The sequence below is a fragment of the Cryptomeria japonica genome, chromosome 9 (genome assembly GCF_030272615.1).
Source record: "Cryptomeria japonica chromosome 9, Sugi_1.0, whole genome shotgun sequence".
Taxonomy (NCBI): Eukaryota; Viridiplantae; Streptophyta; class Pinopsida; order Cupressales; family Cupressaceae; genus Cryptomeria; species Cryptomeria japonica.
The window spans coordinates 503,350,912-503,423,000 of record NC_081413.1 but is presented as its reverse complement, the minus strand read 5'-3'; the positions used below and the strand labels follow the sequence as shown (position 1 = coordinate 503,423,000).

The 72,089-nt window shown below is 34.6% G+C and overlaps 2 protein-coding genes across 2 annotated transcripts; one reads left to right on the top strand and one right to left on the bottom strand.

Moving 5' to 3' along the window:
* The first annotated feature begins 25,705 nt into the window (after positions 1-25,705).
* LOC131048295 (uncharacterized) lies at positions 25,706-31,530 on the top strand. Its single transcript, XM_059211712.1, has 8 exons — positions 25,706-26,098; positions 26,198-26,222; positions 26,285-26,693; positions 27,473-27,675; positions 28,210-29,472; positions 30,043-30,142; positions 30,618-30,809; positions 31,002-31,530. The coding sequence occupies exons 1-8, from the start codon at positions 25,706-25,708 to the stop codon at positions 31,528-31,530; spliced, it is 3,114 nt and encodes a 1,037-aa protein (XP_059067695.1).
* Positions 31,531-31,635: 105 nt separating this feature from the next.
* On the bottom strand, positions 31,636-34,165 carry LOC131048309 (flavonol synthase/flavanone 3-hydroxylase). Its single transcript, XM_057982213.2, has 3 exons — positions 33,509-34,165; positions 32,291-32,621; positions 31,636-32,101 (listed from the first exon to the last, which is right to left on the bottom strand). Exons 1-3 carry the CDS (start codon positions 33,991-33,993, stop codon positions 31,850-31,852), a joined length of 1,068 nt encoding a protein of 355 aa, XP_057838196.2. The 5' UTR covers positions 33,994-34,165; the 3' UTR covers positions 31,636-31,849.
* Between the last annotated feature and the right edge of the window lie 37,924 nt (positions 34,166-72,089).

Genomic DNA, 72,089 nt, shown 5'->3' with positions numbered 1-72,089 from the left:
ATATACACAAATACACACACACACACACATATACATATATATATGTATATATATGTGTGTGTGTACACACACATATATATACATATATATATGTATATATATATGTATATGTAAATATATATATATATATATATATATATATATATATATATATATATATATATATATATATATATATATATATATATATATATATATACATATACACACACATATATATACATATATATACATATATATATATGTGTGTGTATATATATATGTATATACATGTATATGTATATATATGTATACATATATATACATATACATGTATATGTATATATATGTATACATATATATACATATATATATATATATGTATGTATATATGTGTGTGTGTGTGTGTGTGTGTATACATATATATATATATACACACACACACATACACGTATGCATGTGTATATATACATACATACATATATGTATATATACATATACATATGTGTGTGTGTGGCGGGTGGGGTGGTGGCGAGCACAGGCAGGGGGTTGACAATGGGCCTAGAAACTAAACCAACAATTGATGCAAACAAGAATAAAACATATTACGTAAAATAGAAAAGAACATTCAAGCAGTTAATTACAAGGTTGAAAGATCTTACAATAATAAAATCTCATAGGATGAATATTACTGAATCACTACAATCCATTGTTTCTCATGTAGTATTAGTGAGTGGGCAAATATACATCTAAATTTTTTTAATATACACCAACTATCATATCAGCAAGTTAAACAAAAAAATGTTTGAAATCTAACATGTGTGCACTCTTTATTAACCCTTGAACCAATGAAACCTCACACGTTGCATGCAAGAGGTTACCTATATATTTGGGCTACCACTAAAGGATGGAGAATAATTTTCCTATCTATTCGTGCTACTACCAAAGGATGGAGAATAATTTTCCTATCTATTCGTGCTACTTCCAAGGGATGAAGAATAATTTTTAGGAAAGGTGGCAAATGGGTTTTGACCATCCTCCATGTAATAACTATGAGGTACCACAATTCTTTTTGAGGAAACTCTATTCTGAGTTTTTCCTCATTTTGACATGCAAGAGTTATAAGATAGAAGTTGGGGCTTTGCATAGGACAAAGTGGGGGCACAATGTGATCCAAACCAGACATTGAGACCCATGACTAGAACAAAGTTTGAGCATGTGACTATCCCTTCCATTGTGACGTATAGTGCTGGAGTAAAGACCTTAGAGTCGATTATCTCACTAAATGAGACCTTTATATTGCATACTAGGATCTATATCCTTTTTCATGGTTTCTAGGACTCTATGCCTTGTTATGGCTTCTTTTAGGTGGTATCAACGATAACATTGAAATAATATTTAGTCTTTCTGTCCATAAGCAGCATATTCTTTTATTTGATTTTTTATCTTCATCCATCCACGATTCCTTTTTCCAGTATTCATGGTTAGTTTTTATGGTATAATTTAGAATGATGCTCGGCTTTGGAATTCTTTTGATAGTGTTGAAGAAGCAAATTTAATGGTTGGATTCATGGGCCAGGTCTCTTGGTCCCTTGTTTTGTTTGTATGCTTTTATTAGACTGTATATAATTGATTTTCTTGGGCAGTGAAGCCTCAGAATATGGTTGTGTCTTGTGTTGATCTTGCTCATTAGTCTTGCCATTGAAGATTTCCAAGCTTTATTGAATCTGCACCATGGAATGGTCATTGAGGGTTTATTATTTTGCATTGTAAGGTTTTGTGTTTTTTATATGGGTACATTTGTGGGAGCTCCTTTCTCTCCAATTGAGGCTGGTTTGGTAATGTTTCAGCTGCTGGTTCATGGATTCCACCGGTCTGTCAATATGGGTATGGCAGGATAATGGTGTGCATGACACAGGAGATGTGATATAACTGATCTGACCTTCCTTGGATTGAAGGGAGCTCCAATAAATCTGATCTTATAGGCAACCCTTATTTTTTTCATTTTCTGGAACTATTTTGTTTTGGGTTTTACATTTTGATGTTCATGTAGATTCTGGAAAGAAAAAGATGTAGAAGATCCAAGGATTGCTAATATATCTACATAGCGTGAGGAAATATCTTCTTAAGGTATAATATGATTTTAAAAGTTCTTTTAATAGAATTCTTTTGTCAAGATTATGAGGATCCGATTCAATATTTTGTTTATTTGTTTCGATGAAATAGACTAATGATCTTCGTCTAATCTCTTTATTGTTTGTTTCGATGGAGTTGATCTGGTTTTAATGAGGAGACTGTTGATCTGGTTTGTTTACAATGGCTTGCATCTGCTGGCTTGGGTATCAAGTGATCTTAATCTGTTTTGGTCTATCCAATTTGACCATTGATAAGAATTTGCTATTGGTCTTTTTCTTGATGACGTTTTGTTGCAGGTTAAATTTATGTAATTTTTCATTAAATAAGATATTAAAGAGTGTCGAGAGATGTTGAAACATTAAGGATATTTCCAAGTACTGAGAAGACATCTGTAATTTATAAGAAAGTAATGGGCACAGGACAAAAGAAATTTGAGGCATGAATGACTGAAAGGATATCTCTAGTTTATACGAAGAGGCAATTGAAATCTGTATTAGAATCTCTGAGAGGATGTTGAAGAGTTGTTGGGCTGTAAGTTTTTATACCATAAACCTAATTTAAAGCATGAGCTTTGCTTTACAGGCAATGTAGCATTGTTGATATTGGCTATTGTAAAGTTCTGGGACTGAAAACTATCATCTTTTCTTGTTCTTTATTCTTTATCATTCTAGTATCTCTGTGTAATCAGCTTTTGTGAGGAATTTGTTCATCTTACAAAAGCAACAAAGTTCTTATACTTTTATGGTGTAATTGAGTAAAGTCATTTCTCGATTTCATACTCGAAGAAGAGTTGCCTTAAAATGTATGATTGAAAAAAAAAAGGGAAGAAAACATGATGTTAATATATGGCTATTGTCTAAATAATATTGTCAATAATTTCTTTTGCATACTCTTTAAGTTTCCTATTTGTTATGACAAAGTATGAATGATAAATGTAGAAAGTGCATAATAAATGATTTTGCTTCAAGAAATTTGTGCTGTCATTAATACATTTCTCATGATATAAACACACCATTGTCTATTAGGGATTGGATTGTATAATATTTTTTTAATGTAATGAAAATCAGAATATACAAACACAATCTAGTATTATTTATTTTTTTTTTATTAGTGGATATACCACTAAATTTTATTAATATTTAAATTTTTAGGGTAAACGCACAAAGTTGGGTCCCAATCCTACGGAAGTCTGCGGGTTGGGAAATGATCCCGCTAGAAATAGGTGCCCGATTTTTACCCGTTTAGCTTCGGGTGCCCGAGCCATAAAGAAACGGGCGCCCGTTTAGCAATGGGTGCCCGAAGCTAAACGGGGCGCCCGTTTTTAAAATGTATTTATTTTATTTTTTTAACCATTTTCTATCATTTTTACTGTTTGAAAAACGGGTAGGCGTTTCTGAGGAGCACGGGTACCCGTTTTTTTCAACCCAGCCGACCCCCTAGACCATTTTTACCTCCTTCCAGGTATTTAGTTTTATTTTTTATATTCTATTTTATTTATTTTTATTGTTTTTCATAAAAAAATGTTAATGTATTGTTATTTTTTTATTTTTATGTTTTAAAGTTTGAAAATCATTTTTTATTTCATGTTTAAAATAGTTTTTAGTTTTCAAATATTGCAAAAAACATGAATAGTAAAAACCATAGGAAAAAAACAAAAAACAAAAACGTAAACGAACAATAAACATTAGACACAAAAAATAGACAATAAACCCTGAATAGAAAAACGAACACTAAACCCTAAATAGCAAAAAACAAACAAGTCCCGGGAGAAATTTGACTATCTTGGTTGATTAACCCTAAACCCTAAATTATAATCTTTAATTAAAACCCTAAACATTTATGTTATCAACCACCTTAAGCATTCGTAATGGTGGCTATATTTAGTGTCAAAAATTTTAACATTTTCATGTCCTAAGCAATTGAGTTGGACACCATGGATTAATGTTCCTTTTATAATTGCTTCACATCAAAAAACCCATCCTTATCCTTTTGCCCCACACCTAGATTGGTCACCCAATCAACCTCTATTGTTGGCCCACCATGCCACCTAAAATTCAACCAAACATCCACCCAAGCCATCTCTTCCTCTTTACTTCCTAATCATCTTAATATGAACGCTACCAAGTTCAACCAAAGAGACCTCTCCACTACATCCCATATTGTACTAACTACTCTTTCCTTATCCTTGAAAACTCGCATGTTCCTTTCTAGCTAGATAGGCCAAATGATGATGATAGGAGTTTAATTCCAAATGAACCACAAGATAGGACTAGACATTAAATTTCAAATAGTCCAAAATATTAGGGAGATTGTGTGGCATCATCCATTCAATCCCCCATCTTTGCAAAAATGAATTCCATATTATTTTTGCAAATTCACATTGCACAAAAGGATGATCATAATCTCACTAATTTCCTTACATAAAACACACTTGAAAGAACCCCAATGCCCCATAAGTTGTAGTAAGTATTATTGGCCATTACATTTAATTTTCAAACTAAAAATTGTGAGATATGCATTAAAAGTGTTGTAGACAAGGTTGACATGGAAATATCCATAACTAGAATGGTTTTATTATTTTCATTAATAACAAAAGGAAAAATATGCCGAGCTAGATGCATACCAAACTATTCAATTGAATTGGATTTTCAATTTTTGAAGTGATTAATTTGTCCTATCAACCTTGTTAGATTTGATATGTTTGAGTAAATTCAAATCACAATACCTAATTATAGGCTTGTCAATTACCCTCGTCACTCAGTAGTTTTCTTTTATATCTAATTAGATTCTTGGAAAAGAATTAGTTTTAATCATTTGAGTATCCATTCATTAGTTTTAATTATTATTAATTTATTATATATAAAACAACATTAATAATATACATAATAATAATATATTTCTAATAATAATATTAATTAAATATTTACAAATTATATTATATACTATTTTTTATTAATGATCTAATGTTTAGATTAATAATTGCGACCAAATAATCAATAGAGAAACCATTTTACAAAAGAATCATAGTTATCCCAAATAATCTAATTTAGATGAGTTATGTATTCTAATATATGACAAATTTTCTTGGATAGGTTTCATTATATAAACCCCACTTAATTAATTAAAAATTTACACATCTATATAAATTTATTTTGCCAAGTATATATTAAATTAAAAAATTGATTATATATTTATATGTGTATGTATCATTTTACATTTAGAATGAATTGATTCTAAATTACTTATGATAATTGCTTGTATTTCATTACCAAATGTTTATTCTAATTGATATAATTGATGTACATAATTAAAATGTATTTTGAAAATTATTTAATATGTAAATAAAATTTGATCTTAAGTAAATAAATTATTTAATATGATATAATAAATTTCCTCTTAAGTATCACCATCGAAGGGTATGTGATCTTCATCTAGTACAAATAGAATGAAACAATCTACAATAGGATCCTCTAGGAATGGAGAGATATGAGGGTCTCCATGGATCTCCTAAAGTCTACTCCAAAGTGTGTGGAGGAAATCAATATCCAACGCAATACACATAGAATCATGATCTTGATAAGTTAGATCAAATCACTCCTACATGGTCAATGATGTTACACCAAGATTATATAATTTCTAGTGTTTCTAGTTTAGGTATGACTCCATACATAAAAGGAAAATGATTACACCACCTTAAAACTTATCAAGATACCATTTTACAAAAGAATCATAGGTATCCCTTTCTAATTTTACCACAAAAGGATGAATAGAGAAACGTATGATACCTCCTCAAATAAAACCTCAAAAGATCAATAAATCAATACACATAAAACATATCAAACAAATTCATCTCATGTAAGACGGTCATTTTCAAGTGCCAAGATGTCCAAGTAAATGACTAGAATGTGAAATCACAAAAAATGGTAATTTATTCAAGCTTCAACTTAGTGTAGTACTACTAGTTGCGATCACTAAATCATCCAATGATTCTAGAAAAGAACACAACAAAGTAGTACATGTATTGACAAGTTCATAGATATAACTTATGACTTTAACTTATGATTGTTTTTATGATTTTGATGGAACTTATAAGTTAATTCATCTTTAGATGTTAAAAAGTATTGTTTGAGTTGCATGGGCATTATGGTGTTTTATTTTGTAGAATTCTTCTTATACTTTGATTTAAGTGGATAATATTTCTTAAATGATGCTTATTATTACCCATCTATTAATAATATTATAGATCTATATGTGAGTTTCCTTTTTTTATATTTAAGTTGCTAAATTGTATTTAATTATAAGTTTTTTTGGAAGGTGAAATGTAAATTAAATAGTTTGTAATTGTAAATTTTCATGTTCAATGTAATTGTAATTATAAATTTTCAAGTTTGTAAATTTTCATGTTTGTATATATATGCAGATTATTTTCACATGATGGATGAGTTTGAGATAGATGAGCTATTAGATCTAGTACCACCTCCACCTCCACCCGATCAATTGAGACAAACAATTAGGACAAATATTGATGCTTTGATTAGAGATATTCATACTATTAGGCGCGAGCCTCATCCACCTCCTCAGTTGTTATGCCTTGCAGATAGTATGCAAGGCATTGTATAGTCTGTGCAGGAATTACATAGCGAGCTAGATAGCTATCGTAGTTGGCATGAGGGATTGCGAGCATTTTACGCTGATGGCCTCACATACAAACAAGTTAATGAATTAAAAATAACAAAAATAGATTTGAAAAAATATTTTGTGAACCCTAAGATGGGTGAAGAGATAGATCCGAAGAAGCCACGGATCTCTATTTGATGGTGTAGGCACCCGGGCATTGCTAGCCACTTTTGGGAGCGGTGGTGGATGGTCTTTGACCATCCACCATACTCCAATCATGAGGTCCCGATGTATTTTTTGAAGAAATTATGGGTGGAATTTGAATTGGGCAAAAAGCCCAATTACTTTGATATTAGATTGTTTCAGGGAGTTGGGAGAGGCATGCCCCAGGATCGGCCAGGAGCAAAATTGAGCGACAGGATTAGAAACTGTGTGCACGATGATCCATTGGTTCCTCTTCCATCACCAGTTGTTCCAGCACCTGCCCATCATCAAGCAGTGGATTCTTCTCTAGGTTCATTGAGTACCCTGTCGGGCAATTTGGTACAGCAGTTGCGGGAGGTGAGGGCTACCCCCTGCTTAGCACATGTTTGCATGAGCTGTGGGGATGTATGTAGGGGTCCACTGAGTGAGGTTGCCCCTGGAGGAGATGGTGATTTTGATGATGCTGATGCTGCCCATGGTGGTTATGATGATGTCGAGGAGGCTGCACATGTCGATGTCGTCTCTTCATATGTTGATCTCCTGTGGGCAGACGATGATCAGTCTACAGAGGTACAAATTTATTTGTATAATTTACAATGCAATATTAAATTCCTTATATACACACATATGAACCATAACATGAGTCAATTTTTTCTGAACAGAGGATGGATCATACCATGCATCATTGAGGAACTGATAGCATGTTACCTCAATACCTAGAGATGTTGGTGCCCCATTTACGGTATGCACTTTCATCTAGATACATTGTATCGATATGTACATTTAAAATAAACAATAAATTTTTTAATGTAATGATTTACATATGATATGTTTTTTCAATTTTGTAGGGTGCTTCATGTAGCACTGAGGTGGGTAGTTCTTCACGTGACCCATGGACCACTGAGGCTCAGCCTCATATACCACTAGTATGTTTTTCATCCATTAATTTGAAGTGTTTACATGCTTACTAATTTAAGTACAACTTTGATTCATGTTAGTTATTTTTTGCAATTGTAGGCTTCTGGATTGTTTGATGGTGCATCACATGTATGCCTTCGACCATCAGTTACTTTGCCTGCATCACATGTATGCTTTTCTATGATAATCTTGTAGTGTATATATATATATATATATATATATATATATATATATATATATATATATAATTTATGCATATATACAAGCTTTATTCATGCTTTATATATGTTGTTCAGGTCCACACCACTACCAATATTGGTACGGCTATGGGGTTGAGCCAAATGCAACCATCAACATTATCATTTGAGATACGATGATTACAAAAATAATTTCTAATTTGTTTATACTGTGTACTTGGCTTTTATAGGGATTATCAATATTGATGTACAATGTTTTTTTTTGCAAGACTTGGCTACGACCACTTTTCTTGTTCATTATAGTGGACCTCCACGTACCAGTGAGGGAATTGTAGAGCACGGTCATATGGTAATTTATTTTAAATTTTTTAGTATTTAATTACTTTATAAGTGAATTATGCAAGTAACTTCTTCTCATGTTAAATCTTCTTCTCATGTAAAATCTTTTAATAATGTACAGGAGGGTGCAGACACTGATACTACATAGGAGGGTGGAGTCATTGATACTGCACAGGAGGGTGGAGACACTGATATTGCACAGACACGGGATGGTGCATCTCAAGACCACATGCAGTAGGATGATTCATCTCAGCCACCTTCACATGGAGTGAAGAGGACTGCAGATGAGATGCACTTGAGTTCTTAGGTTGTATATTTTAGATCATGTCATGTTATTGTATTGTGGACTTTTTATGATGACACTTGTTATGTTATCCCGAGACTTGTTATTATGTGATTATATATAGGACTTGTTGTTATGTGTTATGTGATTATATATAGGACTTTTTATTATGTCATTTCCTTGCTATTATGATATCAAGTCATGTTATGTGATTTGGCGCACTCTAGTGATTATATATGTGATACATTGTTTGGTTATTATGTTATTTGGACTTGTTTTAATGTCATTTCCTTATTAAATTATTATTTCAAGACTTGTTATGTGATTGTATATAGGACTTTTTATTTATGACTTGCTATGTGATCTATTTATGACTTTATATATTAATATTGTGATTGATCATCTTATGGTGCAATGGTTTATAATTCAATGTGCACAAAATAACATTAAGAATAAGATAACTAATACAATATTGTTTATGAAACCAAAATTGTATCAAATGTAGACAAATACAATGTTAAAGGGACAAAGAAAAACAATTATCATGATTAAATATTTAAAAGTATCAACTTATTAATTATAAATGAATCTCATAGAGGAATCATGATTATCATGGTTATATAAAAGGATTATTAATTATAAATGAAACTCATAGAGGAATCCAATAGATTGATGGAACTAAGGCTAACCAAATTATTAGGAAGCTACAAACATAGTATCAACTTTCCTCTTAAGTTGACCACACTACTTTACTAGTGTATTGATGGTTTATTAGTGTGGATAGTAGTGGTATGAAAAGCATGGACTTCATGGTACTAAAATAAAAAAGTACACTATAAATATAGATTTGTCATACAATGATAAATATAGAGTCAGGCCATATTTAAGACATAATTCTATCTTTGAACTTACAATTAATCTATGAAGAGATTACAATAAAGTAAATATATCATAAAAATTAGAATTCAATTGTAACACAATTACAATGTGCACAAATTAACATTAAGAAGAAGATAACTAATACAATGTTGTTTATGAAACCAAAATTGTATCAAATGTAGACAAATACAATGTCAAAGGGACAAAGAAAAACAATTATCATGATTAAATATAAAAGAGTTCACACAAGTAACACAAACTTACATGCATATAAATTTGATTCAACCTAATGTACCATATGCATCCTCTCTCTTCTGCAATGCGTCTATGATTGCCTCATGCTTTTCTACTGAAAGTGTCCACAATACCTTATTAGCAGGTCTACCTTTGTATCTTTCTAATTTGATGTTTGTTGCCACCACCAAATGAGAATAGTTTATAATCTTCTTTTCTGATTGGTAGTCTTCATAAGCTTGTAAGCCATTCCTTCTTGTTAAGTATTTGCGTAGCCATGTACCAACCACCACAACAGACCCAACTGGATACTGAAAACCATCATCATCTACTTGATCACATATCAACTATTTCTTAGGTTCTACACATCTAGCTAGCCAATACTCAACTTGCTCATCATTATCCTCAGGTGCAACAACAACATACACATGTCCTATAAAACAAATTTTAGTACAATGTGTAGAAATAAAACTTGTTAGAATTTATAATTCAAATATGTAATCATAAATTATATGACAATACATAAAAATATATAATTTAATGTTATAAACAATAAATTGAATTAAATTACCAGGTTGTATGAGGTTTGAAACACGATCATAATCTTCTGATGCAAATGCATGATCGGGGTCTTCATTTCTTCTAACATCTTCATATTGTGTCTCGGTAGGTGTTAAGGATTTGTGTTGCCATTCTTCGACCCATTCCGTATTCTCGCATTCTTCCCATTCACCTACAACACAAAATTGACAAAAACATGCAAGCTCTCTAGTCCATATAGTCCAAGTGTTAGAATTAGAGCTCTTAAATGAATGCCATCTAGCTAATCCATTTATTGTATCATAATCATATCTTGGAAGGATATTCTCCTCTTTAACTAGCTAGAAGAAACGTCTAATTGTAGAGTTTTGACTTGATCCTATGGATAAATTTGGACTACACCAATCCACAATTGCACTTGCATTTTTAAATTTAGCCTTTTCCTCGAATTTAAGTTGCTCTCTGCAAAGGGCTCTCTTAACACATGCACTGGCACCATCATGTTCTCCTTTCCCCTATCCAGCCTCAGAAAAACTCCAAAAGTGTTCGATATTAGTTTTCTTATGAATCCTACTCAACCAATAAAAAATTCTAACATTCTTGAATTGCCCTGTGCAATTATCAGACCATATTAGATGTTGTGTCATCTCAATTTCTCTCTCCCTCAAATTCTAAAAAAAGGTCTTGAAGCAAAACTGGACAAACTCAGATGAGTGTAATTTATTATCACTTATATAGAAATGGTACTCTCTCAAAATTTTATGATGCTCTTGTGTACTATCTGGTGCATGCCTATAGACAATATGGACAAAAATTGATACATGCACTGAATTGTAGTATTGTGATTGTACCTCATCTTGTGGTGCAAGCATGTAGTTCTCTGCAAAGTCAACAACCAAAAGTATACTACCAACAGGAAATGTATCCTTACATATTCGAAATTGACCATCGAGCCATCTAGCATTTTGAGTGTGTTTAACATATTTAGGTATGATGTTACTCTTGAATTCAATCATAAATGCATGAACACTAAATTTTTTAGTGATTAGATCGCATCGTTTTCCAACCTTTCCATCCTTCAGTGGATACTCAATAGTTTTAAATCTTTTAAAATCAATTAATTGTTGTCCAAAATCATTTGAAAGATTTTCATGCAAACATTCATCCAACAATGCAAGATTGCAACATATATCACATACATTAGAAACACATGCATTGAAAAGAAAATTTTGTTCATTTAGTGGGTTGCAAAACAAACTTGAAATAAACTCCTTTATAGTTTCAGGTGGTAAATTTATACCACATTCTTGGAACATTCCATTACTATGCATGGTAACACGTATATATCAAAATACATCATGATGGTAGCGAAATTGAACATGAGTTTTGCAACAACATGTGACTCTTTCCTTGTTAATTCAAACATACCAAGGTTTACGCTTTTCAAAATACCTTTGACAAATGCTAATAGTCAACACCTTATCATCCAAAAAATTTTATACAATTCAGTTTGAGTCATGTCCAATAGGTGTTTTGGATGTGGATCACGAATTTTTGACCCAACTCTCAATTTAAGAACATCTCTAACATTAGGTGATACTCTCGTATTATCGTGCCAGAATTTTTTGATTAAATTTTTGACTTCACCAATAAGTTTCATATCAAACCTTGGTAGTCTACCACTAAAAGTCCACAATTTGTTTGCTGGATCACTTTCAAAATTAACTCTTCTTTTTACATCTCTTGACAAAGTTTTGCGATGAATATTAAGATATCCACTTATGTTACTCATCATTCTTTTATTAGAAGTTGTTTGGCTTACTCAAGCTGTTGTTATTGCCCGTCATGCCGCATTTTTATTTTTAGAACGACTTTTCTTTCCAATTGTATCAAAGGCACTAGCAACAGTCAATACAACTTGTTTTAAAGACTCCTCCTTCTTCTTGGGTTTGACATAAAAGCCTAACTTCTTCATCACTTTTCTCATTTTAGTCATTTTAATTAGTTGTACCATTAATTGACATTGAAACCCAAATTTCTTATTATAAAAAAAAAGTCTAAACAATCTATTTGTATGTGTCCTAATCTGTCTCCATGAAACCAAGCTAGGAAGGTTGTCTAGTACATCACTTTTAATTTTAAAATTTTCATTCATTTGATTATCATTCAAACATGTTTCATTTTCAATTGGTGTTTCCATGTCTACATACACATTAATGGTTTTAGTTGCAGGTGGATTTTCAATTTCATTTGGAGTTTCGAATTTGGTTTCAATTTCAGTTTCAAGTTGAGATCTAGTTTCATTTGGGGTTTCAATTTGGATTTCAATTTCACTTTCAACTTGACTTCTAATTTCATTTGGGGTTTGATTTTCAATTAGAATTTCATTTAATAAGTAACCTGCTTCTACTAAATCACCAATTTCTTCATGAGAAAAAACATAGGGCTGTGAAGACATACATGTATCCAATAATGGATTAGAAGATGCACCTGAATTAAATGGTTCTATTGTGTTTCCTTCATCAGCATTTATGGTCTCATTGATGTTCTCCTCTTCTAAAACAATTGTGGAACTTGAAGCTCCTTGTCTCATTCTTGATCTTCTCTCTCATTGACACATTGCCTCCTTCTCCCTATTTGCTACAATCTCCTCAGTTGTCAGAACCTTCCTTTGCCTCTTCTTGTGTTGATTTGATCCCATGGCTACACCAAAATTTGAATTCGAATCAATCTCCTTACCAAATCGACAATAAGACAAACAAAGAGAATGATTAATCAAAACATTCTCTTTGCAGATCGTCCCTGTCAGCCAATGATTGAAAAATCATTCAATCATTGGGATTTGTGCTTGTGGGCCAGATTATGGCCCAACGGATCTTTTCAGAAATGGGCACCCATTTTTGAAAACGGGTGCCCGTTTCGCTTTCAATGGTACAGAGCGAAACGGGTGCCCGTTTTTTAAAATTAGGGGCGGGAAACATTCCTTAGCTTTGTTTTTTGCTTTGGGATAGGCTTGGTCTCACCAAGCCTATGCTTGGACCTCCAAAAAAATGACTAAGGTAAGACGACATCAGATTTCTACCTTGGCCTAATTTTTTGAGGGCCTTTTTGATTGAATTTTTTGACAAAATGAAAACCATTAGAGTTTTCAGCGTCCTGATTTCAAAAATGTAAATTTTATAGCGATAAGATTACTTTTACTATTTTTGTATTATTTATTAATCAAAAGTGCAACCTAAACCTAAAATAGCAAGGTTCACTAAAACTTTAATAACTTTTTGGTTTTTAGGATTTTAGAAAAATAAATTATATGGCATCAATCTACATACAATTCTTTTGAATATTAAAAAAAAAATTGAAAAATATGAAATTTTCATCAAATTATGGTGGTCGTACACCTGATGTTTTGAAAATATACTTTATTGTCAGTTAAAAATTAATAAAAAATATATTCAATAAAAAAAAAGAAAAAATATTCTCATCAATATTTGGTGTCTTAGGTATCATTTCCTAGAAGAATTTGCAAAAATTCATTTATTTGCATAAAAAAAGGGTAGTCGTACACATGCATGGTATGGTCCTGAAACAGGCATTTTGAAAAACTGGTTTTTAAACATGCCTACTAAAAAGGGATTTATACCATGTGGGTATTAAAATAAATTACATATTTGAAAAGTAGACTCTAAGCACTACATTTTCTATTGCTGAAGTTTTTTGAGATTCAATCTCTAAGTGCATCAAATTTTGACATCAATCGACAAAAAATTTGAAAAATAGAGAAAACACTTCCACTTTTTGCCCAAAAGTGGGACTCAACTTCTTGCAGCTACCCTTTACATGTCCAGTAAGAAAACCTTTCAATATTGCTCAAAAGAACTTAAGGTCTATCTACCCATTACAAAAGTCTCAACAACATATTTATCAACCCCCACCCAAATTACATAGAAAGCCCATTAAATACAAAGGGGCTGCCATACAAGGTATACAAAATCCAAATACAAAATTTAATATAACTCCATCCCTTAAACCAATGCTTGGTCCATGAAGTCTCCAAAATTTTAACATCGCTACAATTACATAAAACAACTCTCCGATCCCTATATTAGCAAAAGACTCATGAGCAAACATGAAATCAAAATAAGGGAGCAAATTATAGTTAGAACCGTGAAAAGACAGAGCAAAGTCCATAACATAAGGAGAGCAACATGTTGAGCCCAAGAAGAAAGCATCCAAATCCCGAGCCAAATAAGGAGCCATAAGAGGAACCAAGTAAATAATTTAAGAAAACAAGAAGATACTACATATAAGCTACAACTTGCATTTTCCACCAGTCAAAATTAAAGCACCACCAACCAAACCAAGCAAAGAGCAATCAGAGACCACATAATACGAATTGGCCCAAGTTCCTCATCTTCAAATATTTGAAATTCATCAACCTTAAAATAATAGTTACGATTTAAGGAAGAGAGACTGAATAAATCGAGCTCAAAAACCTTAACATATATATCGCAAGACTCAAAGAAAATGACATCAAAACAAATAACATGGCAACAAAGCTCACTGTCTAATAATTAGAAGTGAGGCTATCCATAGATGTTCTTATAATAATAATTTGTAACACTAGTTCAAATTATATAGGAATGACAAACAAGAATACTTCACACCATTAACATTCATAAAATCTCACAAGCTTGTCAGCCCAATAATCATCAATTTGAATCATTCTTAATTCGTGCCAAAGGAAACTCAGAAACTGCCACATCAGATAAAGACAATTATTAATGAGTGCCATGAAATCAGAAACTCGGGAAAAGCACATATGTTTTAAGGATGTAGCCTCATTTAGATTGAAGCAAGCAATATATTATGAGTAAAATAATACATATATATATGTGTATTTGAATAGAAATACACACACACACACACACACACACACACACACATATATGTATATATATTTATTTATTATTTCAATTAAAATCATATACATATTGAATGAAAGTAACATTAACATATTATCATTGTATTATCCGATAACTTTCATATCATATTCGATATTACTACTACCGAACTGTTATTGTTAAGCATGATAGTATTGAGCACGATAAGTAATTTGGTGCATAACTAATAATGGTTGACAATATATAGTGAGCCGCTATAGTTACATAGGGCCATGACCCTATGTGGCATAAGCCACATAGGGGTCATGCTTCTACATAGGCATAACACTTCACCGATATACATATGCCCAATGATATCGATGCTTGTTGGTAACGTAATCAATAACAGCGAAAATTACGTTATACAACAAGTAGTTGATAATAAAATTAGTTATTATTTGACAGAATCAAATATATATATCAGATATACATTGAAATAAAAGACTATCATTTTATCTATCACTGATCTATATTCCTTAACATGGTATCAGAGACAAGTTGGTAGAGAAATAAATAAAAGAGTGACATTTTAATTAAAATTCAGACTTGCATTCAGGATCAAAGGAAGAACAATCATGGTGAATGGTGTTAGAGTGGAGGATAGACTTGAAGGTGCATCCAACTTTGTCTCATGGAAAATTCAAATAAGAGCTATTCTTCAAGAACTTGAACTGGATGCATACATAGAAGAAGACACAAAGATGCCTGAAGACGAACTAGAGAAAACAACCTAGAAAAGACACAACAACAAGGCTAAGAAAATAATAATTGATGCTGTTAAATATCACATTCTTCCAACCATATCAAAACTAACTACAACTTATGATATGTTCAAGGCCATCCAAAATACATGAAATAAATAATGCAAGGAGATTTCTTACTTTAAAACAACAATTAATGCATATCAACAAGAACAAAGGAGAAACAATCACATTCTATTTCATGAGAATTTCAGAGTTGAAAGACCAATTGTCAACTATTGGAAATAATGTAGATAATATGGAGCTATCTCTAATAGCACTTAAGGGATTACCATCCAGTTGGGAATCCTTTATTCAAGGCATTAGTGCTCGACCGACACTACCGAAATTCGATCAACTCAAGAATGATTGCACTCAAGAAGAATCTCGACTAATTACGAGAGGGATGGGTCCAAACAAAGATGGATAAATTCAATCACTACATGCTAACACAAGCAACAAAGGGAAGAAAAATAAGTTCAAACGAAAGAGAGGAAATAATCACAAAAACAAAGACTTCTCCAAGATTCAATGCTACACTTGTGATAAATTTGGATACACTCACAGGGTCCGCCCAGGAAGAAAGAAAGCCCAAGCAAACATAGCTAAAGTCAAGGAAGTAGAGAATCCTCTATTCTTCTTAGCCTTATCAAGTGAACTAAATTCAAACAAACATATGTGGATAGTCGATAGCGGAGCATCACGTCACATAAATGGATTTAGAGATCAATTCGAAACCTTTGAAGGGAACTCAATTGAAGAAGTTACAATTGGAGACAATTCTACCTATCTAGTGAAAGGAATTGGGACCTGATCAATTCAATTAAGAATGGGAGTTACATTACAATTGAAAGATGTTCTTTTTGTTCCGGGTATCAAAAGGAATTTGGTCTCTATTTCAGGACTAGCTGATCAAGGATAACACGTCACCTTCCATGAAGATAAAGTTCTACTCTGGCCTAAAAATTTTAACATAAAGAATGCTATTCCTATAGGATCTAGAGATGGTAGTTTATATAAACTATGTAATACTCAAAAACATGCACTAAATCATGAAGTATCAAATTCTAATGAAATTTGACATAGAAGAATAGGACATCTTCAATTTAGTGCCCTACCTTCTATAGGAAAGATCACCACGAGATTACCTAATCTAAAATCTGATCATGTTGGAACTTGTAAAGGATGTGCTCTAGGGAAGAACTCAAAAGGGTCCTTTCCTTCAAGTGCACACAAATCAAAAGTTGTACTAGAACTTTTCCACACTGATTTGTGTGGTCCAATGTCATTACCATCACTAGGGGGATTTTTGTATTACGTGATATTTGTTGATGACTACTCTAGGAAAGCTTGGATCTATTTCATAAAACTCAAAGAATCAAATGAAGTATTATTGAAATTCAAATAATTTAAAGCCTTAGTGGAAAATCAAACTGGGAAGAAAATAAAGACTCTAAGATCAGATAATGGGGGTGAATATATCTCTAAATTTTTTAAAGAACTCTACATTTCTATTGAGATTAAGAGGGAGTGTACAGTACCTTATAATCCTCAACAGAATGGAGTCGCGGAAAGGAAAAACAGAACCATCATCGAAGCCATGATGCATGATCAAAATCTACATATCTCATTCTGGGTTGAAGCCTCAAATACAACTGTGTACATTCAAAACACATGCCCTCATTCAATGTTAAAGAATATAACACCTAAAGAAGCCTTTACAGGGAATAAACCAGATTTAAGCTATCTAAGAATTTTTGGTTGTCACGTGTATATTCATGTTCCTAAAGAAAAGAGGACCAAACTAGAACGATGAAAGGCATATTTGTTGGCTACAGTGAAACTACTAAAGGATACAGAGTCTATATTCCAGGACAAAGATCGATTGAAATCAATAGAGATGTCAAATTTGAAGAAGATGTTGCTTATAAACTCTCTCTAAGTGTAGAAGATGATCAAATCACAGAATCAGATGAAAATATTGCAATTGAGAATCAGAGGGAGAATAGCATAGAAGATCATGAACCTCAATCATCTAATTTGGAGAATGCTGAAAATCCTAACAACAAGAAAAGACCACTATGGGAAAAAAAGATGATTGAATAAAACAATGTGGAACCTAATGAAATCTTCAAAGAAAATAAGAAAACAAGAATTCAATCATGCTATGTTATAAATCTGAACCATCAAATATTGAAGAGGCTTTAACATGTCAAGCTTGGAAAGATGCAATGATTGAGGAATACTAATCTATCTTAAAAAATGATGTCTGGGACATTGTACCTTGACCAAAAGACAAATCAGTTGTCTCTTCAAAGTCGTTATTCAAAATTAAATATGCACCAGATGGTAGTATTGAAAAACGCAAAGCTAGATTCATTGCCAGGGGGTTTTCTCAAAGGGCTGGAATTGATTAAGAAGAGACATTTGCTCCAGTTGCTCGATATACCTCTGTAAGAACCATTATTGCCATTGCAGCATCTAAAGGGTGGAAGATACATCAAATGGACGTAAAGACTGCAAATTTTTGAATGGTGTTATTGAGGAAGAAGTATATATAGAACAACTTGGAGGCTTTGCTACACATGATAGAAACCTCTATGTGTGTAAACTGAAAAAAGCTCTCTACGACCTTAAGAAAGCTCCCAAGGCATGGTATGAAAGGATAGATAGTTATCTCTCCAAGCTAGGATATTCCAAAAATGAAGCAAATCCTAACATATACTTCAAAATATCGGATGGTGACATGTTAATAATTGTTCTCTATGTTGATGACTTGTTGATAACAGGAGAAGATCATCTTATTGCAAAATGCAAACAAGATCTTGTGGTTGAATTTGATATGAAGGATCTAGGTCTTCTACACTACTTTCTGCACTATTTTCCTTGATTTAGGAAAATACACCACTGATATCTTGACCAAATTTGGTATGATGGATTTCAAACCTCTATCCACTCCAATGGAAAAAAATCTTCATAAGCTCAAAAGTGAAGTAATAGATTCAGAACCTACAGATCCTACATACTATAGACAAATTATTGGATCTCTTATGTACCTGGTAAACACCTGCCTTGATATTTGTTACGCTACTAATGTGTTAAGTCATTTCATGTGAGAACCTAAGAAGATTCACCTAATGACTGCTAAGCATATTCTGAGATACTTGCATGGTACTATTGGACTTGGCCTGAAATATGAAAATGTTGAGATACAAATCCAAGGGTATTCTGATTCTAACTGGGCAGGCAGTTCCATTGATCGTAAAAATACAACGGGGTATTATTTTAGTCTTGGATCGGCTATGATATCCTGGTTTAGCAGAAAACAATCAACAATTGCTTAGAGTTCCACTAAAGCCGAATATATGGTTGCCTCCATGGGAGCTTGTGAAGCAGTGTGGTTAAGGAAATTGCTAGTTTGACTATTTTGGAAGCCCCTGAATCCCACTGTGATTCACTGTGATAATCAAAGTTACATCAAACTTTTGGTAAATCCAGTTTTTCATAATCGATCCAAGCATATAGAAATCCCTTACCATTACATAAGAGATATGGTAGACAAAGATGTTATCAAATTGGCCTACATCAGCACTGAAGAGCAAAGTGCCGACATATTCACCAAATCTCTTGCAAAGTTCAAAGTGGAGTACTTTAGAGGTAAACTTGGTATAACTAAATTATAATTGAAATTTTTGATATTGAATCTCAGTCATATGTAATTTGATATATTCATGAATATTTTGGATGCAATATTGCATTTGTGTGTTATGTCATGAAAGGTGACAATCTTTCATGTGATGTATGTGTAAGATCGCTATTGTAAGGTGACAACCTCAACAATAGCTTGATCTATTATCAAGATTGACTACATTAAGTTGTTTTCTCGGAATGTGTCATAAATCTTGTTACTAAATATTTTATGTTGAGTTATTGATTTGTTGTCATTAAGTGTTGTCCCGAAATGTGTCGAAGATTATGATAACAATCATATCAAGATTGACTACATTAATTTGTTGTCCCGAAATGTGTCGGATGTCATGATACTAAAATTATTGCTCTTGTGATAATGACAACAATTAATCTGTTGAAGAACATAATACCTATGATAATGACAATTTTACAGTTGTCACTAGGATCAAGGTTGTTATCTGACAGACTTCATGTAGTTGTTGTCCCAGAGTGCTGGAGATCAGATAATCCATATCTCCTTGAGATATGAAATATTTCACTGGTAATCATTACTGAGTGAATGTATATGCTCATGCCAAATAAATATATATCTATAATGTTGTTCCTTAAACATAATTATGAAATTCAATCCTCTTTTGCTAAGAGGGAGTGTTAAGGATGTAGCCTCATTCGGATTGAAGCAAGCAATATATTACGAGTAAAATAATACATATATATATATATGTGTGTGTGTGTGTGTGTGTGTGTGTGTGTATATATATGTATATATATATATGTATATATATATATATATATATAGATATACATATACATACATATACATATATATACATATATACATATATAGATATACATATAGATATACATATATATATATATACATATAGATATGCATCTATATATATATATCTGTGTGTGTGTGTGTATGTGTGTGTGTGTGTGTGTCTATATATATATATATATATATATGTATATTTATATATATATGTATATGTATATTTATATATATATGTATATGTATATTTATATATATATGTATATGTATATTTATATATATATGTATGTATGTATGTATATATACATATATATATACATATATACATATATATATACATATATACATATATATATACATATATACATATATATATACATATATATGTATATATGTATATATATATGTATATATACATACATACATATATATATATATACATATATACATATATATATACATATATATATATATATACATACATACATATATATATATATATACATACATATATATATTATTTCAGTTAAAATCATATACATATTGAATTAAAGTACCATTAACATATTATCATTGTATTATCCGATGACTTTCATATCATATTCAATATTACTACTACCGAATTGTTATTGTTAAGCACGATAAGTAACTCAGTGCATAACTAATAATGGTTTACAATACATAGTGAAGCGCTTTGGTTACGTAGGGTCATGACGGGCTACGTGGCATAAAGCCACATAGGGGTCATGCCTCTACATAGACATAACCCTTCACCAATATACATATGCCCAATGATATCGATACTTGCTGGTAACATAATCAATAATAGTGGCAATTACGTTATACAACAAGCAATCGATAATAAAATCAGTTATTATTTGACAGAATCAAATATATATATCAAATATACATTGAAATAAAAGACTATCATTTTCTCTATCATTGATCTATATTCCTTAACAACATCGCCAGAAGAATATATACTTATACCCAAAATGTGACACCTCATAGCCAATGATTCAGCCAACACCCTCCTTACAATCATTAACAGGTATGTAATCAAATGAAATCAAGTAGAGAGCCAATTGGCACCAAACTCAATCTCACAAAATGAACATATCTGTCAATGATCCCAAACAAGGTGCAAGGTCGAAAACTAAGACTAAGAGGAGGATCAAAAATATCTTAGAACAAAAAACCCACAGATAGGCCTCGAATAAAAATTATGCCACCACCAGCAAAGGAGGCAAAGTAGAAATATCTACATCTTCAAGAGATTGAATATTCTCATTTAAAGCCTTATTGGCCAAAAAATCTGCAACAAATTTAGCTTCTCTATAACAATGAGAGAAAATATACGAATTAAAGAACTTAAGTTGTAGCAGAATTTTATCTAACCAATATTGTAAGTGCCAAGAATGGAAAACTTGATTAGCCACAGCATGATAAACCACCATAGAATATCCTTCAATTTCAACATCTTTAAAATTTAAAGAAATCAATAAGTCAAGACCAACAGAAAGTGCATGAAACTCAGCAGCATTATTAGTCCCATTCGGGATACACTCACACCATGCCTTAACAAACTTAGAGCAATCATCTGTGACCACCATCCCAATGACATATTTACTCGGATTGCCTCATGAGGCACCATCAAAATTCAATTTATACTTGGATGCAGAAGGTGGTATCCAGGTCACCTCCTTCCTCTTAGTTTTAGATGACAGGTTCTTAGAAAAAGCTCCGTGGGAAGGGAGAAAATGCAAATCTTGCCAGTGCCTCATAATCCACCTATCCCAAGAGGTGAAAGAGAAATGAGAATCTAGTCTCATATATGAAGGCCAAAGCAGTTTCTGAGATGGATTTTTCAATGCGGAAAAGAACATCATCCAATGAGGAGGACTTATTTTTAAAAATTCTATTATTTATTTCTAGCCATACATTCCAGATCAGAATAGAAGGAGCAATAATCCACAAACAGGCATAGAAGTAAGATGAACACAAAGAAGGCCAGGTCCTAAACAAAGGACTGAATATCCCCACATAAGGTCGCAGACCAATTAAATTTTCCAAAAAGCCAATACCAACATTCTGAAGAAAAAGAACAACGAACAAAAGGATGATCAGTCGACTCCAAGGAGGTTCCACATAATACACAAGGAAAAACAACAGTGATGCCAAGTCTATCCAATCTCATACCAGTGGGGATTCTATCCTGGATAGCTAACCAAGCAAAATCACCTGCTTTTGGAAGGCAGGAAGAATGCCAAAAGAGTCTAAAGGGCCAGGAGTCCCCCCTTCATGTAGAAGAAAGGAACTTATACCCATCTTTGACTGCATATCCCCTAGATTTAGAATAAAAACAAATTAACTCATCTTCTCTTTAAGAAAAAACTATTTGTCGCTTACTTAACTCTTCAACATAGGCTGACTTAAGCTCTTGCTCCACACAGAATGTATCAATAGGTTTCCATCTAAAAATTGGCACAAGACTAGATAGATCCAAGAAAAAATAATCCACCACAAAAATTCCCCAAGAAGAATTTAACTGTGTCATGAGAGGCAACCAGTCTCTAACACTAGTCAAAGCAAAATAACCATTCCATACTTCCTCCCATAATTTAACCTTCTTCCCACTATGCACAAGCCAAGATAAACCAGGAAGGATAAGAGACCTACATTTGACCATGAAATTCCAAATTGTTGAACCATTGGGCAGAGAGTAGGCTATGAAAACAACTTCCCTAGGTCTATTACCTAGATATTTTTCAAACAGGATCGAAGCCCATTTAGAAGATGTATCATTATATAATTTCCAAACTAATTTAGCCCCTTTTATAATGATAATTTCATTTAGAATTCACTATTTTCAACAAACATTAATACTAGCATTACTTTTATTTGTATGAAAATAATATCGTTATTTCTATTTGTTTTAATTTTATTTATAATTAATAATTTTCATTCAATAATGTATTTGGGTACATGATACCTTTTTGATATACACACAACCAATGTCTTCAATCTTTTTAAATTTGATATTATCTATGTAAATAAAATTTAAACAAATTAATTTGGGTTAGTTAGGTTAAATGTTTAATTATAATTACATTTGAAATAAGGTTAGATATCTCTTGATATAATTTACATATTTTTTTTCTAATTATAGGTATGCTAGTGTCAATTACAATAAAATATTTTTTAAGTCAACTTGCCTTTAAATGAAGGCCAGTCATTAAAAAAGTTATTTTTTATATTTGGAAGACCTTCATTCGAAGGTCACCTATTAAGAGAATATGTGCATTGGAATAAGCTTTCATTTGAAGGTACCTTTGAATGAAGGTTCCTTCATTTGAAGCTACCTTCAATTGAAGGCCTTTACCTTCATTCAATGGTACCTTCAAACGAAGGTGTTTGGCTATGCCTCCCTACCATCCCTCTTCAATTATCCTCAAAAAAATTACTTACAAATCTTAGGTTGGACCTGCAAATGGAATGATCTTGACAAAATTATTTGTAGAGTCATAGCCCTAGAAATGGGATTTCCTACAAGTATAATTTTAATATATTTTAGTGCTAATATAAGTTTATATTTAGGTTTTTCACTGAACATCAAGTTCTCTATTCTACACATGTGGAGAAATATTAAACTAGTAATTTTTTTTTTGAAAAATATCTACACATTAGGTGTTGATGCACTTTTTCCAACAAAAAATGAATTTCAATATGTACAAAACAAATTATGTGTTTCGACATACGCCTATTTCTAAATTACAATTACTTTGACTTCAAAATTTAATTAAAAAATTCAACAAAAAATGTTATAAAATAAAATCCAAATGTTATATATCAGTAAGAAAAATATATATTAGAAAAATACAATCTTAACCTTTGTATAAAATGTTATGCATTACAACATAAATATCATTTTCAATCATTTGGAGAAAATTATTGACACAAGATCTATGCACATTAGAATAGGTACTTAGGCATTTTCATTATACTTACCATGTACTCAATATTATTTAAATATCGTTGAATGAGGATAACATGATATTACTACAATTGATACGAGATCTAAAATTCCCCACTTGATAACAAGTCCTATTAGTATTTGTTCACCACCTAGTCTAGCTATATATAGATGAATAGATTTTTAAAGAGCAAGAACCTAAAGTTTGGGGTCCGAAGCTATAGGGTCAAGGTCATGTAGATGTTCAAGGCAATGAGTTTGAGGATCAACACCTTTAGAGTGCTTTTGATCCCAAACAAAGCACAATTCATGTTTTAGTCTTTCATAGCCATATTGATTTAGATTTCTAACTTAGATCACAAAGTGCACTTTACAATAGTGTATTTTCATCACACAAAATGAAGAACGTCTATTTTTATTTGTCAATTTTAACATAATTGTTATTACTTATTTAAAATCAATATTTTATCTAGATTTATTTCTAAATTTAAATGACTTAATTAATTTATTAGCCTAGATATAATTTATGGTAGAGGGGTTGATTCTTCCTCTACAATTTAAAACACATTTTTTATTTAATTAGATAAAAAACGATGAAATTACTTGCAAATGTTACTATTATCTAATTAACCATGGACCACTCTTTCACAATAAAAAAGTCATCCTTAATTAGTATTAATGTCATATTTTGGTTTTTTAAACTTTTCTTCTACGTATAAATATATTTAAATAATAGTATAAAGAGAATAAATATATAACAATTATAATTCAAAATTCTTTATGCCATCATTCTTATATTTGAACTTTAACTAAAAATAAATAAAATAAAATGAAAAAACAAATTCTTATTTTTATTTAAATTAGAAATTCTTAAATATTAGAGGCTTCCACATTTTTTCATTAAAAAGACTTTTATAATTACATCCAAACTATGGTTTGACACATTGAATAATGTATTATACTGCAAGCTGACTAAATGTAATTAGTCATCAATGTATGATTAAAAGACATTGATATAAATGAGATTGAATGGGTCATCTTCAAACGTTACTTCATCCATATAAGAAAGCTTACACTCGTTTAAATCTAAACTGTGAGAATCTGAAATTCTTTGCCATCCTTTTCATGTCTTAAACTCCTTATTTATTTTTTTCCTGAAGCCTGTGAAGAAAAACACAGCCTGCGCATTCACTAATGTTTACAAAACAAGTCAATATCAGTGCTTTCTTGGATTTCTAAAATCGATTATTCTGAATCAACAATGGCGAAGGAACTAAGAGAAACCCAGGTGGAGAGAATCATAGTAATGGTTGACATACGAGATTTGAAGCATATTCACACCTTGGTCAACAAAAAACTATATCTTGCAGCCATTAGAGACTGTGTATGCAAGATATTACTTGAAAACAGTAATAAGACAGTGTGGGCATTTAAGCTGTTTGATTCCTCTATGTGGCCTTTTCGTTCAAGATCTTACATTGAGCAAACTATTGGTAAACGAGCAGGTCATGTGCATTTCAACCCAACTACGCAAACAGATGCTTTTCTTTCAGCACTGAAATCTCTGGCTACTGCAAACTTTGGAGCACTCTGTTGTCCAGATTTTGTGCATGGTGGTCGACTTCATTTTATTTCACGATCTTTGCTGGAGCTTGTGAATGACTATATATGGGATCCTCTCATTTGTTGTAGGTGTTAATTTTTTAAGATCTCTTTTTTGGGTGACTTTTCTTTTTATATTTTGTTGCTTCAGGGGTATGGAAGAGCTTATATTGTTGGTATGTTTCTGAGATGTAATTCGGTCATTTGTTGACATTAATGTAATTTCAATTTTTTGCAGTGGACATAGACAGTAAGAAAAAGGACCATCCTATTCCCTGTAAGAAGAATTTGGTGGTTTTGTTCTCGCCATTTCCATGGACAAGGAATGGTTTCAGAGATTTTCTTAAAGAAGACAAACCAGGAGCTGTGCTATCTCCTTGGAGTTTTGAAGACGATCCATGGGAGCAATTTTGCATGAAATTAAGGTCAGCTAAAAGAGAATTTGAGTCCAGAGATGTACACTTCTGTTGGATTGACATTCCCCCAATCTTTCCAGCCCAGGAAGTAATAGCATGCGAAATAAACCCAGAACAAGTTATAGAGGCCTTCAAGACAATGCACTGGAGTTTTCAAACCATGGATGCCCTTCTAGTGGCATCCAAATTGGTGCCCTTTCAGCTAATTTGGCCTGCCATTGTTTATTCCAGGTACGAACAAGATTGAAACACTTAAGCAAGCACATTACTAAACGAACAATTTACACATATGTTGGGTTTCTCTTCAATGCTCCTATGCACCTATGGATGCATTGAGGATGCAATCGACCAGAGGATTAGCTACAGTTATTAGTAACACCTCTAGGTGCAGTTAAAAGGTTGATAGATGTGTAGAGGATTAAATGCAATCAATTTGTGTTTTTGAAAGAGAAGTCACAAATTCAAATCTCACAGGGTGTATGCCTCATTTGTAGTGCAGTTAGGTGCCTCCCGCAAGGAATACAGGGTAGTCCCATATTGCTATAAGCCACCTATAGACCCATATACAGACCACCCATAGACTATAAAACAATCTTTCTTTCTTTCTTTCAAGCAGCTGATAGCATATTCATGTTTGTGAGTTTTTCACAATGCACATGCCTCTAGAGGTGTTACTGCTAGTAGCAGAGTCTTGCAATGAGGCATAAATCACTGTTTCATCTTACATGGAAACAATGTTGCTGGAGAAAGTAGATTCTATAACAGTTGAATTGTTTCAAATTTTGATCTTGATATAGAGATTTATTGATACTTTGAAGTAGAAGTAGCAAAATTTATATAATGGAAAAACTTTAACATAAAATTTTGGCTATGCAATTTTAGTGAAAATATGTTTTCCATATCTTGTGCAATTTTAGTGCAATAGATTTATGCTTGAATTATATACCTGCAGCTTTGTTGTTCCGTGGATGTTAATGGTACTGGAATTTTCAATTTTGATTTATTTTCAGCAACATGTTTCCCTCTGTGCCATCTAAGACTTGTGGAGAAGTATTCTTGGAGATCAAAGGAATTGATGGGAAACCTGTGAGGGGTAGAGTCTGCAAAGTTCAATGCATTGATTTGGAGAGAAGTAATTCGGACTTTATTCAAGATTCAAAAGCTTGCATGGATCATCTTGGTGGATTGGATTTGTCCACAGTTGTTCTAAAAAGTAAGTAAAATAGAACTCTCTGGAAAGATTATAGAAACAATAGCCACTACGAGACTCAGGTATAGGGTAGTGAGGTTAAGTAAACTGTCACTGTACCCACATATCAGGATATTTATACAGAATACAGGCATACCCTTATTCATTTACCCCTGTACATGAGTTAAATTGCATCTCCTCTCCCTCACATCTTGAGGTGAATATGGTAGTACCTAGCACCAAGTCAATTATATTAGAATTTCCAGTAACTTATGGAATTGAATCCTTATTGTAAGTAGTTTGAAATCTTGGGACACAAATCTATCCCTAGGGCTGCATATGTAAGCTATTATTAGTTTTTGTTAATATGATTTATTTAGCCACTATGGGAATCATTTACTTGCAAATGCAGTTCCATTCCAAAAGACCAAACAGGATCTTCAGTGATGCACTTGCCATTTTTTAATTTATTGTAGCCTCAATTAAATATAATCTAATGGTAGTTTTTTTGGTTTAAAGCATATTCATATTTCATATGTCTTGTTTTACCTAAATCAGATAAAAATGAGAGGAGGATCCTGAATTCTAGCATTGTGAAGCTTCATGTTGCTGAGCTTTTTCGGAAGGATAAATGCCCAGACCTGAGCAGTGTTATATGTGAGTGTGTTATGCTTCGAAATTTAATCTCCGGACAGAAAGTGGAGGGAATTTTTGATGGAATTGTGGATGAAATGCTGGAGAGGCTTCAACAGAGACAGTGTGAATTTGTGCGTGGAAAACCTGTTTGGCAGCTGCTTATGGCATATTTATCATGCCAAAAATGTATTGCTTTGGTTACTGTTTCTGATAATGGATCTCATTCCCATGCCATTTTGGACCCTTTCACTGTCCATACTGCCTTTCTCTATATATTAAACTCTAATGTGCAGCTTGCTATTACTAGTATTTCATCCACAGATAATAATGTTGAAGTGCCTTATGTGAAAGAGAATGCTGATAATTGTCTGCAAGCTTTTCAAGAAAATCATGAAGCAAATTCAAAGGAAACAGTTACAAGTAAACTGTATAGGAGAAAAAGGGCCAGTACAAGATACAACTTGAACCAGACTATGAACTCCAAGAGATTGAAAGGCTCTGACCTTAATATCTATAAATGTGATACATGGGATTCATTATACTCTGCCATTGTTTTGAGGTTGTGCAAGGAAGATCCTAGCAATATTGAACTTAATCCAGCTATAAAACTGGAAAGTAGATATAAAAGTAACCAGAAATCCAAGATTCTAAAGCTAGTAAGCTCCTGGTTTAACCAGAACTCTAGAAAATTGGGTGTTGATCACAATGTACAGCTAAAAAATCACAATGAAGAGGAATCAATAGAGCCATCTCCAGTAGATACAGAATCAATATGGACTAAAGGGGAAGGAGAATCTTACATTCACATGGACTCTGAGCATGTTGATATTATTCTTAGTTCAGAAAATGCAGTCTCATTTATTGGTTCTCTAGAAGAAAAAATTCAGCATGGCCTTTCTAACATGGAAGTTGATTTGGGTGCACTAGCAAACCGCCTTGTCCAGTTATTGGTACAGAGTATGGAGATCCAATCCACGGAAGAGGAAGAGAGTCATGACATTGAGAAGACATCAATATTTGAGAAGCTTATGAGATTGCTGCTGAAGAAGCCAGAGGATTTAGCTACCAAGTACAAGGGATGTTTGCTTCCACTATCTAATCCTCAGCCAGGGGCTTTTGATCTACCTCCTACTTACACCTCGGAAGTCAAAGTTAGAGAGTATCTTTTTTCTTTAGGTTTTATAGGTTTTTATATAAATAAAACTTTTTTAATGACATTAATATACAGTACAATATTTTGCTCGGTTTTTCTTAGAAATGTATCCAAGTAAGTTCTCAAAAAGATCAAATTGTGCATGAACAATGAATGAAAGCTTTGACAAATAGGAAAGATGTTAAGAGGGTGGAAATAACAAAGTGATGAATGCACTCAAAAGATGAAGAAGGTATAGAAACCAAGTGAGGTCCATGGGAGGGAAATCCTAGTGAATTTTGTATTTTTTTTTCATTTTGTTGTTGTCAATCGTGTGTTTCAATTTTATAATATCCTGTCTTGACTGTAAAAATACCAATTGTTTCATCCTAGACTTTGATTTGGTTATATAGCATTACATAAACCAAGTGGGATCAATGGGAGGGAAACTTGAATGAATTCTGTTTATAGGCAATTTTGTTTTGCTTAATTGAGTTTCAATCTTAAATGATCCTGCATCAATCAGTCGATAAGTATTTCAGCCTAGACTTCTCTTCGATTACATAGTATTACATCCAAATATGACTGTTTCTACATTGTCCATAATCATATGGAATATACAGAAGTGACTGATTGTCTTTGTCCACTTCAACTGCATTTTCTGAGCACCATAATGAGTAGAATTCATAATGCTTATAGAGACGGCCTTCATATAAATTGCAGGTAAGCTGTAAACTAAACAAATCGTGAATTCTATGGAAATTCCCTTCTCTGTCCTACAGATCTTACAGATGCATTCTGAATTGTTTTCGGATTTTGGCATTGTTCCAAGTTCCAACTATACTTGTTTAAGAACGAATTTCAATTTTCAAACATAAAAGTTATTTTAATAGAAGATTTTATATTATTCACAAGATCGTTTTGGTATTCAATATGAAAGCATCAATCTTCTGTCAAAATCACTCAGAACACGATCCCATCCTTACAGTTACATCTATTCTGAAAAGTTCAGCAAATAAACCGAATCCTTTTAATGGTCACATCTCTGCTAAAAAACATGGCTAGTCTTAGTCTTTTTCATAGGATTGCAGTAAAAACAGAACAATGAGCCCCCTTCATAAATAATTGCAGACACACAACATCATTCTTGTAAAATTTATAATTTTGTCTCTGTAATCCTTAATCTAATCTGAAACAGATATGAATTGCAAATCTTATTTCGGATGGAGATACTTGCAACAACAAGATCATGCATGGGAACGGATGGAAATGAAATTCAATTAACAGAGGACATCTGCAAGCTTTTGGAAAACATCCAATTTAATCTACCAGGAGGGATAATGGAGGGGCAGAACCTCATTGAATTTTGTGATAGAGTAATCAAATTCAGGTAACTTGTTCATAACCATAAAGCCAAACAAACAAGATTAACTACGAAATTACGTGTAAATCATAAAGATCTAGAAAATCCTCTGGAGGTTAATCAAGCTCTGGGTCACCCTAGGCCAATGAGGGGTTTTCATACTTTGCTGAAGGATTTCACAGAGCTTGGCTAAATGTGATCTTGATTGGTATTTTGCAGATATGTGGACTCTCTTTATGAAGCTGTTGAAAAAATTTACGAGCAAATGGACTTGGGCTCCATGGATGCTGCTTCCATTACATCATCTCCGAAGGACTGGTTAGCTGGGAACCAAGTGAATAGTGAAAAGAGCAAGGGCCAGAAGAAAAAGAAACTACCCCGCAAAACTGAAGATGACTATGAAACTAAGATGAAAAAAGCCGAGATGAAAAGAGACAGAGCCAGAAGATTTTCACATTTTTCTAGCAGAGCTTCAAATTTAGAACGCATTTGGACGCCAAAGACTCCAGCTCAGCAGAAAAAGTGCTATACTATCACTAACAAGTTTCTAAAAGATGATGTTGATTTAAAGAATGCAATTCAAACTAAAACTGAAGACCTGTTTAGAGATGAGGTAGATGCCACGAGTGAAATGTCAAACAGTACTATTGAAGAATCTGTAGATTATCAAGTTAGAAATTTTGTTGACAGGCATGACAGCAATGATGACAATGATGATGACATCGACTGTATTCCGGAATCTCCTTAGCAGTTTTTTAAGTTATAAATTATTTATTTATTTATTTTAAATCAACTAAATTATAGTTGTGGAGATTTCTCCCATTGTATTATAAACTAGCAATGGCTACCCCAATAAATGTGAAAGGTCATTTACATAAATAATTGTAATAGTAACTCTCTTTACAAGGAGGACTGAGTAACATTCTGTAGATGAAGCATCATACTGCTACCAGCAGCCACGAACCAGTCAAGAAAACCATGCACAATCTAAGAAATAATTTCTTAGATATGAAAGAAGGAAAGAGAAAACACACGTCACTTTACAAGAAAAGATCTTAAATCGATTCCTATGCAGATGAACATTTGAGTTCATTGATATAATCCTTGCCAATCAATCCTTTGATGAAAAACTGCTCAAGATACTCTTGATAGGACGATGCTCCATACAATGGAGGATTCTCTTCACTTATCAATTCTTTAAGAGGTGAGATGATTACATTTTGAGACGGAGTACAGAACATGGACCATGACATCCTTACACATTTTTTGTGAACAAAACTCCTATGCTCAATGCTCTTGTATTTTCCATTGCTCAATATCTGCCTTGCAAAAATAACGACACACTCTTAAAGAGACGTTAAACTAAAAGAACAAAAGTTAAAACCTAAAATTTTCAATCATTAAGATGGTCTGTGGAAATATCTATGTAGGAGACGCTAAACTGAAAGAACAAAAGTTCAACCCAAAATTCAAAAGTCTATGTCTAGAGATAAGATGAGAGCGTTGACCTCAATTTGATCACCAATATTGACCACAAGAGCACCCGGGATGCAGGGAACATCAAGCCATGCATCGCCCTTGAGAATTTGCAGGCCTGGGATTTGGTCCTGAAGGAGAATTGTGAGGGCATCCACATCAGAGTGAGGTGAGACGCCAAACACCTGTTCTGGCTGAGGGCAGGGCGGGTAGTAGTTTATGGTAAAATGAATCTCCTTCCTCTCTCCGCCCAACGCCTCATCAAGAGCATTTTCATTAGCCAATCCAAGGCCACCACATAGTGCCTGCATTAGAACTTCCCACAATTTGCAAATCATTTTGCTGTATTCATCCATCACTTCCCTGCAAAACAACCCAAAGGCAGATTAGAATAATATTCTAGTTTGTTGTAATTTCTGAATTTAATTGTGCTGCAGTTTTTTCACTAATATTTTAGATCATTTTTTAATTTATTATTATTTTTTCTTAATGATGGATTATAGAGTGTGATTCAAAATCTCTCTGTAAAAAATCTAACACAATCAACTTATCTAGCTTTATCCTAACAATGAATTGTAGAGTGTAATCCAAAATGTTGATGCAAAAATCCTAACACAATCAAATTCTCTAGCTCTCTGTTATTCTAACGATATATCATAGAGTGTTATCCGAAGGTTGAAGCAAAAAATCCAACACAACCAAATCTTCTAGCTATCTGTTATTCTAAGGATGGATCAGGATTCTGATGTGAACAACCCACAAGGCAGATCAAAACAATCCTCCAAACAGCTTCTTGTTATTTTTGAATTGGATTTTGTTGGAATTTTTTCATCAATGTTTCACAGATCATACTTTTTGATTCATTGTTACTTCTCTTCTAGCTCTCTATTATTATGATGATGAATCATGGAATATGATCCAAACCATTAATTCAAAAACTCCAACACAATCAAATTGTGTATCTCTCTATTATCCTAATGATGGATCATAGAGTGTAATCAGATCATTAAGTAAAAACTCCAACACAATCAAATCTCTAAACTTTCTACTATCATAATGATGGATCATGGAGTGTGATCCAAAACATTAATACAAAAACTCCAACACAATTGAATCCTTTAGCTCTTTATTATCCTCATAATCTGAAACACTGATATAAAAACTTAAACACTATCATCTAAAAATAACAATAAACTATATTATCGATTATAAAAAACATAGACATGCATATGAAAAACAGAGTACTCAACATGAAATCGGAAGGTTGCTTGGGCCACTTGCTCATGAATCTTTTGGAAACAGGCCACAAAATATTATAATAGTAATCTCTCCAGTCTAATTTCGCATCAGCCGAAGTTCCTACTTTGGTGCCATACCCAATATGGTTCCCTCCTCCTTCACTTTTATACACTTCCTTTTCTTCCATAGGAAGCTCAAAGAAGGCCTTCCCCACAGCTTGTACTCGAGCAATAAGAGACTCAGGAATTCCATGATTAACAATCTGAAAAAAACCCCACTTCTCTGCAGCGCTTGCAATTTCTGTTACAGTAGTTATGCTCAGAGGCTGCACGTCCAAGCCATGCAAGTCAATGATTGGAATCTGAACGTCCTGTGCATGAGAAGAATTAATATTATTGAAGATCTCTTCTCTCGGCCTAACATATTGTAGTGGAACTGTTTGGATTCCTCTCTCTGCTAAGCTCTGCACTCTGGTTATGGCAGACTGCTGTTCCATGGATTTTCAGAGGTTTCTAATGATTGCACAAAACAACCTAGTCCCTGCTTAAACAAGATCATCATTCACATTAAATAATACCTCTTTGTTGGAATCTATCAAGTCTTATTAAAATATCTGCAATTCTTTAAACATTTTGGGGTCAAGGCAGATAAACTCCTACTTTAAGCATACTAAAAAAAAAAAATTCTATATTATCCTATAGTAGTTGCATTATGTGGGTGTAACATCAAATGTATTAATATTATGATTAGAAAAACTATTGCATAAAATTATGGAACTCTGTGAAAGGGAAATTGTCTTGTTTTATTTAACTTTTACAATCCTAAATACAGTCAAAATAATAGAATTTTATTTCTTTTGTATAATATTAAATTAAATTAGTAGTTGTATTATGTGGGGTGCAGCATGAAATGTGTTAATATTATGAAAAGGAACGCTGTTACATGTAATTTTTTCACTTTATTTAATCTTTAGAATAAATCAAGGTATGATTATAGTAAGTATGATCATATTTACATAGTCAATGTTTTTGTGTGTGTGATTATATAAACTCCTTTACTAAAGTAAAACAATTAATGTCTCTAGAACTATCAAAATTGACATTATTTTCTAATAGTTATAAATAGTTAATAGATATCATAAAACAAAAAATTATTATATATTTTGTCTACATTCACTATATGCCATGTGAAATTTCTCTCTTCAATGTAAGGGAAAAAATAATTTATTCTAAGATTAATCTTTTTAGTTCAATTTTTTAGTAAACTATTTGAATCTTATTTGTAAATTCTATGGAAATGATCTTTTTAAAACTATGGAGTATATGAAAATTACAAGCTGCTAAAAACTTGCTAAAATGAAATTGTAAATAGATAAATGTGTAATATTTACAATAATATTATGAAATGGACAAATATAGGAGTTTACCAAGATTTCCTACGGTCATCCTATCTCTTCTTTAATGCAACACTAATAACACATGCTAATAGTCTTCCTCAAGGTTGTTTGCATAAAATCCATGAAAAAAATGAATGCAGTATACCATCCATCACTTGAACCCTTGGCAATCAAAATAATCTAGATCCATGAGATAATTTAAGCATTCACTTATTGTTATGAAAATGTTGTTTTGATTTAGTTGAAGAATCTATAGATCATCTCTGTGGATAGTTTCATACAAATCTGTGTGATTAGCTAGACGATACCTTACAAAATATTTATTGTTTATTACTCTTATACAACACAAATTGTGTAGTCCATTGTTCCATCATAAGATGCAATCCCATAACATCTATAAAATATATATGTTTTTGACATGAATAGTGTAAGGAGCTTCTTCCGCTCCCAATGCTTCTAGTATGAAATAATTGTATCCTTGAATGTTGAATTTCTATCAAGTATGATGTCTTAATCATATATATCCATCAATTAGCATACCAAATAGAAAGTAACATATTGGAAAAGCTAGTGGACTCTTTGGATCTAATTCTATGGTTACCATTGTAACCCTAAGATTTTTAACCTATTTAAAGTATATATATATGTGTGTGTGTGTGTGTGTGTTTCATAAAAATGAATTGTAATGGGGAAAATAAGGGTTTCCACCATTAGATGTATGAAAACCGCTAATTTGCCATTATATTCAAAAGAGGGGGAAATCTAATAGATTCATAAACAAATAAAAAATGATAAGGATTGAATACTTATTGGATTTAGGGGATAGATGTGTGAATTGTTTTGCCCTCTTTTGTGAGTTGAAATGTTGAATTAAGATAAAGTACTGAAAAAGTGAAGGTAAAAATGCGGATACGGTGAGCTGCAAATGCAAGATTTTTGTGTGCACCTAGATCTAAATAGTCTATGCAAATTAGGATCTGATCCTCGAAAAAGCTCCAAAAATTTTGGGGTCGGTGTGCCTATTGCCCTAGTCCTACTTTTTCACACGCCAAAGAGGGTTGATTTGTCTCTACAAATAATGCCTATTTTGAAGAGTACAACTCAATACTTGTTTCTTGCACATGAAAAGAAAGGGAAATAGGTTGGGAATAGGGGCTTGCCTTAGGTCAAACCCTTGTTTTGAAATTAACCATGAAATTGAGATAAAGATAATTGAAATTGTTATAATGGAAAATTCTTCTTTTGAGAGAAATTTTGAATAATGATTGAAAATTAAATGATATACCTCCTTGTGAAGTTTTGTTTATCTCTACATGAAATCGAGGCTTGATGGAGTCTTCAACAAAAATAAGATGAAAATGTCTACTTCAATGCTTGATTTTTGACTTTATTGTTGCTCCAAGGCTTGAAGGAAAACTGATTATTGCTCAATTGATCTTGAATGCTTGATTGCTTGATTACATGTGTGTATAATGAATGCATGATTGATGTGACGATCAAATGAGAGGGGGAAAACCTCCTTTTATACTTGCCTATTGGATAAATTGCTAATTTCCTGACATGAGCCAACACAAAGCAAGAAATCTTGTTCAAAGTTAAAATAGGGTAGAGGATTTAAAGGGGGGCCAAATTAGGGGGGACTAGAGCGTGGTAGGACCAAAGCGTGGTGCCCTGGTCCTACCCCTATTTAGGGCTAGGATTAGGTGTCAAGTACATAGAAAAAGTCAAAAAATGATGCGATGTATAAGGGGCATGAGCATAATCAGGTCCCAGTCAGGACAAGGGGCGCAAATGCTAAGGTAAGGACCCAATGTGGTCAAAGTTGTACAAGGGTGCACTTTTAGGATGCTACATTTAGTCCCCCACTTTAGCAGGACTATGAAGTCAATAATACTCTCAATAAAGTACAAAGGGTTCACATTGAAAAACTTTCACCAAGTTATCAATGAGGCAAGATACACCAAGACTCTAGTGGACTTTAAGATCTCACAACTTTGATGCCAAGATAAAAGGGACATCATGAAAGAAAGAGAAAGAGAGAACCATGACTACAAACCAATAAGGTTCTCTTACTATGAGTCATGAAAGAAAAATATCAAAATTACAAAGCAAAGGAATAAGCTCGCTAAGTAACTTAAGTATCAAGATATGCAAGAGGGAGAATCATTGAGTGGAGTGTATGCCCCCATGTTAAAGTGATTGTGTATGCGTTTTGGGGAGAAATTGCTTTAAGGTAGGATACACCCCAAAAAGACAACCATGTTATCACAATAATATGCCCCCAAGAGAGGACAAATCAAAGGATAATGAACACAAAACACAAAGCATAGGGTGGTTTTGCTTAACTTTGGGGTCAGTATGCTTTTTATGATAAATAATGTATATCAAGTGTATATATATGCATATAATTGTCCTCATCCCCCAAAGAAAGTAAAACCACAATGGAAGAAGGGCACATGTGTCTTTTGAGTCAATATAGGAGAGACCATAAGATATCTCAACACTTTGCATCATCCTCAAGTAGACAACACTAGGGACAACAAATAGAAGAATTGAGAGACATATAGACAATCACAAACAAGAAAGAGAGGGGAGAGAGAGAATCTACGGTGCCAATGAAGCTAATCAAGCAAGTCATCTGCCCCTGATCTTGTTCATCATTGTTTCGGGAAAGTGGACGATGTTAGGATAACCAATGGACAACTGAGATGGGGGGGTGAATCAGTTGTCAACAGATTATGTTAATCAAATCACTTTATAACCTTTAACCGCAGCACATAAATATTTTATATCGGAATAACAGGAATAGATACTGGTAAGCAATAAAAATTAAGAATGAAACAGAGAATTAACACAATGCAACCATACCACATAACACCATGATTTGTACGTGGAAAACTCGGTAAAGGAAAAAACCATGGTGGGAAGCCTACCCACAGTCAGATGATACTTATGCAGAAAGTATGTGATACAATAAGGGGTGTGCACATGTAGGAAGGCACACTGCCTAGAGCGTACTATTCATTACAAAGGAATCTCACTGACTATAGAGAGGTTATAACCACTTCAAGATAATTGGACAATAATCTAGAAGAATGAACTGCCAGAGATGGCATCTACCATGGCTGATTACAGTCCCGGTTAAGCTCAATACCAGAGGCCTTTGACCTCTTACTTAAACCCAATTTGATCACCTATGATCGACCAGATCTCCTTCACATGTGATATTTCATTCCACAACCACGAACATATTTTACCACCACGATCTACAATGAGATCTTACATCAATTTATACAAACCCTAAGGCCTAAACCAATTAGGTCAGCCACCTAAAAGATATTACAATAAGATAATTACATACATCCATATTACAATGATATGCCATGTCGGCTTAAGACCAAAACAATATTAACCAATCCATAAAATATCTCGGTAACGTGTAGAGAACACGTTAACATGATATCGGTCCATAACCTAGATAGGTACCGAACCTAATTTGGGTCCACCACACCAAATCGACATCTCCAATCAGTTGAGGCACAATCAAGGATCACCTTTTGCATCCTGAATTCCATCTAGAATCCACACCAACAACACTTGTGCATCCTGTCAAAGATTCTCAGTAAAAGCTTTGCCGGTAAAACCTTAAACCCTTATCGGTAACACAAGATCTTCTACTAGTAACCAAAACCTGTATGTCGGTAACCAACCATAACAGCTAGTTTTGACATCAATGACAAAACATCAATGCAACACATAATCAATTCCTCCATATTGCCAACAATCTCCCCCTTTGGCATTGATGACAACACTAGGCGTGAAAAAGAAAACATCTAAGTGCCAAGAAGTGCCTAACATTCATAGAAGATATAACAATGAAAAACTAAAAAATCCTAGCAACTCCCCATGAGGAGTGCAGTCCAATCTGCAACTGGTCTGAATCTCTCTCCCATAAACATTATTTTTCACATATAACTCTCCCCCTTTGACATCAATGCCAAATATTTGACATAGCTATCAAAATTTTGTGAATCTAAAAGTTGACTACTCCCCCTGAGTATAAAGCTGATGATGCATACCAGACTGATGGTCTGCTCCATCAATTAAGTTTCTATTGGAGGGGTAGATACCCCTAACCTGTCTTTCAAATACTCAATTGATTCCTTAGATAGTGATTTAGTGAATATATCTGCAATCTGCTCTTTAGTGTTCACATAAACCAATTTGACTTCCTTTTCTTCCACCTTGTCCTTCAAAAAGTTATATTTTATTGATATGTGTTTAGTCTAAGAGTGAAATACTGGATTCTTAGACATGTCAATAGTTGCAGAGTTATCACAATAGATAACTACCGGCTCACTATAATTTACCTTGATATCCTTCAACATTTTCTTCTTCCACAAGACTTGAGTGCAATTAGTTGCTACTGCATCATATTCAGCTTCTGCAGTAGATAAAGAACTGCATGGCTATTTTTTGTTGATCCATGAAACCAATTTCTTACCAAGAAAGAAAGCTCCACTAGAAGTGCTCTTCTTGTCATCAGTATCACCTGCCCAATCTGAATCTGTATATGTTCATAAAATCTCTAGAATACCATAAGCCATATTTTGTTGTTCCTTGCAAGTACCGAAATATCCTCTTTATTGCACATTCATGATTTTCTTTAGGATTACTTTGATATCTTGAAATAATACTTACTACATTCATAATATCTAGTCTAGTCTGAGTTAGATATAACAAGCCACCAATCATAGACTTATACCTTGTCGAATTTACCAGTGCAGATGTGTCTTTGATAGATAATTTTTCACTTGTCACCATAAGAGTACTTACCGGTTTGGAATTATCCATACCAAACTTCTTCAACAATTCCCTTAGATACTTTGTTTGATACATAAAGATGCCTTTGTCAGTTTGAGTAATCTGCAAACTTAAGAAAAATGTCATGTCACCAATCATTGACATTTCAAATTCATTCTTCATATTATTAGAGAATTCCATGCACAATTTATCTTCACCTCCAAAAATGATATCATCAACAAATACTGCAATAATCAGAATATCATCATCAGTGATCTTGTAATATAAATTACTGTCAGGATTGCCTTTAGTAAACCCAAGCTTCAAAAGATATTTATCCAACCTTGCATACCAAGCTCTATGAGCTTGTTTCAATCCATATAATGCTTTCCTTAACCTGCAAATCATATCTTTATCATCTGTTAGTGAAAATCCATCAGGTTGCTCAATGTATACTTCTTCCTCAAGTTCACCATTCAAAAATGCACATTTAACATCCATTTGATAGACCTTATAGTTCTTATATGCTGCATAGGCAAGAAATAGTCTAACAGCTTCAATTCTAGCTACAGGTGGAAATGTCTCACCATAATCAATTCCTTCCATTTGAGAATATCCTTTACAAACCACTCTAGCCTTGTTTCTTACAACTTGACCATCCTCATTTATTTTATTTATAAAAACCCATTTAGTTCCAATAATATTCTTATTTTTAGGCCAGGGAACTAAAGTCCAAGTCTCATTCTTCTCTATCTGATCTAATTCATCTTTCATAACCTTTAACCAATGTTTATCTTTGCAAGCTTCAATAACAGACGCCGGTTCAATTTGAGAAATAAGACATACCTCTTCATTTTCCAGTCTTCTTCTTGTCATAACTCTCTTGTTCCTATCTCCAATGATTTGATCTTCAGAATGATTTAACCTTACATACCTTGGTGTCTTCTGAACTTCAGGTTCATTGTTCTGATCATCGGTCATAGTTAAATTTTCTGATTGTAATGGTGTAACTGTCTCAGTGTCTTGTGCCGGTTGAGGCATTGTCGGTTCAATTATGATAATTTCCACTATCAGTTCCCTGTCATATGATATAGATTGATTTTTGTATTGCTCATCCACTTTCATATTAGGGCTCTCCATAATTTTCTACAATCTTTTGTTATAACATCTATATGCTTTGCTTTGAATTGAATATCCAAGAAATATCCCTTCATCACATCTAGGATCAAACTTCCGAATTGAATCATCCCTTTTGATATAACATTTACTTCCAAAAATTCTGAAATATTTAATAGTAGGTGTATGTCCAAACCATAATTCATAAGGGGTCTTACCGGTTTCACCTTTGATACGAACTCTATTGAATGTGTAGACTGTTGTACTCACTGCTTCTCTCCAGTAGATGTGAGGCAATTTGGCTTCCATCATCATAGTTCTTGTTGCATCCAAAATGGTTCTATTCTTCCTTTCCACTACTCCATTCTACTGAGGAGTCCGGGGTGCAGATAACTGTCTCCTAATTCTATTTGTCTCACAATAACTATTAAATTTATGAGAAGTGAACTCACCGCCTTGATCTGATCTCAGACATTTGATTTTCAATCTAGTTTCTATTTCCACCTTTGCTTTAAAGATCTTGAATTTCTCAAAAGCTTCAGACTTCTCCCTTAGAAAAGTCACCCACATCATTCTAGAATAATCATCAATTATCAGCATGAAGTATTTATCACCTTGAAAGCTTCTAGTCCTTGTTGGACCACATAAGTCAGTATGAATCAAATCAAGCACATCATTAGATTTATCATATATGCTCTTAAAAGAAGTTTTAACTTGCTTCCCCAATTGGCATTCCTTACATACCATATTATGAGGCTTTATAATCTTTGGTATATCTCTAACTGCCTTTGTTGAACTGATCTTAACAATACAATCAAAATTAACATGACACAACCTCTTATGCTATAACCAACTCTCATCAATATGAGCAATCAAACATGTCTTATTACCAGTGTTCAAGTGAAAGATATTATCTCCAGTCTGAGTACCGGTTGCAATCTCCAAACCAGTTTTGTTAATGATTTTGCATTTTCTATCTTTAAACTGAAGTTGGAATCCCTTGTCCACCAATTGACCAACACTTAAAAGATTATTCTTTAAACCTTCTACATAATAGACATTATCAGTATTATGCTTGCCATCCAAAGAAATAATACCTCTACCTTTGATCATACATGCTTTGTCATCCCCAAATTTGACTTGACCACCATTGTATTCTTGCAGGGACAAATTTTTTCTTTTATCTCTAGTCATATGATGCAAGCATCCACTATCAATTACCCATTCATCCTTGTCTTCAACTTTTGCTGCCAGGGCCTTTTCTTCATTCTTGATAGTTGGTTCTGGTTCATCTTCTTTTAAAGCATATAACACCCATTCCTTTCCATTGTCGGATCCACTAGCAGAGTATGTTGCCGATTCATCCTCAGAGTCATCACTTACTCCTTCCTCATCCGCTATGTAGAATTGTTTGTTTTTCTTGAATCTATATCTGTTCTAATTAGGCTTAAATTATTTCTTAATTCTTTCTTCAAATCTTGCATTGCTTTTAGGACATCTAGATGCAAAATGACCAATCTTATTACATGAAAAACATTTAAAAGGTGCTTTTCTTTCATACTTACTTCCTGTAGGTCCTTTAAGTACTCTTTTAGCAAATAAGGCTTCAAGTTGCTCAAATTCTTCATCCTCTTTCCTCATATCTTCCAATTCTTTTTCATATAAGGCTTTCCAATCACTTTTGTCGGTAGATGATGATGCATGAAAAGTAGGTTCAGACTTTGTAGCTCCAGAGGGTCCAAATTCTTCAAGCTCAAAAGTAGATAATATCCCAATTAGAATGTCTCTGTTAACTGAAGTGTTTTCCATTATTCTCAATTCATTAATTACAGTAGCCTTCATCTTGTAAGCCAGTGGAAGGGCTCTGAAGACTTTGGAAACTATTTCATCTTCACTCAAAGATCCTCCACAACATTGAATTCCCATAATAATCTCATTTACTCTTTCCATAAATGTAGCAATTCTTTCATTATCTTCCATCTTCAAGTTCTCATACCTTACCCAGTAACCATGAAGTTTAGCAATTTTGACAGTAGGATCACCTTCATTCAGAGTTTGCAATTTATCCCACATAACCTTTGTCGATGATTTATTAGTCAATTCCATGATTTTCTAATTAGTGAGTGCACACAAGAGGGTTTCTCTAGCTCTGCAATCATTTTCAATATTCTTGTCCAAGTCTACAGGAGAAGGATTGCCAAATGCCAGATCATAAGGTGTATATCCTTTCTTAGTGATCTCCCAAATATCCTTTCCAAGACATCTAAGATGAGTCTCCATTCGAATTTTCCATATCCCATAATTTGTTCCATCAAGCTTAGGGATTTCTCTTTTGAAAATAGTTGCCGGTGGATTTGAAGTATTAGTTGCCATAGGATCTACCTCAAGCGGTTAAGCTTCTGCAAAAGAGGACCAAAGATTTGATACCAATTATTAGGATAGCTGGTGGACAATTGAGAGGGGAGGGGGTGAATCAGTTGTCAACAAATTATGTTAATCAAACCACTTTATAACCTTTAACCAGAGCACATAAATATTGAATACCGGAATAACAGAAGCAGATATCGGCAAGCAATAAATCTTAAGAATGAGAGAAAGAATTAACACAATGCAACCATACCACATAACACCATGATTTACACTTTGAAAACCTAGTAAAGGGAAAAACCATGGTGGGAAGCCTACTCACAGTCAGATGATACTTCTGCAAAAAGTATGTGATACAATAAGGGGCCTGCACATGCAAGAAGGCACATTGCCTAGAGTGTATTGCTCATTACAAAGGAGTCTCACTGACTACATAGAGGTTATAACCACTTCAAGATAATTGGACAACAATCCAGAAGAATGAACTACTAGAGATAGCATCTACCATGCTTGTTTACAGTCCCGATTAAGCTCAATACTAGAGGCCTTTGACCTCTTACTTAAACCTAATTTGATCACCTATGATCGATCGGATCTCCTTCGCATATGATACTTCATTACACGACCATGAACATATTTTACCACCACGATCTAAAATGAGATCTTACATAAATTTATACAAACCCTAAGGCCTAAACCAATTAGATTGGCCACCTAAAAGATATTACAATAAGATCATTACATACATCCATATTACAATGATATGCCATGTTGGCTTAAGACCAAAACAACATTAACCAATCCATAAAACATCCCGGTAACGTGTAAAGAACACATTAACATGATACCATTCCATAACCTAGATAGGTACCAGACCTAATCTGGGTCCACCATGCCAAAGCGATGTCCTCAATCTATTGAGGCATGATCAAGGATCACCTTCAACATCTTGAATTCCATCTAGAAGCTGCACCAACACCACTTGTGCATCTTGTCAAAGATTCTCAGTAAAAGCTATGCCGGTAAAACCTTAAACACTTACCAGTAACACAAGATCTTCTACCGGTAACACAAGATCTTCTACCGGTAACAAAAACCTGTATGCCGGTAACCAACCATAACAGCTAGTGTTGACATCAATGAAAAAACATAAATGCAACACATAATCAATTCCTCCATATTACCAATAAATGACACATAAGAGAAGCAACTTTGAGCATAGTAGATGAAGCTATCACAATTTCCAAACAAGGACCATGCTCTAATGATAAGTTAGTTTGTCTATTAGTTGGAGCTAGGATTAATGCCTTTAAAAATTGCTTAGATAAATCATTATCAACATCAACATATTCATATTCATCACTTGAAATATTAGGATCAACATTTTCATCATGAATAACATTCTCACCTATTTCTTCATCAAGATTAACAAAAATATGATCTCTAATAGGTATAGAACTTGAACCACCATTTGTCTTAATCATTTTGTGTCTTGGAGAACAAGGTTGAACCTCTTGGTTAAGATAAGGTTGATCAAATGGTATTATGTCAAGAGTTAGTGTCTTCGGGGAAGAAATGATTTGAGAAGCAAGTTCACGAGCCCTCACATGATGCCTTCGTCGGCATTCTTTCGCACAATGGTTTTGTTTAGTTCTAGTTGAAGGTTGTGAAGGTTTAGGTTCATCAAGCCTAGGATTCTTTTCTTATTTGAAGGAAGGATGCATAAGGGAAGGTCTTTTTAGGTTGAACAATAGGAGAGGTCGGTCACTTCCCTTTGTAAGATGTAGGAGGTGGAACCACACCATATAAAGGAGGAAAATAAGGTGTGGGAAGGAGACCAGGTCCATTATGAGGAGGAAGAATAGGTATATCCTTAGGAGGGATAATATGTTTATCCTTAGAAAGAGGAAGAGATTTACCCTTAAGAAGAAGAGCTTTTATATCCTTGGGAGGAAGAATAGACTCATCCTTATAAGAAGGAATAGATTCTTCCTTAGGAGAAAGAATATCTCTATCCTTAGGAGGAAGAATTGACTTATCCATAAGAAGAGGCATATGATCATTAGTTGGAGGAAGGCTAAGTGTTGGATTTATAGGTTTAGTCAATGATAAAATCATCTCATTTTTTCATTTTTGATAAGATTGAAAAATAGAATCATTTATAGGTTTAAGAGGTTGGAATTGTTTGGACCAAAAATAATCAAGACAAACATCTCTTTGCCTAATCATGGGTTGGTACATGTTATGATTACAGTTATGATCTTGTCATTAAGAGGGGATTTCAAGCATTTATGAATAGTAGAAGGCATCACTTTCATGGAAGAGAGCCAAGGATGTCCCAACTTCACACGAAATTGTTCTGATGTAGGAATTATAGCAAAGTTAACATCTAAAGCCTTAGTACCAACCTCAACGAAAAGAGAAATAGAACCAATGACAGGACAAGAGAAACCATCAAAGATTTTAATCACCATATCATATTTCTCATATATTACTTGATGCAATTGTAAAGTATAAATAAATGCTTTAGTTATCACATTAACCATACAAGTCGGATCAATAAGCACCCCTCGAGAGGGTATACCTTTGATTATCGTAGTGATATATAATGGGTCATCGGGTGCTTCAATAGTCTAATTAGGATCAAATGTAATGCATAAGTCCTTAGGAGGTTTATTTTTATCAATAACATTCACCACATTATTAGACTCAAGGCCAAGACCATCAACAGAGAAGGCAAGACACTCAGTCTCAATCACATTAGTGAAATGGGAAGGTAAAGGATTAGTGAAAATTTGAAGATTTTGATTAGGAGGAGCTACAAATTGTTTTCCTTTATCATTCACACCAACCATAGACATGGTATTGTTATCAATCAAGTCTTTAATCTTACTCCTTAAGTAATAACACTTTTTAGTGTCATGATAGGGTTGATGATGATATTGGCAAAAAGATTTGTAATCAAAGGCAAGTGAAAAAGGCTTAGTTGTGTCAATTGGTTTAATAGGGGAAATTTTCAACACATTCCTTTGTAACAATTGCAACATAATACTATGCAAAGATTCATTAAGAGGAGTGAGTTCTTTTCTAAAGTATTTGGATAAAGGAAACAAACCTGTTGCGACTGCTACTTGAGTGTTGTTGTTGTCATTGAACTTGATGAATCCCTTATTCGATTTGAACTTCACAAAAGGTTGTAAAGAACTTTCACTTTTATCATTCAGAGCCATTGAAGATGATTGTTCCAATTGACTCACAATAAGGTGATAATTATGAGGTACTGCTCGCACAACTGTGTAAAGGAAGTAAACTCAGAAAATAGAAGTTTATCCCTAATTTATTTTTGCAAATTAGAAATGAAAATTCTTTGAATATCTTGATCAGGCACATGAAAAGAAATTTGAAAATACAAATTCTTATATCTACTAATAAAATCAGTTACTTTTTCTTTAACACCTTGCTTACAATGCATCAAATCAGTCAAAGTAATTTTAGGACCAATATTATTGTGAAACTGTTGAATAAAAGCATTAGCCAATTATTGAAATGAAGCAATAGAATAAGGAGGAAAAGAACAATACCATTGTAAAGCTTTATCCCTTAGTGTTCTAGTAAACAATTTAGCCAACAGTCTTTGATCATGAGCAAAGTCACTACCCAAAGTTTGAAATGTTTTCGCATGAGTCAAGGGTTGCCTTTTCCATTATAAAGCTCCTATTGAGGGACTTTGACATGTTTAGGAGGGACAAGTTGGACAATATCATTGGATAATGGGCTTGCTACATCAAATGTGGGCACATTATACTTAGATTGATTCATAGAAGCGATTTTTTGTTTTAAGGAAGACATTGTTTGGGCTAGATTATTGATGGTAGCTTCGCTGGAAGGATTGAAATTGGACATGTTAGATTGAGAAGGAGGAGTAACATTGTTGAAGGAAGGAGGAGCTTGAGAATATGGAGGGATATTATTATATGAAGGCGGGGGTTGAGAATAAGGACATGGAAAACTATGATAAGTAGGTATTGGAGAAGATTGGGTAACAAATGGAAGACTCATAGGAGGAGGTATGAAGGAATTATGATTAGAAGAATTGCCCCCTTGACTAACATTTGTAGGTATGACATTTTGTGTAGAGGTAGCCATGATGTTGGATGTAAAGGTAGGAACACTAGCCATAGGAGTAGTCAAAGGAATAGAATGATTAACTTGACTATGAGGTTGTGTGTAACCAAGGACTTCAACACAACTCTTCATAAGCATAATATTAGTGTCAACAATACTAGCAATACCATGCAAGACATCAACACCAAGTTTATCACTTTGAACCATTATTTTTAATCTTTAAATCAACGGTAGAGCCTCACTTTCCAAGTATTTTTGTCTCATCCATTGTTGAAGATTTTCAAATTGATTATCAATCTTCTCCACTTGGTCAATGGAAATCCTAGTTAGTGATTCAACCACACCATGAGAATTATGTAAAGAATGAGGATAAATGACATCATTTGTAGGATTGAAAGAACCACCAACATCCTCATGGAATAAGTTATCCAAATTAGGCTCCATCTCCTTAGCAATTAAACCTTGGGAAGCCTTAATTCCAGAACTTCTTCTCATGGGGATATTATAGGTTGGACTAATAGTCGTTAAACTCATGTACTAAGGGAGGGAAATTGAAATTTGAAATTTTGAATTTTGAATTTTGAAACTTGCAAAATAATTGAATAATGCAAAATTTTAGAAAAATGATTATTCAATTAAATAAGCAAATTAATTTGTGATAAAGAATAATTGAGAAAAATCATGCAACCCACTAGAAAATTTAACCTCTTAATTTTAAAATTTAAATTTAAAATTACATCTAAGATTGAAATTGAAATAATTAATCCAAAATTGGGCAATCCACAAGGTTAATTTAAATTTAAAAACCAGGGCTCTTTTAATTAACCACTTAATTTTAAAATTGTAGCGTCGTAAATTGTACGCACTTGCTAGGGTGGTACAATTTCACACCTAGTTTAGCACCCGCCTTGGCGCATTTTGCATTTTGCATTGCATTTCCCCTTTAGCACTTAATTAATCAAATTAATTAGGTCTAAGGTTCTATTTTATCATCTCCCACATCATAAAGTTGGGCCCTTTCATTAAAGTGTGCCCTTTTCGTTTTATTCCTCCTATACATCATTTAATCAAAAACCCTAATTAGGTCCTATTTTGAACTTGGGGGCTTGATTTCGGGGGTCAAAACATCTCGAAATCACCTGTAACTTCGGGATTCTCTCTAAAATCATCATATCCGACGACCCTGAAAATTTGGTGAAAAGTTGTCGGGACCGTGGCGCCCGGTGCACATGGTCCCGGACATTTTTCCCGAAATTTTAGGAGCGCGATCCAATCATAAAATAAGGCTTAACCCCAAGAAATTGGCGGGATATTCAATCTCTAGGTTGGCCAAAAGATGGAATAACGACCTAGGGTTTCATATATAAGAGCTCTCTTTCTTCATTTGAAAGGACCCCGATTTTTGTTTTGAGGAACCTCATATGCAGCGAAAGAGCAGATCTTTGAAGACTTCAACAAAATTCAACATCCTTCTATCAAGCATTTATCAATTTCATTCATCTATTTAGGGCTTGGAAGACATTGAAGATCAATAGGAGATTACCGACTGAAGATTGGCTTGTACTCCTCCCTTGAGGGTTGGGTATGATTTCATGTTGTTTTCATGTCTTTGCATAAGCTTCAACATATCCTTTATTCATGCTTTAGATCACTTTGCATCTTGATTTAGAGGATTTACATTATCATTTACAAGCAATTAGGGTTTACTTTCTAGGTTGCTCTAGTTTGCTTTCTTGCATTTAAGGACCTTGCACACACACTAGGTCTGCATACACAATACATTTTACAATACAACTTGGCTATTCGTGGAGGTGGAAATCACCGAAGCGGGGGTTTGACTAAGGCAAAACCCTATATAGCCGCCCAAACACCTTTTCAGATATAAGTGCAGGTTTCGGGACTCAGACGACGCCGCAAGTTACAGATCCGGAAGAAGCAGACGGAGACCAAACAACACACCAAGTTTCAGAGCAAAAGACCAGGACAGGGGCGTGGAGCGCCCTGGTCCTGCCAGGACAGGGGCGCTGGGCGCCCTGGTCCTCCTGACAGACAGCATTTTCAGCATTTTTGACAGCTTTTCCAGAGTGCAAAAACAGCAGTTTCCGGAGCAGTTTCAGGGGCAGAATCAGGACAGTGGCACCCACGCCCCCGTCCCAAACATTTTTAGTCAGATTTTAACTCCGGGTACGCATTTGCATTCTTGTCTTGTCCTTGTGTTTACAGCTTTTCATTATTTAAGTTCAATTCTGCAATCTTGTCATTAGTCCATACTTGCACTTTGGGGTTAGGGATTGAACTTGCATCATTTCATCTTTCAATTACAACAAAGGAATAGAAATCCTAATAGGTAGCCTGTGGCTCTCTCTTCCACAAGAAGAAGTAGCCAATTGTGTGATACCTCTAGGCTCTTTCGTATTCCACAAGTGTGTGGTTGAAAGTGAGATTAGGGCATGTTTGCTTAGTATCACTTTTTCTCCCACACAAAAATATAATTTGAAATTTGATCCAAGATCACAATTTTGAATTTGAGGCAGCTCTAAAATGATAAATTCAAAATTTAAACAACCCACAAGGTCAATTTTTAAAATTTTAAACAATTAGGGTTTTTGAAATTAACCACTTAATTTTAAAATTTCAAATTAAACTTGTAGATGAAAATTTTGAATTTTGAAATTGAAACACACTCAAATCTGAAATAATTAATCCAAATTAAGGAATTCACAAGCTCAATTTTCAATTTAAAAATCAGGGTTTTAGTGAAATTAACCTCTAAATTTTTAAAATTTGCAAGGAAATCAAACTTGTAAATGAAAACTTGAACTTTAATTGCATAAACACTCAGATTTAAGAACATAAATCAAAATTAAAGGTGTACAAAGAGTCGGGTTCACTAAAATGTAATGGGGAAAAAATTAGGGTTTCCACCATTAGATGTATGAAAACTGCTAATTTGTCATTACATTTAAAAGGGGGAAATCTAATAGATTCAGACACAAATAAGAAATGATAAGGACTGAATACTGATTCGATTTAGGTGATGGATGTGTGAATTGTGTTGTCCTCTTTTGTGAGTTGAAATGCTGAATTAAGATAAAGTGTTGAAAAGTGAAGGTAAACATGCAGAAATAGTGAGCTACAGATGTGGGATTTTTGTGTGCACCTGGATCTGAGCAATATATTCATATTTGGATGTAATCCTTGAAAAAAGCTCCAAAAATGTTAGGATCGGTGTGCCCTTCACCTTGGTCCTCCTACTTTTTTGCACGCCAAAGAGGGTTGATTCATCTCTACAAATAATGCCTATTCTAAAGAGTACAACTCCTTACATGTTTCCTGCATACAAAAAGAAAGGGAAATAGGTTAGGAATAGGGGCTTGCCTTAGGTCAAACCCTTATTTTAGAATTAACCATTAAATTAAGATAAAGATAATTGAAATTATTGTAATGGAAGATTCTCCCTTTGAGGGAGATGCTGAATAATGAATAAAAATTAAATGATATACCTCCTTGTGAAGTTTTGTTTGTCTCCACATATAATTAGGGCTTGATAAAGTCTTCAACAAAAATAATATGAAAGTGTCTAATTTAATGCTTGATTCTTGACTTTATTGCTGCTCCAAGGCTTGAAGGATGACTGATTATTTCTCAATTTCTCTTGAATGCTTAATTGCTTGATCTCATGTGTGTATAATGAATGCGTGATTGATGTGATAGATCAAATGAGAGGGGGAAAACCTCCTTTTATACTTGCTCATCGGATAAATTGCTGATTTCCTGACATGAGCCGACACAAAGCAATAAATCCCACTCAAATTTGAAATAGGGTAGAGGGTTTAAAGGGGGCCCAAAATAGGGGGGACTAGAGCATGGTGCCCTAGTCCTACCCCTATTTAGGGCTAGGATTGTTGGTGTTTTTTTGTCATTGATGTCAAATGGTATAGAAGGACAACCGGTATGGGAGTATTGTTGACATGCAATCATTGATGTCAACTAGTGTTGCAGGTCACTGGTAAAGAAGAGTATATCATTTTGGTAAAGAAGAGTATGTCATTTAGAGGAATGACCACTGGAGCCACTGGTACACAAGTTAGTGTTTGACTTGTGTGAATGAAATAGACATGTTACCGGTACTATTTGTCACCAGTAAGGAAAGGATGTCAACTGGTAAGAGTTGTGTTGACAATAAGTAGTTGCCAACCAACAAGCTTATGGCCAGTGTACAAGAAGGATGAGCGAGGTGCTTGAGTTGTTGTTTGTGATGAAGAGGCAAAATGTTACCTAAATTACATCAACATAGGAGGAGAAGAATGTATAGGTCACTGGTATGTTGTGTGGATGCAGAACAACAGGACTCCCACCAAATGAAGATGTAGTCAACATGTGAAGAGATGATTGACAGTGAATGTTCCCACACAAAATCACATGTGTCTATTTGAAGATACGCTGCACAAATAGGGAAGCCACATGAGTGCATTGTAGGATGTAGATGACAAGGGTCCACTACCACCAGTAAGTGGGGCTTATCTCCCATTATGCATAGAATGCATCATAGTCCTTCGAGATAAGACAAAAGGTTAAAGCCAAGTCATTGAAGGCTCACACCAAATGAATTGGTGAAACACTAAGCTGCCTTAAGTGCATGAGATCAGAGATATGAACCATATCAGCTGGGTAGACATGATGGATTGTTGGTACAAAGATTAAAGGATATGGTTGTCAGTTTGACAATCACGTTAATAGTAGAACCGGTCCAGTGGTGAAGAAAGGTGTTACCACATATGCAGACAATTGAAGGTTGATGACATGGTGTCATCAAGGTGTTTACCATTAAGTATGTCCACTGATAATGCTGACAAAGTGAAGATGCAGAAGGCTCCCATGTGATGAAGGTGATCATGAAGTAGGTTGGCATATGTGCTAACTGGTCTTGGTGCTCCACCGGAAGAGAAGCAAAGTGCAAGGTTGAAGGCAGACCTGTTAGGGTATAACCAGTAGGGTCTGTGAACTAGTAGATGAACCCAGTTGTGTGGTTGGTTGGTGATCTTGTCTAGACCGACATAAAAGACCTAGCAAAGGTGGATTATGACAAAGGGGCCATGTGGAGGTGAAATGGCATGCATGCACAGGTTGGTGTGATGTGTCAGTGAGGTTGTTGGTGACTGATCCAACATTTATGATGACTACGAGGCTCGAGGAAGAAAAGTAGAGGATTGTGGCTCAAGATGAAGGAAACAACAGAGATCCAGAAAAGACTGATCTTGCAGATCGAAGAGGGTTAAGGAAACTGCATCACGCACGTTATTGATCAGACAAAAGGCTGAAAAAAATGCTACAAACGGTTAAAGAGAGAAGACATGTTTCGTAGGGTAGAAAGATGGGCGATGCTCATTGACTGAGTGATGAACATCAATCAAGGACATGATATTAGGTTGAATTTGATATGTCATGATGATCAGAGATCATATCGGATGCAGATTCTGTAATTTGCGAAAACCCTAACCGTGCCAATGTTCAAACTTACATCTTGGCCAAAAAATATGGATATAAGTATGCGAGTCAAAGATATTGTTTATGCTGATGAATGATAGATTTTTGCTGCTGCATGAGAGAGAAAATTAGTCAAGTACTCAACAAGAATCAGAGGAGAGACTGAGTGTGAGGGAGAATCAGGTTGAAGGGTTCAACTAACAATAGTAAGGCAATCGACAGTCAGCCATTGAGTCTGACAGAGGAGTGAACGGACAGAGACCAAACTAGCAGAGAATAGTTGCAGAAGATTGCAAAGAAGGCTGGTATAGAATCAGTAGAGAGTAGTATCGATGGAGAGCAACAGAGTAGCTGAGAGAAGAGAGAACCGACAGAGAGAATAACCGACACAGTGCAGAACCAACAAAGAGTAGAACTAGCAAGGAAGAAGAAGAGATTGAACCAATATAGGTGCAACATAGAGTAAGGCTGCAATAGTGAGAGGGTGAGAGAGAGAACCGTCAGTGAATTGGATAGAAGATCCAATAGAGAGATTTGCAGAAGCGTTACAAAAGCCATTTGTAACAAGAAGATAACTTTGGTATAAAACATCTTTTTGTAATCACTGAGTTGGAGCTCAGTGCAAGGGTTGTAGCTCCTTGGGTTAATGCCCTAAATCAAAGGTTGGTTCCCTAAACATTATAATCAGAGTTTCATTGTGAGGCTGGATTGGAGCAGTAGACTCCAGCAGCATTTCTCTCCGAGGTTTTTCCCATCTTGGGTTTTCCTTGTATATGCTAGTTTTATTTTATGTCCCCTTCATGTGTGATTGCATTTGTGTTAGTCTCCCCTCTAACCGGTAAGTCTACATTTAGTTAGATCTGATAACCGGTTCACACACATAGGATAGTTAAAGGGAAAAGTTTGAGAACCACTAATTCACCCCCCTCTTAGTGGTACATTGTGTCTAACAAGGATAAGGTGTCACGTGCATAGAAAAAGTCAAAAAATGATGCAATGCACAAGGGGCATGAGCATAATCAGGTCCCAGTCAGGCCAAGGGGCACAAACGCTAAGGTAAGGACCCAATGCGGTCAAAATTGTACAAGGGTGCAATTTTAGGATGCTATATGAATATAAAACCATAGTGAAAATAATTATAGTAAGGGTTTATGTTTATATTATAAGATACATTATATTTATAGATTGTATATTATCACTTCAATTTAAAATCTTAGATATATGTAAAATAATAATTTTAAATTCACTTTATTTACACCAAACTATAGATCTTCATACACCATGATCTCATTTTGAAATATCAAACACACATTACTAGTAATTTAAATTCTAGAAATAAAAGTGTAGTAATGCTAGGGATATGAAAGTTACTACATGAAAGTATGTGAAAGCTACTTCTTTTTTAAATTATATTAAGTGATTTCTATAGCTATTTTTCACATAATATCTATTAAGAAAAATATTTGGATATAGAATTTAATGATTCTTTTAGTGGTTCTTGACTTGGTAAAAAAAATAATGAGTTTGTGGAACAATAGTTAACTAAAACAAACTTAAGATTTCACAATTTTAATGATGGTCTAAAATTTAAAATTGTAGGAAAGTAGGTAAATAAAATAAACTTCAACTTTAGTATTGCATTTGCTTTTTTAATTCTCTCACAAGTTTTAAGTTTTTTTAATTAGAATTAAAAATTTCTCTACAATTGAATTTTTTTAATGAAATTAGTGGGATATGTATATGAGTGACTTTGTTTTTGATTAAGATAAAATGGGTTTTACAGGGACCGGAAACCCAAATCCAAACAAAAAATAATTAAATCACTAGCACACTAGAGTACAAACAATAGCCAAACTACATTAGAAATAGGGGAGGCACCCCACAACACCCAACAAAAACATAAATAAACTTGAGCAAAACAACCAACAACACAAATAAAAAAATATCCAAGAGCCTGCATGAGCTCAGATTTTTTCTGGATTATATTCTTGTTTATTTCTTCTATCTCCTCCATGATGAATCTCGTGGCGCTCCTCTCCTAGTTCCTACTTCTAGTCTTGATAGAAGGTCCAGATGAAACCCGCATATCCATCCCCTGGGAGTTTACCTCTAAATTCTTCTTTTTCAACTTGGCTACTGAAGGTGGCACACTGTTGAGTAGCTAGGCTCTTTGCACAGTATTATTCATAGCCTCTTTGCCTATTTCCACCAAACCCCTAAGATTTTCCTTTACTTCCTCCATACTCTTCTCTAGCTTAGCAATTATTGACTCATGCTCGGTTTTCACAACCCTCACATTTTCAGTTAAATTTTTAGTCATTCTCCTTGTCAATTTTTTCTGACATAGGGTTCTCTATAAAAGTATTGATTATGTCATTAATGCCCCATTTTATGAAGGCAATTTCACTAATTACCCAGTGAAAACACTTCTCCTGGTTGTTTGTAGAATTAGCTAGGAGAACTTCAAAATCCATTTCATCCTTTTTGTTTTCTTCTGGTTCCACATTAAGGGGAATATCCAATTTGATTTCATCTTCCTCTTTACCCTTTGCCTCCACCACTTTCCCCACTTTTTGGTTTTTCGAGCTCTGAGGGAACAAGTCTTGGGATTTAGAAGGGGGGATTTTTAACTTTTTAGTTGCAAGCCTAGGTGTGAGGAGTAGCTTTATGTGGGGGTCCCTCTTCCTCAAAAGGCCAATAATTTGAGTCATCAGATACATGAAGGTCACACCAGTCCATGGCCTTCTCATCCAACTCCTTCTCATCAATCTCGGTGTCTGAGACTACATGCACAACAAGGCCAGCTGAGGAATTAGGGTTGTTCACAATAGGGGAAGGCTTAACCTCATGTGCTTTGGCATATTCCATAATGAGCAGGATTAGCCCCTCATGTAAAATAGGGTTCTCACTATTTTTGGCATGATTTGAAAGACTATGATCAAGTGAGGAAAGTAAATAAAAAGGCAAAGAAATTTTCCTATCATGCCTAAAATGATTTAAAATGGTAAAATGATAGGAAAAAATGTTGGTAAAATGGCCATCAAGAGTGATGTACCTCATTATAACCTTTGTCATTTTTGCCCAAAGATTCATGAGGTCTTTTCTGTTATACCCCCGTCGGCCATTTTTCTCACTCTATCCCTTTCACTCTATTTGTCAAAGAAGATCGACAGGGCTTCCTCCGTCACCTTCCTCTCTTTGTTGAACTTGTTTCCTTCCATTTTTAAACCAATAATTTCTATAATGAAAGGCTCGTCGATTTTGAATTCAACACCATAAGCACCGAGAATGCCTTTATGCCAGCCTATCACAAACTTTTTCATCATCCTGGGATCTTGGCTGTGCAAATTTTTGAGGTATGGCGCGAGACCGCCATCCAAAATTTCAGTCCACAACTCCTTGTATTGTTCCCACTTCTGGTAAGATGATGACTCCATTTTGTTCATATCTCCCCCCATAATAAGAATGCCCTTGCAACTTTGGATATTCACAATTTTAATCCCAAACCAAAACCAATAGATACAGAACTAGACAACCAGGAAGAATCTAGAATGTTGATTCCACTTATTCCAATAAATTCCTTTAATAATTTGAAATAATGACATCATTAATATTTGGCCATTGGGCAAGATTTTTGGCATCCTTTTGTGTCAACTCACACAAGTGTATTGGGAAGGATTCCCTTTTAGTTCACCATTTGATTTCCTCATACACCACAACAAGATTTGCCACATAATTCGTAGGCATAATGCCCTCTTGAAAAACATGGGTAATACAAATTTCATCTAGTTTGGCAATCATAACAAGGCACTCTAGGATTAAATGTTTGATTGTCCAACTGAGAGGTGACTTTTAATTAGGCAATTATTTATATTAAGTGAGTCACTTTCTAACCAAACCTTTTTTTTCCCTCCACGAATAGCTACTTTAATCCAAATGTAAGATGCATTTGTATATGAGTGACTTTGTTACTTATTAAACTATAACTAATTCTCTCTCTATATATTAAAACAAATAAATTTGAGATATTACTTTCAATTATCACATACTCTCAATAGACTATCTGAAATAAAAAGTTAAGTGAATGGTACGAAACTACCCTAATAGAATTTAATAATGATAGCTCATGTATGGGTGTTACATGTATGAATATGGATGACGTGTTTGTCACTTGTGATGTCATTGGATGATGGGCCTAGTGGGGAAGGACAAAAATTTAGGTAAGGCAAAACTATTGCAGATTCATGATAATTTGCGTTGATTCTCAGTGATGAAGTCATGATGTCATTTAGTGGGTGAGGATGGCATTGATGCTCGATGGATAGGTTGTTAATTACAATTTTTTTTTTTTGGCGGCTCTTAGTATCACATTAACCCTATCTTGGTATGCGACGATATTTGAGCTTAATATGGACACTCCTTTTAGATTAATTTTTGACAAAAGGAAAATGTCTTATTTAGGGGAGGTGGTAGATAAAAGGCTCAAAGCCATTCTCAAGAACTCACATGGCCTGATTATTCATGCGGTTAGGGAAATATTAGGGGAGAAATTTATGAATTCTTGCTAGGTATCAAGTCAACAAAAAATTTGTTGCCTTGTTTTTGGAAATAGTGTTGAGGATGGGGGAGTCAAAAGATGGGGTGAATGTCGAAAGCTTTTCCAAGAGTCCTTTCTTGGGGAATTGGAGATTGTCTTGGCCAATGTCGACAAGGAGTTGAGGGTTTTTCTCCTGTTGGACTACTTTGTTATTTGTCACCATGAGAAACAGGTTCCCAAGATGACATTCTCTCTACCTCCAAATAAGAGGTCTTTGAAAACCTTAAACCAACCATTCTCAATAATATGGTGTTTTTAAAATAGTTGTTGGGGATCATGGTGAATGAAGGGGTGACTAGATAAAGAAGTATTTGAGGGCCTAAGGTTTGGACAATGATGACGATGAAGAATATTTTGGACTAGTCATGAAGGAGGTGTTGTTAGTGGGAAATGTGGATGTGGGGCTTGGTCTTGACACTAAAATCATTGGTCATGAGCATTGTGGAGTTGAATGCCTAGTCAGAGCTAATCTTGAGGACAAGAAAAAGAAAATTTGAGGTGTTTGGAAGCAAAAGGTTGGGACATAAATAGGATATAAGATAGAGAACTATTGAACTTCCCCAAGAGAGAAGTCAATAAGGATTTAACCATGTATTAATCCAATGTAGAATCTCCAATGTAGGAAATAGACAAAGAATAAAGTGTGGACTCAAACATAGATATGGATATGAGCTTTGAGGAGGAGGATGAAAACATTTTGGTGGAAATGAGCATTTAATAAGCATAATCCAAACTTAAAAAACCAAATATTAAGCCAAAGATGAAAAGAGGTCCACAATCAAACAACCTGGTTAAGCTAGAAAAGGGTTGCTAATGCCAAAGGATAGAGGAATTTGAGACATAGGAAGGATATTCTCCTTCTTGAGGAGCAATGAGGCTCTTAACCTAGAATACTAGAGACACCATTGCCCCTAGAAAATGGTGCTTGGTCAAGCATCAAATAGATCAGAGAAAGGTTGAAATAGTTTTTATATAAAAATCTAAATGGAGTAGAGATGAAAGTTAGAAGAGGATGAGTGCTTGGAGACAATGGAAGGGGCAGTTTGTGGAGTCTAATGGAGGCTCGGTGTGATTGGGTGTAGTATAGAATCCCTTAGCTATAGACTGCACCTTGTTGGAAGGGAATCAAAATTGGATGGCCATGAGATGTAAAATATTGTCTAAAAATGAGGAACTCATAATCATAAATATCTATGGGTTGGTAACTACCATTGCTAATAGGGAACTATGGGACAACATCAAAAAATGGTTGAAACAATATACAGAAGATAAAGGAATCATAGGAGGGGTTTCAATGCAACCTTAAAGAACTCAAAGAAACAAGGGGGATTGCTCAAAAGATCTAGGGTGCCAAATGACTTCCAGACATTTGTAGATGATAACAAATTGAGATAAATACCCATAAGGAATGATATTTTAACATGGATAAATCAAAGGAAAGGCTTCACTTTTGTTGAGATGAAAAGATTGATCGTATCTTTTTGTTTAGGGAATGGGAGAATCAATCAAATTTATATGAAGCTATGATTTTTCCCTACACTAGATCAAATCACTTTCTAGTACAACTCTCTATTAGGATAGAGGATCCTCCTAGTGGAAGTCCATTCAAGTTTGAAAATATGTGGTTCAAATATCCAAAACTATTTGACGATCAGCCAATGGTGGAATGAAATCAGGATAGGAAACCACTCTAAACCTTTCCAACTCCATAAGAAGCTAAATCACATCAAGAATAGACTTAAAACATGGAACAAGGAACATATCCATAAATATTTGAAGAGAAAGTGAAGGTGGAGGGAGATCTGGAAGCTCTCAATTAAGTAGTGATTGAGAGAGGCATGAGCGTAGATGACTTCAAAATGGAGAAAGGCCTCAAAGATAAAATAGTTGAGTTGATGGTGAGAGAGGAAAGCCACTAGCACCAAATGTTGAGGGAAGTATCGCTTAAGGAGGGAGATAGGAACACCAAGTTATTCCATAGGACAATGATTTCTGATAGAAGCAGAAAAAGAATAACAGAGATTAAGAAAGAGGATGGATCCATGACCCAATCGATGGATGAAGTCAACCAAGAGGTTGTTAGATTCTTTAGTTCAATTTTGAATCGAGAAACTTAGGATCATAGAATATAAAGATACAACATACTAGATAGGATACCAACCCTTATAAATGATGAGGAAAATGTTATTCTTTACAAGGAAACCAATATGGAGGAGGTTAAGAAAGATACTTTTCAACTAAATCTAGACAAACCCCCTAGTCTGGATGATTTCATGGCTAGATTTTTACATCACTTTTGGAGTATTGTTGGAGATAATTTTTTATGTTTGTGGAAGAATCTAGGAAGAAAGCAACAATGCTTGGGATTCTGAATCATGCCTTCCTTTCTCTAATTCCTTAAAATAAATAAGCACTCCACATGAACAACTACAGACCCTTTTCTCTCCGTAACATAGTCTACAAAGTAATTACAAAGGTAATTGGTAATATATTGAGAGGGGTGCTACAAAAGTTAATTTCAAAAGAGAAAGTGGCTCTTTTCCAAGGAGATCAATTGTTGAGGTTATCATTATTGCTCATGAAACTATCCATTTGGAAAGAAAGACCAAAGCAACAAGTATAATACTAAAACTAGATATCCTAAAGGTGTACAACCTAGATGATAGATAATTCTTGGTAATTATTCTACATAGATGTATATTTGGAGACAAATGGATTGAATGGATAAGTAGTTGCATAAACACACCGAAGTTCTTAATGTTGTTAAATGGAGGGTCACAAGGATTCTTTGAGTCTTCAAAAGAGTTAAGGAAAGGAGGCCCAATCTCACCCTTCCTTTTCATAATAATGGTTGAAGCCTTGGGAAGGAGCACTAGTCATCTTAGAGAGGAGGGGGTTTGGAAAGGAATTGAAGTGGCCCTTGGCCTTTCTCTAGTCTCACACCAACAATTGTTGATGACACCATTCTATTTGGTACAAGTAGCATAAGAGAAGAAAGAACCATCCACACACTACTAGATAACTATAACAAAGCTTCAGGTCAAAGTATTAATATTAGTAAATATGAAGTCTTTTTTTTGAATGTTCAACCAAGCCATCAAAGATACATAGCAAGAATCCTAGATTTAAGAGTGGCCAACTTTCCAAGGAGGTTTTTGGGGATGTCATTATTTGCTATTATTAATAAAATTTTCTAATAGGAGAGATTAATCAATAGGTACAAAAGCTAGATGGAAATGTGGAAAGGTAGATGGCTCACATCAGTAGGAAGATACTTCTAATAAAGGTTGTGTTATCAGCCATCCCAATATATTCCATGTCATGTTTGTGAATCCGCAAAGTAGTCGAAGAGAACCTCATTCAAGTCATGAGAATATTCTTTTGGAATGGAATAGAAAATCAAATTTTTCCTCTCATATCATGGGAAAAAAATTGTCTTCCTTAAGAAGTGGGCGAAATAGGTTTAAGATAGTTGAACATAATAAATTTATAATGTGTACTAAGCTTGTGTAGAACATGTACACAAAAAGAAACCAAAATTGGGTGTAGATCCTAAAGAAGAAGTATGTAAACATTGATGAGCCCATTCCTATCCTCGATACAAGAAATCCACCTAGAGGGTTTGTAATTTGGAACTACATATTGGACTATCAAGATATAATTACCACACATATTACTTGGGAAATCAGAAGTGGAAGATGTGCAGCCTTTTAGGGAAACTCTTGGGAGGAGTTTAATCCAATACAAAATGACCCAAATTTGGAAGAAATAAGAAGAGAGACTACAAGGATATGTGAAAGTAAAGTATGTAATTATAGATATTGTAGAGGAGAACAATGTTAAAAAATGGAAATGGAGGTCTGTTGTTGATCTAAATGTCCTACAAGACCAAAAGGAAAGACAAATAGGAATTTTGAATAGTATATGCTTCTCTTACATAGATAAGGATGATGTGATTCAATGGTGTGCATGTAAAAGTGGGGAATACAAGGTAAAGTTGGGATATAAGGTTAAGGAGGAAGCTCTATGTAGGAACAATTAGCCTTCTGATCTATGGTGGGGCAAGAATGTACTACCTAAAGTGGGATTTTTTGCATGGTTGTCCATGAAAAATCATATTTTGACCAAAGACAGGCTTAGTAAGTTTGGTATCATTGGCCCAAGTAGGTGCTGCATGTGCAAAATTTCAGTGGAAACTACAAACTACTTCATGAAAAGGCTCAATCTTCAATGTTGAATTCCATCAAAAATGGATGAGTGGATGACTATGTGGCCAAATAAGTTGAGAATAAGTTTGTTTGAGTCTATGGTAGCTTCTCTCCTCGTGCATTATCTGGGAATTATGGAAGGAGTGGAATTAGAAGACATTGAAAGATAACACTATGACAAGAGAAAATTTGATTAAGAAAAATGAAATTATGGATATAGAACTAACCAATGTGGAAAACTACAAAAAGCCTTTGAAAGACAACACTTTCACCAAATGAGATGTTGTGTTGATCAAGGCCTTCAATGGCTTTAAAGTCCCCCCACATTAATGGGCTAGGAAGGTTGATCTTCTTAACCCTCATGATGGTGTTTGCTAGAGTGCCCTTGAGGGAGGATGGATCAAGATAAATTTTGACAGGGAGTCAAGAGGCAACCCAACTCTAGTGGTGTAGGATGCATAGCAAGGGACCACAATGGAAATATTTTGGCAAAAAGAATAGTTAAACTAGGAAGGACTACAAACAATGAGTTTGAATTCAAAGCCACACTATTAGGATTGGAATTGGGCAAGGAGCTTTAGCTAATGAGATTCACTTAAGGAGACTCTCTCATCACCATTAATTCTATCAAGCAAAACTCTACCCTAAATTGGAAGTTGGACAAATGGCTAGAACCAATAAGAGAACTAACTAATTCTCTCCAAAATTTTAAAATATCACACATATATTAGGAAGGGAATGGGTCAAGAGAGGCTTTATCCAATCTAACTATAGATAGAGAAAATAAAACCTAGTAAAATCACACTGACTGCCACATAGGATCCCAAGAGACAACAATAGTTGTGCTAACAAGGATTGCCAAGATGGGCCTGCAAGTTTGGGCAATGGTGAGTTGGTGGAGTAATCATGCTAATTTACTACTTCTACATCAATATGATGAAAGTGAATGAGAATTAAATGAATCAAGGGCCAAGTTGCATGACACATATGAAAATTAATTCAAGCCACCTAGCTTAATGATGATTTATCTCATGAAACTTCATAATTTGGTCTTTCTACATGCTTCAAACATACAACTCATAGTCATGATAGTCGATAAGAAAATTTGATAGGACTTAAGCACAATCTGAGAGGCGACATTATTTGGCATTTGGGATTATATTTGTGAGGATAGTTTTCAATTCATATTTTTTCTCCACATCAAGTTGTAGTGACTCATCTCTCCCATCATGAAGTTTTAAACCTACCTCTGATATGGATACCCCAATTCAATTGTTGGCAGACAAAAGGCAAATGTCTTTCATGGGTGAGGTTTCTGAGAAATTGCTCAACTCCATTCACAATTATTTGAATGGATTGGTAATTAATGCAATCAAAACGATATTAGGAGATGAATTTTTTTACCATGGATCATCGACATAGAGTCAATACAGATATCATTAGGATGATTATGGCAGTGGTGTTAATGGAAGCAAAGTCCAAAGATGGTGCTAAGATTATGTGTTAAAAGATCTTTAAAGACTCATTTATAGGTGATGGATTATGTGCTTGTGAATGTTGATAGAGAACTGAAAATTAGGATGTCACAAGATTATTTCTATCTCTAGCACAATGGAAAGGATGTGTCTAGACTACCTATCATCACTACTTATAGCTCAAAGGACTTTGAAGAAATGAAGCCATACATTATCAAAAGTGTCAAATTTCTGAAAGAATTGATGGGTATAATGATGAATTAGGGAGGCGAATGGATAAAGGCCTATATGAAGGCAAATAGGCTAGAGAGTGATGGGTATGAGAATGAATTTAGTGTGACAATCATAGAGGTACAACTGAGGATGATTATTGAGGAGGGCCCAAGCGTAGGGGCAAGGAACCTATAAGCGTTGTAGTTGGGGATAAATAATCTTTGTCTCTAATAGTTAAAACTATTATTATTTAAGTAGTCTTCTAGTAAATGCTAGCTAGGGTAGGGAGAGCATCATTTTGGATATAGATGCCTAGTATATAGACTGTATAAAAAAGATAACCAAGAATAGTCTGGCATCACCAATTTGGGAGTTGGTGATCCATTTTGAATTTCGTGAGTAGATTGGGAGGTATCCACCATAGTTGGGGGACCTTTGTACATAGACATATGATGAAAGATATAGAATATAATGAAAACTTTGATATCAATATAATGGGTGCTAGCCCTTACCAATTATTAGCCTACCAAAAAATAATAATGCTTTATCACTGTAATGTCCCCTTCTCAGTGATGTGCATCCAATGAACTTTTTTGGAGTTTTGCACGAGCTTTTTAGGGTTTACGAGGAGGGAATTCTTCATTTTTGTCTATGGTTTCCTTCTGGGTTTTTCATGAGCTCTAGGGTGGCATAACATGCATTTGATTCTTTGGTGAAGTGAGAACTTACTATTTTTAGTAAGTTAGGGTTTGATTGTTTGGATGGTGTTGTCTTACTGAGATTTCCAAGCTCTTTCTCAAGGTGCGAAGATCATGTTTTTCAGAGGAGTATTCCATGACTTACTATTTTTAGTAAGTGGCAATATTGAGCATTTCTATTTTTAGTAGTTTGGACAGGGTTCTAATCTTGCAGCAGTTTAGTGGTCTTCATTGCTCAGCTTCATCCTGGATTTTGTTGATAATCAGTATTGGAGCCATAAGTGATTTAATTAAATATTATTTCCTTATCCTAAGGTTTAATATTTATTTATTTATTTTTATTTTTATTACTGATTAATGATATTAGGAATTGTGCATAACATGATTTCTCCTAAGCTTGCTAGGCGAATTATTTATGTCATGAAGGGGGATGCCAAAATTGAATAAGGAGATTTTATTTTATTTGACTAAGTTTATGCTATGTCAAAAATCGTGGTCCCTGCTGGCTAGGCGTGGTTTTGACTTGAAGAATGGCACCATTCTTGGGTCCACTTTGGTAAATGAAATGCAAATTGGAGAGGTGAATTTGGGAGCATTTACATTTGAATTTCAAAGGAAAAAATCTATAAATATAGGTGCTTCACCTCCCATTTGGATATCTTATAAAATTGCATCGTTAAGTTGTCGGTTTGGCGATTAAAATCTAAGCTTCGAAGTGTGGCTTCCTAGCTAAGTCTCAGTTTCATACTTGGAAGATAGTACCTAGCTATGTTCTTCTAATTCCAGTGCTGATAGTGAGCATTTTGCAGATTGTGGAGTGTTTTGTGTGGGATTGGAGTTTTTTCTTATTGTTGGTCGCAAAGTTACTGGAATCATATTTTTCTTGTACCTCTTGGCCAAGCAATTCTATCATTCTGGGTATTTTCTCTATGGATTTCTATGTCCTAGGCGATGACATTTGTAAGTTTTCAACGCTAATCTTTGAGTAATTATTTTTATTTTACAAATCATACTTCCCAACCTATGCATCTTTCTTGTGTGGGCATTTTGGAATCAAGATGTTGTAAATGGGGTATATGGAGGTCACTTTCCTAATTGTAATTGGTCATTTTTGATATATTAGCAGTTTGGGAGTCTTTGGAGATGTTAGGTGTGAGTAGTGAGTGAGTTTCATGCATTTTAGTGTGTCTTGGTGTTGCTGGTTGTGCATTTCAGCTTGCTATCATAAAATTACAGATTTCCAGAAGTTGGTGTTTGGGTGTGCCCTTCGTAGTGTGAGTAGATTAGTTGATTTTGATGTGATTTGGGTGAGTTTGGAGAGAGAATTGAGCATTTCTTAGTTTCTTGAAGTTGTTGGTTTGCGTGTTATTGATCCTAGGATTTCATAATTTCATGTTGAAGGATCTTTTGGGAGTTAGTAATTGTTTGAAGATATTTATCAGCATTGGACAACATTACTTCTCTATTCTATCTCTCTATTTTATATTCTAAGGTTAAGTAGTATTACTACTAACCATTTCTGGATTGTAAGCATTCCCACTGAAAAGTGGAAGAGGTTGGCTTGCTGCCTATATTTTGATATTTGTTGCTCAGTCTTCCCGCTGCATAAGTGGTTGAGTGATGTTTATTGTAATGATCCTCCCGCTGCATAAGCAGTTGAGTTGATCTTGTTTGGTGTGTTCAGTATCCCACTGAAATATTGCGGTTGAGTGATTCGTGTTTTGGAAGTGTTGTTCTCTTGGCTGGTTTATCGCCAAGCTTCTTGATTCACCCACTGGATAAGCGAAAGGGGCTGGATTGTCACCCATTATTGTATTCAGCACTTCAGCAGATTATTACTAATGATACCCTGCTATCATATGCTCTCACCTTCCCAGTCTGGGCTCTCGGTGATCAAAAGGTGTGGGGTTCCCTTCAGTTGTTTGGATTTCATTGTTCTAACCCTAATAGGTGATTGATGTGATTGTGATCTTGCTATTGAAAGATAAAATAAAAATTAAGGGGAATATTACAATCGCTATATAAATCATTGTTTTTATTCATCATCTCATATAAAACAAAGATGATTGACTCTGATAAAAGAAGTTGACAATCTTACCTTTCTTATGAAGTATAATTTAATGTATATGTTAAAAAAGTATTTAAAAAACTTTGAATAAAATCTTTGAATCTTAGATAAATAATGTTGGCCATTTGGAGGAATTGATTATGTGTTGCATTGATGTTTTTGTCATTGATGTCAACACTACCGACACCCTTCTGGTCCCAATAGGATGTTTGGTTTCTGGTTGGATTTGATCCGGTATGCTCTGGTATGTTTGGGTTATGGAATTGGCTTATTCATGCTACTCAGATTCATGTTCAGTCAATTTGTTTTGTTCTGGTGATCAGATGCTATCCTGTTTGCTAGAAAGTTTGGTTTGTGGTTCTGGCAAGGCTATCACCATCAGAGCTTTGATGAATTGCATAAGTGGTGTTGCTGTGACTTTTGGTATGGATTCAGGATGTTGATGGTGATCATGTTTGAGACTTGGTGGATTGAGATTATTGCTTTAGCCTGTGTGGACCTAAATTGGGTCTCGGTGTATCTAGGTTATGGACCGACTTAATGTAACGTATGGATTGGACCTCTCGATGTGTTTCCGGGATGTCTTATGGGTTGGATATTATTTGTTTGGTCTCTGGCCGACATGTTTTGTAATTATGTAATTGTTTTATTGTCTGGTGGCCAACCTTATTGTTTGTGGTCAAGGGTTTGTATATATATGATGTAAGATCTCATTGTAGATCATGGGATTGGTATAGGAGCAAATAATGTAATAATCATTTAGGAAGAGGATTTGGTTGATTATTGGTGATCGAGTTGGGTTTATGTAAGAGGATTTAGTCCTCCGGTATTGAGCTTAGCCAGAACTATATTCAAGCATAGGAGATGCTATCTTTTGTAGCTCATTCATTTCTCCAGATTATAGTCTGGATTTCTATGTAGTCAGTGAGAGTCCTTTTGTGATGAGCAGTGTGCTCTAGGCTGTTGGCCTTCTTGCAAGTGTAGGCCCTTCAATTCTAATTCACATACTTACTGCATAAGTATTATCTAACTGTGGGTAGGCTTCCTAATGTGGTTTTTTGCTTTACTAAGTTTTCCACATATAAATCTTGGTGTGATGTGGATGGTATTTATTCTCTGATTATTATTTATGCTTAATTGGTTTATCTACTATTTCAGTATTGGTTTAAGGATTCTGGTATTGATCTTTTGGGTTCTGATATTAAAGTTTTAACTAATAAATGTTTTGGTAATCTAAGATAACTTATTCACCCCCCCTCTTAGTTGTTTTTCTGGTTATTTGAACTGTCTAACAATTGGTATCAGAGCTCTGGTCCTCTCTGCAGAAGCTTAACCACAATGAGGAAGATCCTATGGTGACTAACAATTCAAGTTCATCTAGTTCATCTAGAGCTATCTTTCAGAGAGATATTCCCAGGCTTGATGGAACAAATTACAGAGTATGGAAGATTCAGATGGAGACTCATCTGAGATGTCTTGGTAAGGAGATTTGGGAGATCACACAGAATGGTGTTACACCTCATAATCCGGCATCTAGCAATACTCCTCCGAAAAACTTAGATAAGGAGCTTGAGAATGCTTGTAAAGCAAAAGAAGCCCTCTTGTGTGCACTTTCTGATCAACAAATAATGGGACTATCTAACAAATCATCTGCAAAGGATATATGGGACAAGTTGGAGACTCTTAATGAAGGTGACCCTACTGTGAAGATTGCTAAACTTGATGGTTATCGGGTGAGATATGAAAACCTGGAAATGGAAGAAGATGAAAGATTACGGTATTCATGGAAAGGGTAAATGAGATTGTGATGGGAATTCAATGTTGTGGTGGAGCTCTGAGTGAAGATGAAATAGTTTCTAAAGTTCTGAGAGCTTTACCACTAGCTTACAAAATGAAGGCTACCACAATTAATGAATTGAGAACAATGGCTAATACTTCTGTCAATGGAGATACCTTGGTTGGGAAATTATTTTCTTTTGAGCTTGAATAATTTGGACCCTTTGGAGCTATGAAGTTTGAACCTGCTTTTCATGCATCTGCATCATCAACTGACAAGCAAGATTGGAGAGCTTTATATAAAGGAATTGGATGATATGAAGAGAGAAGATGAAGAATCTGAGCAACTTGAAGCCCTATTTTCTAGAAGAGTACCTAAACGAATGGTAAGAAGTAAGTATGAAGGAAAATCACCTTTTAAATGTTTTGAGTGTAATAAGATTGGTTATTTTGCATCTAGAAAGAATTCAAGATTTGAAGAAAGAGCTAGAAGATATTTTAAGCCTAAGCCTTGATATCAAAACAAGTATAAGTACAGGAAAAACAAAGGAAAATCATGCTAGATAGCGGATGAGGAAGGTGTGACTGATTCTGATGATGAACCGACATAAGACTCTGCTACTGGTTCTGGCAATGGAAAGGAATGGGTAATTGATAGTGGATGTTGACATCATATGACTGGAGATAAAGGGAAGTTTCTATCTTTGCAAGAATGTGATGGCGGTCTAGTTAGATTTGGAGATGACAAAGCATGTATGATCAAGGGAAAAGGAACTATATCATTAGATGGTAAGCACAATACTGATAATGTTTATTATGTTGAAGGTTTGAGGAATAATCTTTTGAGTGTAGGTCAAGTGGTGGATGAGTTGAATAGAAGTCAAATAAGAGTTTATGAGCAAGAACCGGCAGTGGAAATGATCATAGTTGAACCAGTAGCATCTTTACCGGAACAAAGTTTTGAACCAATTAATCTGATAGTATCAAAAAATTCATTAGTAATTGAAGAACTGGGAAGAGGAACAGAGAGTCAAAAGAATCCTAGGTATGTGAGATTGAATCATTCAGAAGATCAAATCATTGGGGATAAGAACAATGGAGTGATGACAAGAAGGAGATTGGCATCTAATGAGGTATGTTTAATTTCTCAAGTTGAACCGGTATCAGTAATTGAAGCATGTAAAGATGAATGTTGGATGAAAGCTACGGAAGAAGAATTAGATCAATTAGAGAAGAATAACACATGGACTTTAGTTCCCCAGCCTAAAAATAAGAATGTTATTGGAACTAAATGGGTTTTGACCAATAAATTGAATGAAGATGGAGAAGTTGTAAGGAATTGAGCTAGATTGGTTTGTAAAGGATATTCTCAGAAGGAAGGAATTGATTATGGTGAAACTTTTGCACCTGTAGCTAGGATTGAAGCTGTAAGATTATTTCTTGCCTACGCTGCCCATAAGAACTACAAGGTTTATCAGATGGATGCCAAGTGTGCATTTCTGAATGGGGATCTTGATGAGGAAGTTTATATTGAGCAACTTGATGGTTTTTCACTTTCAGATGATACAAACATCGTTTGCAGGTTAAGGAAAGATTTATATGGATTGAAATAGGCACTTAGAGCTTGGTATGCAAGGTTAGATAAATATATTTTGAAGCTTGGTTTCACTAAAGGTAATGCTGACTGTTAGCACATATTTTTACAAAATATTTTTGTGCTATATATGGAGGCTTTTGCATATAGTTTCATCATAAGAGCACTTATTGCTAGATTATATGTGTAGGTGATGTATTGCAGTGTCTTCATAAAAAGGCATCACTTAGGCATATTCAAGGGAAGTGTTGAGTACGATGGCATTCTGGTAATCCTCATCTTCACAGTTAGTCTCATTGCAAGAGTACTTTTTGGAAGGTCAACATAGAGCAGGTTTGTGAGCATGTGCAGAGAGGTAAAGGGTGTGGGAGAAACCCCTAAGTATGATTATTAAAATTTGCATCCGTAAAGAGGGATTTCTTACGCAAAAAACTACAAAATTTTGCTTATTAGCAAGGAGGAGAAAATGTTATCTCGATACCCGATGGGGTTGTTAGTGGAACTCTTGCTGATAACCGATGAGGTGGTCTATTCGTGGTGATGATATCGGGTTATCGAGAGGTCCTAATTTATGTTACCCCGATACCCGATGGACTGAGTGGAGAAGGCGACCTTATCAAAGAGACTTTCTCCAATAAGGCGGTACCAAGCAAGAAAGGAAATAAGACTCATTGGGATAACATACATTGTCAGGGAGATGCGTTTTGGGTCATCCTAATACTTGATGAGGAAGATGATCTCGGCACAAACAAAGTGACTTCATCAAGAAAGCTTATGACGATAGACCAAAGGAACCCAATAAGGAGGGCAAGGTGCAAGAAGACTCATCGGGATAGCTTACGCTACCGGAGAAACATCTTTAGAGTTGTGCCGATGCCTGATGGGCAAAATGCCATAGAGGGTAGATCTATCGGGGAGACTATAACTATTGGGAGCAAAAGAAATACGCTACTCCAATGCCAGATAAAGAAATCGGTGAAAGTTACACCGATCAAAAGGAAAGGTAGATGTCATAGGACCATCAGACGAAGTATTAAGTGACTTCATCCCGAAGGCCGATGGAGTGACTAGAGAAATAAGCAAAGGGAAGTTTCATTAGAGAGACATAACTCAATGAGACATAAAGGAAAGCTGACTAATAGAAAGGAAGGGTGGACCCATCAGGGTAAGTCAAGTCTTAAGGAAAAAGGTGAAGCGGCTGGGGTGAAATCAGATGGATTGATCGAAATGACCTATGCGGGTCAAAAAGACAAAAAGGTAATTGAAGGAATGCATGGTGCTAAATAATTGAATTATTGGGTGGGGTTACGCTAATTAGCCATTAGAATGCCTGATACGATAGCCATTATTTAATGCTTGTGATCAGGAGGATTTGATCTGCACAAAGAAAAATTGATGAGTTTTTTAATTGTTACAGACCCTATCCGTTGCATATCCTGCATAAAGAAAGAGTTCTTGTGCTAGGAATTTTTCACAGTCTCTTCAGCCATTAACATTGAAGTTGCAGACAAGAAGCATAGGTAATTAAGAATTCAAGCACTTAATCATGGAGGCTTTTGGTTCAGAAGGAAAGAGAAAGGTCATAGAGATTTCAGATACACAGTCAACTAAATCAAAAAAGGCAAAGTCTATGAAGGGTATGCAGAAGCAAAAGTTGAACTAGGATATGATTGACTAGATGGAGTCAATTGGTGCTAAGTCAAGGAGGTCTAAAACAAATTTTCCAAGCTAGGATCAATTGGAAGATAAGTACAAAGGGTTTGGGGATATATTGACAACCATAAGGGGCCATGAATTGTTTTTATATCACTACCTCAGGAGGAACAAGGAGATACCATTGTGAAACCCTTGGATGACAAATTTGGGCAGATTGGTGGTACCAAATGTTTTTCTGAATCTCAGATTGTTGGAATTGCTCACAAGGAAATACAATAAGGAAAAAATATACATCCAATTGCCCAATGGGGATCCATTCATCTGGATATCTGTCGGGTCTATTCAGGAGGTTTTCGGCATGACATATGAACCTTACATGCCCCTGTCTTTCACAGACTTAGAAGGAGAATATACCCAAATGGACACCACCCACACAGTGTGGAAGTTGGAAATTCACAAAAAGGAGAAGGGATGACTCATAGAGAAAGATGGTCCTCCTTTCGAAATTACTCTATTCAGACAATACCAACAGTACACATATTGGGCATGCATCTAGGTTTGCGGGGAAGAAGCTCCTGATGTTACAAGAATAGGCCCATTGGTGTTGGCTGTGGACATTCAAATGCATGAGCCGAGACCATTTGATTATGCAACCTACTTGGTAGAGAAGTTGCATGAAAGATTTTTGAGTTTGCAAACAGAGCCTAACCCTTCTTTCAAGTTTTACTCATCGCTAATGCATATAGTTTTGTTTTATGGTCAGATGCAAGGTTTGTGGCTAGGAGAATTAAAAGTGACTTCTAGGAACAAAGAGGGACATGACCAACCAATCCAATTATGGGTATCCTTGTGGGACTTAAGGTGCGACAAATCACACTATGTGTTGTTTGAAGAATACTTCGTCAATCCCTTGTATAGATTGTTTGGGATAGAATGTGACGAGTCTATTTCATAGGAGATTAAGAGATTCTTGAGACCCCATGCTTTTGGAGACACTAGGGTCAACCACAACT

Excerpts from the sequence above, each read along its gene's own strand:
- LOC131048309 (XM_057982213.2), bottom strand. The coding sequence starts at position 33,993 with ATGGAACAGCAGTCTGCCATAACCAGAGTGCAGAGCTTAGCAGAGAGA. Across the intron at positions 32,622-33,508 it reads AAGCAACCTTCCGATTTCAT|GGAAGTGATGGATGAATACA; the intron begins GTTGAGTACTCT and ends GTTGTTTTGCAG. Across the intron at positions 32,102-32,290 it reads ATATTGGTGATCAAATTGAG|ATATTGAGCAATGGAAAATA; the intron begins GTCAACGCTCTC and ends TTTGCAAGGCAG.
- LOC131048295 (XM_059211712.1), top strand. The coding sequence starts at position 25,706 with ATGGCGAAGGAACTAAGAGAAACCCAGGTGGAGAGAATCATAGTAATG. Across the intron at positions 26,223-26,284 it reads TGGAAGAGCTTATATTGTTG|TGGACATAGACAGTAAGAAA; the intron begins GTATGTTTCTGA and ends AATTTTTTGCAG. Across the intron at positions 29,473-30,042 it reads TTTTTCTTTAGGTTTTATAG|AAGTGACTGATTGTCTTTGT; the intron begins GTTTTTATATAA and ends TGGAATATACAG.